This window comes from Heterocephalus glaber, unplaced genomic scaffold (genome assembly GCF_053883595.1).
Source record: "Heterocephalus glaber isolate CG9 unplaced genomic scaffold, H.glaber_assembly_v1.0 deba00000937, whole genome shotgun sequence".
In the NCBI taxonomy this organism is placed as follows: Eukaryota; Metazoa; Chordata; class Mammalia; order Rodentia; family Bathyergidae; genus Heterocephalus; species Heterocephalus glaber.
In genome coordinates this window covers 10,523,812-10,595,900 of record NW_028258173.1, presented here as the reverse complement: position 1 = coordinate 10,595,900, position 72,089 = coordinate 10,523,812, and positions in this window count along the sequence as shown.

Here is a 72,089-nt window from a genome sequence, read left to right as displayed (position 1 = left end):
AGTTCGATCCCCGGTACCAAAAAAAAAAAGAGTAAATGTAACATCTGAAATTATAAAATTTTTAGAAGGAAAAAAATAATGGAAAAAGCTTTATTACATGGATTTTGGCCGTAATTTCTTGGATATGATTTCAAACACATAGAAAACAAAAGAAAAGAAAGGTAAATTGGATTACATCAAACTTGAAAACCCCTGTGTGTTAAAAGGCACAATCAAAAAGGTTAAAAGGCCACCCATGGAATTAGAAAAATAAATTTGCCAATAATATATCTTATAAGAAGATAATATCCAGAATACATAAAGAACCCCTCTAGCTCAACAACAGAACAAATAACCCAACTGAAATATGGACAAAAGATTTGAAGAAATATTTCTGCAAAGAAGATATTCAAATGGCCATGAGCATACATACTCAGTCTCACTAATTATTAGAGAAAGGCAAGCTAGAAGTGTCATTTGCTGCTACCTCACCCCCATGAGGGTGGCTACTGTAAAATAGAGAAGAAAATAACAAGTTGTTGAGAAAATGTGGAGAAATCAGAAACTCTGTGCACTGCGTGCAAAACTACAGTCATTCTCTAAAACTTAAAACACAATTATTATTTTATCCACCAATTGTGCATCTGGGTATATGTTCAAAATAACTGAAAATAGTTCTATTTTGTATATTGGAAATTGACTCAATAAGAAATCTGTGCACCTATGTCTATGACATCATTATTCAAAAAAGCCAGAAGGTGGAAGTAACTTAAGTGTCAATCACCAGATGAATAAATAAACAAAATGTTCGCCATGCATAATGTGGATTATTATTCAGCCTTAAAAACAAGGGGAATCCTGATACATGTTACAACATGGATAAATTTTGAGGAAATTATGCTAAGTAAAATAACCTGTTTCACAAGGGCAAATGCAATCCACTTAAATGAAATACAGAATTTTTCAAATTCATAGAACAGAAAATGGAGTGTTGGTTGCTATGGGGTGGGGGATCAAGGTGTTGTATAATGGGCACAGAGTTTCAGTTTTTCAAAGAGTATGCACAATCAGAAGAAAAAGGGAAAGCAACATCAGTCAGTTACTCATGTCAGTCAGGTGCGGCCTTTTCTCCACCTTCTCCTCTTTCCCACCCAATACCATTAATATTTACAGTTTTGTTAAAAGTAGATGTCTCTCCATGATGGTTTTAAAGGAATAAGGAAAGGAAGTCTCAGAGAAATTCAGTTGGCTGAGATTTCTCTGGCCTTCCCTTTGTTATATGCTGCCAGAATGCAAATTCTGGTTTGAATGGCTCTAAGGATCTTTCTGTTCCTTGTGCTAGTACTGAAGTCAAGATCTTTTTTTTTTTAATCACTTGAAAACGAATCCTCTAATTTGCATCTTTAAGAGACCTGTATTAAACTAGAGTCATACCAGACATAATGATATGGAGACACTATTAAAAGTAGAGCCCGATGTGCTCAAAAAGGAATCTTTTTCATTGTAAGGATCAAATTCTGGCCATCATTTTCTCCATCTTGTTACACATAACAATCTGTCATAAAATTCCAATTATTATACCAGTGAAGCCTTTGCAAAATCCCTCTGAGGAACATCATTTAGCCAAACCTGAAAAATCTCAGCAAGCTTAAGCCTCACGCAATGAAAATTCTCTGCAAAAAGGGTGTCAAAGGGTTCTCTTACAGGGAAGGAAGGCACTGACATTGTCCACAGGAGAAAGTCAAAGAGTTTGTTGCTGTTTTTAGTCAAGTGTCTTCCTTATTAATATGCCTGTATTCCTAAGCATTTATTGTTTGGCTCCAACCCAAAAAGGCTGCATCTTACCTTAAAGAAGGTAATGACTATTACCGCATTCTAGGCTCTGTAGGATCAGCTCTGCCTCGTAGATGGTATTCTACCATTTTCTATTGATTCTGACAATCAATACTTGATACATAGTCACAGAATAACCCCACTATAAAGGTTCCAGTCTATAAAACCAAGATAAATCTTATCAAAATAAATATGAACTTCTGATCATAGTAGAAGCCCTACTAAGGGGTATTAACAAAGTTAGAAGTGTCAGTCACTGCCTGGTCTCAGTGTTTGTTTTATGAATTCCAATACTGATAGCGTGAACTTGGGATAAAATCATCATAAGCCATGTGAGTCCAAAAAATACAACCCAGAGTATAATACATTTGGGAAGAAATGTCGTTATCTATGTCTGAGATGGGTCCCCTCCTCCCACCTTGAAATGTGATGCTTTTATTAGATTATTTTTACTGCCAAAAGACACAGCTACTGTTTGGATACATTTGTGCATTTTTTTCTTAAATTAAAACAAATAAATAGAAGGGAAAATCTAACTCTTTTAAATGAAACAAGTGGGAATATTTTTTATTGATTTCTCTCCCCTGCTAACTCAATAAATTCTACACATTTCCATGGGACTCTGGATCACATAAGATGATATGTACTGTACTTGTATGAGAACATATAGTGTATATGACAGATTGAACTTTTAAAAATAAGCAAGATTCATCTATGGCTATAGAGATGGATGGGAAATAGCACCTTGCTACAGTACAAGGGTTAGCAGCCTTCCTTCCTGGACCAATGAGCTGCTTAATTCTCAGATGTGTTGTGTACAGACTCCGATCTCAGCTGTCATTTCTCTGATTTATCGTTTGCCTTTTTGATCCTTGATAACACAATCATTGTATTTTACTACCCACTGAAAATTTAGACAAGATGACTCATTTTCTTTATTTTATAAATTAGGAAATTGAAGCCCCAAGAAATTAAATCACATCACATATCCAAGATCATGCAACTAGTTACTGGCCAACCTCAAAGTCGGAGCTTCTGTATTTAACTGTTGACCACTGAGTGTACAAGAAATACCAATATTTTAAGTGAGGAGTCCCTGGAGATATTCCAATGGATTCATCTAAATAGAACTGGGAGAAAAGTCATTTCATACTTAGAGGTAACACCCCCGCCCCCCTCCACAACTGGAGGTTTTAGAGAAGGCAGACGAGTGATGAATGGGTGGATACTTTGTACCTACAGTCTCTGGTCTCACCTGTGCTAATTTCTTTGAAACTTACCATTTACGTTAGTTCTTTTCTCTCCACCCTTCATCCAATCCCACATAGTACAAATCCATCTGCCCTTGGCCTTCCACACTGAAATGGAATTTTGAGTGGAATTTCAGTTTTCATTACAAAACAACTTTGTATGATTTTTATGAATAGTGACTAGAGTTTTGGACTGGCCAGGTACCAGCTATTCTAATGGACATATAACATAAATTTTGTCTAATCTTTAAAATATTTCTAAGTGATTAGTCATTGCTCTAATGGCAGAGTTTAACAATAAACCTCATCTCCGTAAAACCTAAGATCTCTTCTCTCCATTGAGCTATACTGCTTACCAAATTCTATGATTTTAAAGCACTGTTTTTACAAAAGATGTTATTAGCCCATCAGAGGAACTCGGGATCTTCCAGTGGTAGAATGAGTTAGGGTTCATTGCTGGCCACTCCTATCCCTCTCATAACTAGGAATTTGCCTGGCTAGGGTCAGTGTGTCTCCCTTAGAATGGAGTCATTTACCTGAGGAAAGTGAACTACCTTCTGAAGAGACAAAAGAATTCATATTGTAGTTTCATTGATATAAGTATTAATGGGTTTTTATGCTTGTTGAGGGTAGGGTCAAACTTTTAATCCTCCCACATCAGCCTCTAGGTGTACAGGTATTACAGCTGTGTGCCAACACACCTGTCATTTAAAGCAAGACGAGTCTGAGATCATGGAATTCAGTAGAAAAATTGCACAAACAAGTCACTAAGCACCTTCGAAGTGCACGTTCCATTACCCAATGTGTCCCCAAATACTTTGCATCCTTACGTTAAAAACAAGATGAGATAAAGTTTAGTGGGAGTGGTTATGTTGAAGTGGGACTTATCTGGAATGAGGGGAGGGCTCCTAGTTTATTTAGTTTCCCACCTCATCTCAGTTCTTCTGTGTTTGAGTAATATATGGATGCTCTTTGCTTTGTGTGCAAGAAACACTAATGATGGACTCCATTAGAGCCAAGTCACGTGTGCTAACAGGTCTGAGCAGAGTCAGACCACAGAGGAAAATGTAAAGCGATGATTATTTGCCTGCCCTCAACCCACCAAGGGATTTTCAGCACACATTAGACTGCTACAGTCTGCAAGAGAGTGGGCTAATTATTTCTAATAATCTGCTTCTTAAACCAAAAATCTTGGAGTAGATTCTCTCTCTCTTAGACACATGAAGACTCAGACTTATTTCAGTGTTCAATATATTCTACTTGGCTTAAGTCTGTTCTGAATGATATGTTTATTTTGTCTTCTCGACTGATAATTCCTCATGTCTCAGTATTGTGCCTCTAGAAAAGAAAACATTTTTCAGAGCTTTACTATAAATCTTGCCAAAAAATAAAGTAGCTTAAAAGGAAAACACAAAGGGACTAAATCTGAGTCTTGTTTATTTCTAACAATTCCTATTGTCAAGCAAGTTTTTTGACAAAGCAGTGAGACTGCAATTTGAAGAAGATCAGAGAAGATAGATTGAAGTGATAGTGCCCAGTAAGTGTGCAGGGATAGTGAATGCTTCTGTATTTATTTCTAGGCACACAGACATAATTATTTTGCTCGTCTTTCACAATAAATCTCCCACATCTGCTACAAGCTGGATTACAAATTACAAATAATTTTGGACAGCTGAGTGCTTACAGCTATACCTCCTGTCCTCCTTCCCTCTCTTTCTGTCACAAAAATCTATGGGAAAGTATTATGTGTATGACCCTCGCATTTCATACCTCCTGACATTGTACAAAGTTTAGCTGTCTAGTAAGCCCAGAAGCACCTTGAATTTATTCCTTGAGACTTGACTGCCTCTCTTCATCTCTTGATACTTGTCTGATGTTCTTCTCTTCCCCAATAATAATCAATTTCATCTTCCCTTGGACATATCCCTATTCTTATCTGTCACCATGGTGCAATTATTTCCTTATAGGGCTATCTGCTTTACTAAGTGTGACATTGAGATGGGAACCATGTTTTATTTACATGATCTCCCACTACCCAATCCAGGCCCAGGCACTTGGAAGGTGCTTAGTGACTTGTCTGTGTGATTTGTCCACTGAATCCCATGATTTCAGACTTGCCATGCTTTAAATCACCAGGTGTGTTGGCACACACCTGTAAGCTGGGTACACTGAGAGGCTGATGCAGAAAGATTGCAAGTTTGAGGGTCAGGGATTTAGCTCAGTGGTTCTTGTGCCTGCCTTACAAGTGCAAGGTCCCAAGTTTGATTCCCAGTACCAAAAAAAAAAAAAAAAAAAAAAAAAATTACAAGTTTGATCCCATCTTGGGCAAGTTAGTGACTAAACAAGATCCTGTGTCAAAAATAAGGAAAGGGATGAGGATATAGCTTCATACAAAGGTTCTGGGTTCAATCTCCAAGGCTACCAAGAAAAAAAATAAAATCTTTGACTGGCAGGTTCAAACACAGAATTAATTGTCATTTGTGCTAGGCATTTACAGAAATGTTTTCCCTAGTACCTTGAATACCACTTTATATAAATAATTTTTGTATAAATATTGCACTTCTTTTACTATGAAGCATAGTGCTTTGCAAAGGATTAGTATTAGATAAATGAAAGAAATATGAGATTACTTGTTCCAAACCATTGGCCTTGGGGAAAATAGTAATTAATTCCTATATGACACACATTATTATAAGCATTTTAATCTAGTAACTCATTTGATCTTTACAACTAAAAGAAAAGAATGTAGTATTATTCTCTTTAATGTATAGACTAAACAACATTAGAAGGTAGGTTACCTATGATTACATAGCTGTCTGTAGAAACATCAGAATTTAGAGATTTGATCTTCAGTTCTTTTCCAAAACTCATCAAATCCAGTGGAAATGATTTTAAGGAGATTACAAGTAGGGTATTTACAGTATTGGTGGATGGATGTTCATAAAGCAGTGAAATTCTGTTGGAATCTTTCTTTAATTTTTAGTTTTCATTTTTATTAGTACATACGGTACATAATGATGACATTCATCATGGGGAGTTGGTGAGTCTGTTTTTATGAACACAAAAGAAAATGTCAATTTTTATTTTACATTAACATTTTGTTAGTGAACATTATGAGTTCACCTAACTGCATGAGAAATAACATCTAGAATCAAAAAATGGGATTATATTAAATTTTAAAAGCTTCTGCACAGCAAAGGAAATAACTAGCAGTGTGAAGAGACAATCTACAGAATGGGAAAAAAAATGTGCCAGCTACTCCTCAGACAGAGGACTAATATCTTAACAAGATAAATATTCAGGTAGATAAACTTTCTGTTATGGTTTGTATTTAGTTGTCCCCTCATGCCAATGAAGTGGGACTTTCTTTTTCAGAGGTAGTTGAATCTGGAATGTGTGATGCTGGGATTAAGGGCATGTGATTACTAAACCACTACATGTGAGCAATTAGTTTGGCACCTCCCTAATCTCGGTAGTCTGAAAAGATAAAAGGTGCAGAAAGATGCTGGTAGCTCTCTTGTTGCCTTTGCTATCTTGTGCATGCCATAATGTCTCTCCTCTGTGATGCTTGTTTGCCACCCCAGCCATGGAGCCAACTGATTATTGACTGAAACTTCTGTGAATTGTAAGTCAAATAAATCCCTTCCCTTTTAACTTTGGGTGCTGGGTATTTTGTCTTAGGAACCAGAGAAAAGTAACTAACACACACTCTAATATAAAAGAACCAATCAAAATGTGTATCGAAGCAAACAGATACTCCCTAGAAGTACAAATGGAGAATAAATACATGAGACAATGTTCAGCAACTCTGGTCATTAGAGAAATGAAAATTTAAACAACACTGAGATTCTATCTTAAGCTAGAGAGAATGGCTATGATCAAAAATCAAATTAACAAATACTGCTAAGGCTGGAGGGAAAAGGAATGCTTCTACATTGTTGGTGGGTGTGGAAATTAGTATATACACTATGGAAATTGATATGAGATTCCTCAAAAACCTAAAACTAGAAATTCCATTCAACCCAGCTATCTGTCTTCTTGTTATGTTCCCAAAAGAGCTAAAGACATCATATTACAGCAATATAAGCATGCTCACATTTTAGCCTCATAATTCATAATAAATAAACCTTGGAGTGGTCTATATGTCCATCAATAGATGAACAGATTAAGAAAATGTATTTATATCCAATGGAGTGCTACTCTGCCTTAAAGAAGTATAAACAAGTCATTTGTAGGAAAATGGATTCACCTTGAAATTACAATATTAAATGAAATAAATCACACACACAAGCTTAAACAATCACATGGTCTCTCTTATATGAGAAGTCCAAAATATAAATAAAAAGCAAAATAAAAGACAGACAATAGGCAGTAGGCAGATAGATCTTCTGCAAATGAGAATGTGACCAAGAGATACAGAAGGGAAGGGTAAGGAGGCGAAGGATGAACAAGAACTGAGATGAGTTATGTACATGTACCAACTCCTCATAAGGTGTGCAAAGCAATCATTATGTGCCATGATCATGTGCTAAAAAAAATAAAATTAAAAACAACCCATTGTAGGTTGAACTTGAACTGCTATGGAAAATAAATCTCTTGAAAGGAGAAAGATCAGAAACATGGGTCCAAAAATTGCATGGATTCCACATATCATGAACTGGATATATGCAAACACCTTGAACTGCACCTATATTTTCTCCTTGTGACTACATGTCTTTCCTTCTATGATTTTAGCCTTTGGTAGAATAATCACAGCAATTAAAGAATAATTTCATTATTAGCAAACCAATGTCTTTTTTTCATTAATTTTATTGGTACATTTAGGTATACAATATGATGACATTCATCATCGGAAATTTGTACCTTTATATGATATATCTTGGTTCTCATTTTTCCCCCATTCCCCTGCCCTTCCTTCAACCCCTCTACCCCTCCCTATTTTTTCCTTATCTCATATTTACTCCTTTCCCTTCTTTCCTTTCCCTTACCCCTCCCACTTCCTCTTCCCCTTTGGACCTTTTCTTTCTGTTTCACGTTATTTATTGTACATTTTGATTCTTATTTACACTTTCAGTTTCTCACACTGGAGAGCCTATTCAGTATTTACACACGTGTGTCTTGTTTATTTCACTTAAGAGTATGGTCTCAATGTACATCCATTTAGCTATAAATATACTCTTTATATAGAAGAACCCAAGAACTGCACCAAAAGTCATCTAGACTTAATAACCAAATTCAGTAGAGTAGCTGGACACAAGGTCAACACACAAAAATCAGTAGTCTTCCTGTACATGAACAACAGACTCGCTGAGAGAGGAACTGGAGAAATAACTCCTTTCACAATAGCATACCAAAAATATGAAATACCTAGGAATCAAACTAATGAAAGAAATCAAAGACCTTTACTCTGAAAACTACAGCACTCTGAAAAAAGAGATTGAAGATTATATCAGAAAACGGAAAGACATCCTTTGCCCCTGAGTAGGAAGAACCAATATAGTAAAAATGGCCATACTTCCAAAACTGTCATATAGATTCAATGCAATCCCAATTGAAATTCAAACAGCATACTTCACAGACATTGAGAAAACAATCCAAAAATTCATTTGGAATAAGAAGAGACCTAGAATAGCAAAAGCAATTCTAGGCAACAAAGGCAAAGTAGGGGGTATCACAATCCCCAACATGAAACTATACTCTAAAGCTACTGTGATAAAACAGCCTGGTACTGGCAAAGAAACAGACCCGAGAATCAATGAAACCTAGGAGAAGATGCAGAAAGAAATCCAGACTTACTCAGCCCCTCATCTTTAACAAAGAAGCCAAACACCCTCACTGGAGGAAAGATAGCCTGTTTAATAAATAGTGCTGGAAAAACTGGGTATCAACTTGCCAAAGATTAAAACTAGAACTGCATTTCTTACCATGCTAAACTAAAATCAAAATGGGCCAAGGATCTAAATATTAAAACAGAATCACGAGATAGGCTGGAAGAGAGTTTAGGTATAGCTCTTGAAGACATTGGTGTAGGAAAAGATTTCATGAACAAAACCTCAGTTGCGCATGAACTAGCACAAAGTATCAACAACTGGGGATCTCATCTTATTAAAAAGCTTCTGCACAGCAAGAGAAGCCACCAACAGAGTGAAGAGGCAACCAATGTCTTTTTCATGAAACTTTTTTTTTTGTACCAGGAATCGAACTCAGGTCCTTGCACTTGCGAGCCAGTCAGCGGAACCACTGAGCTAAATCCCCGGCCCTAACCAATGTCTTTTTAACATGAAAATTTTTGGAATCCCTTCAGAGTAGATCCATGGATTTTTTTTTTTTAAACACAAAATGCACCTTCAAACATAGGAATTAAATGTTGGGAAGAATTTGATGTTCACACTTTTATCAACATCTTTGTCCTTTTACATCATGAAGAGTTTCAATAGAATGAATTTTTCTATTTCATAAAATAGGAAATAGACATCGTTTTAGTCACAAGTTTCTGCTTCAAGATTAACCGGGTCATTTAATAGTGGATACAGTAATCACCATGGTCAAAATTAAGTGAAAAATATCTAGTGAACCCATCAAAAAAATAAAGACCAATTGCTAGAACTTCAGTAGTTCCTACAGCAGTCCAGAAAATCCTTGATCTGTGTCACTCTGATACTTATTAGGAGCATGACACCAATATGCTCACATTTGCTTCTTTACTGGAAATGCAGTTTACTAAATTTAAAATTACTAAACGTCTTCTAGTCATGAAGGTGAAAGGGAAAATAAAGCCTGGAAATAAAAGCAGGAGGATTGTGGAGAAAATAAATTAAAAGAGTGAAAATATGTAAACAACATTTTAATAGATCTTTTGTGTCTGTATTCTCTTATTAAGAAGTGAATTCTTCTTTTGTTGCTTGTGTTTCAAGGGGTGGCAAATAATACAGTAAAGAAACAAGTAAACAAATGTAATAACTCTGTTCATATATCATATGTTAGGGAGTTTGGGGAAATATCAACTTGGTGTGAGAGAAAACCTCTCAGTTCCTCAAATCTCTGTAAATTCAGTAGAAGTGCCTATTTGCACTGGAGCTATGGAGAATCCATACCTTAGCGTTCTTGAATAACTCAGTAGAAGGAATGACTTGTGTATGAGCCCCTAGAAGAAGTGTCATGGCATCAGGATGCTATCTTCAATTGCAATATGGCTATCAAAAGCTAAAGTGATCTATGCTATACTTGATCAGAAGGAAAATATCTAGGAGGAAGACAAGGAATAGTTCAGATTTATTTTGTACTGGTCAAATCACACTGAGAGTTTATTCAACATCCTTCTCTCAAAAAGAGAGAGAGAGGAGGGAGGGAGGGGGGAGAGGGAGAGAGAGAGAGAGAGAGAGAGAGGAAGAAAGAATCGAGTCCCCTGTGTATAATAGTAACATGTGGCCAGAAGAAATAAAGAGAAACAAAAGCAAAAGCTTACAAGAAGTGAGTATGGACATGCTACTTTGTATAAGAGATTTCAGGTCTATTTTTTATCAATGGTTAATTTAAACTACTGCAGAAAAATTATAGGCTGAAAAAATATTAATTAATAAGAAAATTTCCTAATAGATGGAATGGAGGCTTCCAATGCTCAGAAAAGTAGTTCCTAATTATTATTCAAGTGCTTATTTAGCACAAATTGGCATTTATGTTCAGGAAGATTCAAGGTTTGGATAGGAAATTGAGCTAAATTATAATAGCTATTATTTATGTAAGACATTTTTCTGTTAGATCATGTGATAGTCATATATGTTATTGCTAACCCTCAGAAGAGTTTCACAAGGTTTGTTATTAATCCCTAAGTTATGTTATAAATCCCATCCCATAGGTGAGAAAGCCAGGTCAACAGCTCTCCAGGGTTTCCTGATCCATGGTGAACTATTTTCAGGTTTCAGAGCTAGTATCCAAATCTAAACTTTCATGCCTTCTAAATCTCTCCATTTTATTCTGATATTCCTTGACACTGACCAAGTCTGACCTATGAATAGTATTGTTTTCAACAAAGTTGTTTGTGTTTCCTCACATGATATCTAAAAACTGTCAGAAACATGAAGTATATCCTCTCAGAACCTCGCAAGACCATGTTTCCTGAAGCTGGTAACAGATTGTAGAAGGAGCCTGTTTCCCACACACCTCACAGAGGTGCTCCTCAGTTCAGCCTTCTAGTTCCCCATATTGTCTTCATGCTTCTGAGACATCCACTATGGTAGCTTTGCTCATCTGCTTCCAATCAAAGCATTTTTCACCTCAAGAATTTTTACTTCAAGAATTATTTCTCCCTCTGTGTTAGTATAAATGGCTTCTGCTATTATGGTTTCCTTTTCTTCCTTAGCTTTGAGATAATCTTTTGTGAAGTGAGCTCCCTGGGAAGACTTGTGGGTTACTGGGAATAGTCTTTACTCTGACTCACATTCTGGAGAATTGTGGACTGCAGAAGATATTTTTCGCTTCTTCTGAATTCCTAAAGTTGCAGATATAACTAGCAGGCAAATTATATAGTTTTTTCTCCCTCCTTTCTAGTTTTGCCTTATTTACTAGGTACAGCTCTTTACAGAGCATAAAATTCTTCAGAGACCACGGTTTTTATTTACACACTTATCTACTAAAGAATAGACCTATAGTGGAACTTTGAAAATAGCTTTCTTAATCAACTTAATCATCTGATTGGGGCTATGTTTGAGGCAAATAATAATCCATGTTTATTTTATCAATCTATTTTTTGTGGAAGTAGCCTTTCATGTTCTCCTAAGAAAGACTGACATTGACATCACCACTTGGATTAAATGAAGTGACTGATTCTGGGTTTTCTTGTGGCAAAAACTAGATTTATCTGCAAATAGGAGAATCTTCCTTACTTAAGTCTTTTGTTACCCCAAGATTGCAAATACATAACAGAATTTTTAAAAATCAACAGGCATTTAAGACTAGAAAAAAGAAAAGTACAGTTTATTGATAATTTATAGTGTGCTAGATACTAATCAACCATTGCATTTATCTCTAAGAATTAGATTTCTTAGACATCTATACAAAGCCTTTATTTAGTAGACATTGTTTCAAGGTGTTTAACATGATGAAAAAATGCTTAGGAACATTTATGCTTTATTTCCTAGAACATGTTTTTCATGGTAGAGTTAAAAAATCAAAACTGTAATTCTTTTTTTTTTTTTGGTACCAGAGGTTGAACTTGGGTCCTTGCACTTGTGCAGCAGGCGGCGAAACCACTGAGCTAAATCCCTGGCCCAAAACTGTAATTCTTAATGGAATCTTTCTTTCTAAAATTCCTTCAACCCAGCCCAAAGGAAAGGGCCACCATCCATCCCGCCACTCCTGGCCCAGTTGAAGGGGTTTGTGGGTCACGGTCCCACTGCTCCTTGCCCAGAGGAAGGGGCTTCTGGGCCACCATCTGTCCCACCACTCCCAGCCCAGAGGAAAGGGCCTTTGGGCCGCTGTCTATCCTGCTGCTCCCGGCCCAGAGGAAGGGGATTTTGAGCTGCTGTCCCACTTTTCCCAGCTCAGAGGAGGTGAGCCTTACAGGTGTCAACAGCACTGCAAACCCCACACCCCGGCGAAATGAAAAGACACGTAAATAAGTCTCAAAACCAGACTTCCAGATCACCTACAGCAACCCCAAAGGGAAATGAGATGGAACACTCTGATACTCAACCACCTTGACCCACTGAACTGGCAAAAAAAGAGGATCTGGAAATAATGAAATCAGAAATAATTTCTCAGATAACAACAGAGACTGTGCTCATAGTGCAAGACATGATTAATAAATCTAGAGAGGACCGGAGGAATATGATGGAATCCCAACATAGGAAACAAATGGAATCCATAAAACAGATGCAAATAGATTTCCGGAAGATGAAAAACTCCACTGAAAGTCTAAAAAGAAGAATGAGCCAATGTGAGGACAGAATTTCAGATATAGAAGATAAGATTGCAATTAGTGACCAGGAAAAGAAAAATTGCTTCAAAATTGTAAGGGAACACGAGAAATCAATCCAGCAGCTACTCGATGATGCAAAGAAGAATAACGTAAGACTGATTGCAGTCAAAGAAGAACCAGGAGAGTGTGCAGATGACATAAAAAAATCTTCACAGAACTAATGGCAGAGAACTTCCCAAGCAGGGGAAAGCAACTTAACATACAGATACGTGAGGCATATAGGACTCCAAATAGCCTTGATCAAAAAAAATCTACACATAGGCATATAATTGTTAAGATTCCAGAAGCTCAACAGAAGAAAAAAGTTCTATAAGCAGTTAGAGAAAAGAAACAAAATACATACAAAGGAAAGCCCATCAGAATCACAGCAGACTTCTCAACACAAACCATAAGGCAAGAAGAGCTTGGAGTGACATAGTCCAAGCCCTAAAAGAAAACAGCCTCCAACCCAGATTGATGTACCCTGCAAAACTATCTTTCAAAATTGATGGAGAAATAAGATACTTTCATGACAAACAGCATCTTAGGAACTTCATGAATACCAAACCACCACTACAAAAAAATTTATACAACATCCTAGGAACAGGGGCTGGAGATTTAGCTCAGTGGTTTTGCTGCTTACTGCGCAAGCACAAGGACCCAGGTTCAATCCCCTGGACCAAAAACAAACAAAAAAAAACAACATCCTAGGAACAGACACTGAGGATCACAACCTAAGGAAGCAAGGCAGAATGAACCCATCTGGCATGACAAGAAATTAAATGTACAATGGGAGAGCCCAACAAAAAGAAAAAGTCATGACAATGATAAGTCAATATGTTTTAGTAATAAACATCAATGTTAACGGTCTCAATTCACCAATCAAAAGAAGTAGACTAGAAGAATGGGTCAAGAAGCAAAATCCAACAATATGCTGCATGCAAGAAACACACTTAATTAAAAAGGAAACTCATAGACTGAAAGGTAAAGGGTGGAAAACAATACTCCACGTGACCGGAACCTGAAAAAAAGCAGAAGTAGCTATCCTTTTTGCAGATCAAGTAGATTTCAAAGCAACACCGATTAAGAGAGACCAAGAAGGACACTACATCCTTGTAAAGGGAACAATCCAAGAGGAAGAGATGACAATCATAAACATATATGCACCAAACACTAGTGCACCCAACTATATAAAACAAATACTAACGGACATGAAAAGTCATATATGCACTAATACAATTGTAGTGGGGGACCTCAACACCCCACTGTCACAAATAGATAGATCAACTAGACAAAAAATAAGTAATGAAATAGTAGAACTCAAACAAACTCTTGAATAAAAGAACTTAACAGATGTTTACAGAGTGTTCCACCCCACAAAATCAGAATACACATTCTTCTCAGCTGCACATGGGCCATTCTACAAAATAGACCACATACTCATGCACAGAACATGTTTAAGTAAGTACAAAGGAATTGAAGTTATCCCCTGTATATTATCAGACCATAGTGCGATGAAATTGGAGATCCATAGCAAAAGACACAGGAAAAATTTCATAAACACGTGGAAATTGAACAGCACACTTCTGAATAACCAATGGGTCACAGAGGAAACGAAAGAAGAAATCAAACAGTTCCTTCAATTAAATGACAATGACAATACAATATATTGGAATCTATGGGACACAATGAAGCAATCTTAAGAGGAAAATTCATAGCAGTGAATACTCACATTAGTAAAACAGAGCAAGCTCTATTACACAACCTCAAACTTCTAGAAAAAGAAAAGGACTACAAACCCAAAGCTCATACAAGGGAGGAAATTATAAAGATCAGAGGAGAAATCAATGCAATGGAGACTAAGAGAACAATACAAAAAAATCAATGAAGCCAAGAATTGGTTCTTCGAAAGAATCAACAAAATTGACAAACCCTTAGCCAATCTTATCAGAAAAAGGAAAGAAAAGGCCCAAATCCATGCAATTAGGAGTGAAACGGGTGAAATTATAATGAACCCAGCAGAAATCCAGAGGATCATCAATACCTACTTCCAGAACCTATACGCCAATAAGATGGAAAACACAGAAGAAATGGACAGATTCCTTGATACATATGAATTACCAAAGTTGAACGAAGAAGACCTAAAAATTCTAAACAACCCAGTATCAAGCAATGAAATTGAAAATGTAATTAAAAACTTATCAACTAAGAAAAGCCCAGGCCCTCATGGCTTCACTGCTGAATTCTACAAGACATTTAGAGAGGAGCTACTGCCACTACTGTTTAAACTCTTCAATGAAACTGAAAGGGAAGCAGTACTCCCAAATTCATTCCTGGAAGCAAGCATCACCTTGATCTCCAAAGCAGAGAAAGTCCTAACTGAAAAGGAAAACTATAGGCCAATCTCACTAATGAACATAGATGCAAAAATCCTTAATAAGATGCTGGCAAATAGAATGCAGGAGATCATCAAGAAGATCATACACCCTGATCAAGTGGGATTCATCCCAGGGATGCAGGGATGGTTAAACATATGCAAATCAATCAATGTAATACACTATATCAAAAGAGCCAAGGACAAAAACGATATGATTATCACCATAGATGCAGAAAAAGCATTTGACAAAATCCAACATACATTTATGATGAAAACCCTACAAAAAATTGGAATACATGGTATCTACCTCAAACTGATAGAAGCCATCTATGAAAAACCAACAGCCAATATCATAATCAATGGTCAAAAACTGAAATCCTTCACAGTAAAATCAGGAACAAGACAAGGATGTCCACTATCACCACTCTTGTTCTATATAGTTTTGGAAATATTAGCCACAGCAATTAGACAAGAGAAAGAAATAAAAGGACTAAAGATAGGAAATGAAGAAGTCAAATTGTCATTATTTGCAGATGACATGGTACTCTATATAGAAGACCCCAAGAACTCCACCAAAAGTCTTCTAGACTTAATAACCAAATTCAGCCAAGTAGCTGGTTACAAGGTCAACACACAAAAATCAATAGCTGTCCTCTACATGAATAATAGACTCACTTCAACAGAAATAGGGCAAATAATTCCTTTCACAATAGCATCCAAAAAACTAAAATACATAGAAATCAACCTAATGAAAGAAATCAAAGACCTCTTCTCTGAAATCTATAGCACTCTGAAAAGAGAGATTGAAGATGATATGAGAAAATGGACAGACATCCCCTGCTCCTGGGTAAGAAGGATTAATATAGTGAAAATGGCCATACTTTCAAAAACTGCTATACAGATTCAATGTAATCCCAATTGAAATCCAAGCAGCATACTTCATGGACATTGAGAAAACAATCCAAAAATGCATTTGGAACAAGAAGAGACCTAGAATAGCAAAAGCAATTCTAGGCAACAGAGGCATGGCAGGGGGTATCACAATCCCCAACCTGCAGCAATACTACAAAGCTACTGTGATAAAAACAGCATGGTACTGGCAAAGAAACAGACCTGAGGACCAGTGGAACAGATTAGAAGATGCAGAAACAACGCCAGACACACTCAGCTATCTCATCTTCGATAAAGAGCCAAACAGCCTCACTGGAGGAAAGATAGCATCTTTAATAAATGGTGCTGAAAAAATTGGGTTTCAACTTGCCAAAGATTAAAACTAGATCTATATCTCTTGCCATGCACTAAATTAAAATTGAAATGGATTAAAGATCTAAATATTAAAATAGAAACTCTGAACCAGTTGGAACAGAGGTTAGGTAGAACTCTTGAAGACACTGGTGTTGGAAAAGATTTTATGAACAAAGCCTCAGTTGCCCGTAAACTAGCACAAACAATCAATAAGTGGGATCTCTTCTTATTAAAAAGCTTCTGCACAGCAAGAGAAACCACCAGCAGTGTGAAGAGACAATCCACAATGTGGGAAAAAAATCTTCACCTGCTCTTCCTCAGACAAAGGTCTACTCTCTTGAATCTATAAAGAATTTGAAAAGATCAGAACTCCCAAATTTAAAGACCCAGTCCAAAAATGGGCATCTGAAATGAACAGACATTTCTCAGACAAAGAAGTAGAAATAGCAAATAAATACATGAAAAAGTGTTCAACGTCATTGGTCATTCGAGAGATGCAAATGAAAACAATGCTGAGATTCCACTTCACTCCAGAAAGAATGACTGCTATCATGAAATCAACCAATAACAAATGCTGGTGGGGCTGTGGGGAAAGAGGTACCCTGCTCCACTGCTGGTGGGAGTGTAGACAGGTTCAACCACTGTGGAAATCAGTATGGAGATACCTCAAAGAACTAGGACTGGAAGTTCCATTTGACCCTGCTATTCCGCTGCTGGGCATCTTCCCTAAAGAATTCAAAGAATCATACCACAGTGATATATGTGCACCCATGTTCATAGCAGCACAGTCTGCAATAGCTAAAACTTGGAAACAGCCCAAATGCCCATGAACTGGAGACTGGATAAAGAAAATGTGTGTTTTTTTTTTTAATAAAATGGAGTACTACTCAGCCATAAAAAATGAGAAATTAGAGACATTTATAGCTAAATGGATTCACATTGAGGCAATACTCTTAAGTGAAATAAATAGGACACACATATATAAATACCAAATAGTTTCTCTGGTATGAGAAACTGAAAGTGTAAATAAGAACTAAAATGTATAATATATAATGTGAAATAGGAAGAAAAGGTGCAAAGGGGAAGGGGAATTTGGAGGGGTAGGGGAAAGGAAAGAAGGGAATGGAATTAATATGAGAAAATGGAAAAATGGAACAAAATCTTTGTAAATAGGGAAGAACAGAGGGGTTGAAGGGAGGGCTGGGCAAGGGTGAAAAATAAGAACCAAGAGAAATTATGTAAAGGTGCAAATTTCCAATGATGAATGTCATTATATTGTATACCTAAAATGTACCAATGATTAGAATGAATAATCGATAATGCAAAATAGGAAGAAATGGCCCAAAGGGGTAGGGGTAGTGGTACGGGCAGGGGAAAGGAAAGAAGGGAAAGGAAAAATGATGAGAAATGGAAAAAATGGAAATAAAGTCTTTGTAAATAGGGAGGGGTGGAGGGGATGAAGGGAGGGCTAGGAATGGGGAAGAAATAAGAACCAAGATGCATCATGTAAAGGTACAATTCCCAGTGAGAAATGTAAATGTGCTGTGTACCTACAATGTACCAATAAAAGAATTTAAGGAATTAAAAAAAATAAAATTCCTTCAAAGCTGGGCATGGAAGCATTATTAAAAACATTTTTGTGTTAGATCTTGTGTAATCCCAGACCTAGGGTGGTTGGGGCAGAAGGATTCAGTGCAAGTTTGAAGGCAGCCTGGAACCCCAGTGCGAGAGAGAGAGAGAGAGAGAGACAGAGACAGAGAGAGACAGAGAGAGAGAGACAGAGAGAGACAGAGAGAGAGAGAGACAGAGAGGATGGAAGAGGAGGGGGGGAGGGAGGGAAGGAAGGAAGGAAGATATTTTTAGAATACTTGGATACATGGAAGAGCACAAACAGTGAACATGGACCCATTCCTTTAGATAGGTCATGAATATTAAAGCTGAGTATTTATTTGTTCACTTACATGTTTTTCTCAGGATTAGCAGAAGTGAAGGCAATTTTTCTGAGACATTGCTTCCTTCTGGAGGAAAAGAACACAAAAGTCGGAGGGCTATGGCTCTGGCACTGAGTGTACATGATCTAAACTTAATGTAGGCTTAAGGTGAACATGAGAGAATCGCTGTATCACAAATGGACCCAGATTTACCCATGATTTCCAATCCCCTCCATACTTTCAGGCAGAAATATTGCTGATAGTTTGCCAAGCACACAAAGGCCATGGCTTTCACCATTTTGCAAGCAAAAGAACCAGCATTTGAAACTCCTTTGAAAAAATTTTTTTTTCACATTAAGAGGCACCACATGGACAGAACGTGCCATAAATAATGTGTGCTAACATTTTCTAAAAACTGGACATCAATTAATGCTAATTTATGAGGAAACTTCTATGGAAGAGCATAGTTCAGACTCATAACCACCGAAAACACTCATTAATATAAATGTGAAGGGAGGCTTTTTAAAGGGCATTAAGTTAAATGCATATCATTACACTGAAGGGTCATAATTTATTGAATATTCAGAGGAAAGGAAACTTTACCCTGTATGTTTCCAAAGTTAATGTTTTAGCACATGAATCAAGAAAATAAAACAAAGATGAGAATGTGATCTTAAGAGTGGCATTCAGTGAAAACTGAGCTTCATAACAGCATTCTTTTCTCTTTCACAAACTCTAGAACATTTTGAGTGGGTCAGATAGTGTTCATGCATTAGAGGGAAAACGAAATTTCTAATTCTTGAGAGACTTATTTATCTTAGGTAGTACCAGTAAATGAAATGTAAAAAGAAATCTTTATTTGGTTTTTGTAGGTGTGTGTGTATGTGTGCACATGTGTGTGTGTGTGTGTGTGTGCCCATGTCCTTACACTCTTTCCTCTCCAACCTGTGAGAGACTGTAATCAGACAAAGGCTCTTAGCATGATATTGAAAGTCATCATTTCAGTAGATGATAAAATGTATACCTCCTTCTAGAGAGATCATTCTCAAATTAGATCCTGTTCTAAGCCAGGAGTAGTGGTGCACACTTGGGAGGCTGAGGCAGGACAATCCTAAGTCCAAGTTGAGCCTAGGAAACTTAATGACTTAAGAAAAACCTGTCCGAAAATGAAAATATTAAAAAAGGCCCAGAGATATTGCTCAGTGCTAGAGCCCTGAGTTCCATCCTCAGACTGAAAAAAAAATTTAATCATGCTTGAGAATCTTGGAGAGCTTGTTAAAGCAGAAAACCCTGGGTCTCTTCCCCAGTTTCTCTTGCAGCAGATCTCCTGTGGGACCTGTGAACTTGCATTTCTCACAAGTTCCCCAGTGATGTTCTTGGTGTTGCTCTAGGGAATCCACTTTGAGAACCACTGCAGGAAAGAAGACTCTATTCATTGGTCCATCCCATTCTTTGGTGGTAAAAGTTGGTTTTCAATAAATAAATGACATTGCTTGTTGTGAGAACAAAGAATAAAACATATATTAAGTAGTTTCCAAATGATCTATAAATAACGGCCTTCACTTCTCAGAGCAAACTAGAAAACTAACTTGGAATAATAAATTGCTTTCTATTAATTTCAGATTCTTCAAGTCTTTCTGTAGCTACCAGCAACCTCTTCAGATAGTATAACTTTTAGTTAAAAAGTGAAAAAGGAATCCATTAATTCCAAATTCTTCATAGGAAGTGGGAATCTTCTGATTTGCTTACAGTGAAGCCGTGCATCGTATTAAATCATCACAGTCAATGTGAAAAAATCATAGCAAGAGTTATATTTGGATGACTAAATATTTACAGCTTATCTCTGAGAAAAGACTGATGAAAGTAGGATAAGCAAAAACATTCCCCAAGAACACAGGGAGGGAAAATGAGAATGAATTTTAGTGAAGATGTCATTTTTAAATTGAGGAAGTACAATTCTTGTTTATATTTTCTTCATAATTCATTTTTGGAAAAATCTCTCTCCTTGAATCTCTTCATTTGGTAAAATTAAGTCTGAAATACCTCCAAAGTTTACCTAATGCTTGGTGCTAAAAAAGAAAAACTATGTCCACGTTCCTGATTCTAAGGAAAACATTTGTGAATCAGTCATGTAAAGTCCTTTATCACAGAAGGAAGGAGTATGAGTTTACCATGCAAAACTCACTGTATGAAACTGTGTGAAATGTTTCAATTATTTCTATAATCACATTTAACATGTTCCAGATATAGTACATTAAGCACATAGCCAAAAAATGTTCCAAGCCTATGCTGTTTTTCATTTTGCTGCATTGTAAGTGCATGAAACACATGTTAGGAATATATTTCATATTCTGCATTTGTAAAATATCAAATTTATATCAGTAGAAACCACAAAAGCAACACAGGAGCTGCCCCCAGAGCAAAGCCATTTTGCAATCAAACTTTTAACACCACATTATCATTTTAAAGAACAAATCTCCTGGTTGAAATGGAGAAAATTATTTTTACAACTCCTGGTAATTTTCCTTATGTATTTATTTCACAAGCTTCAAAACACACACTCAATAAGAATTAGTCTCCAGTTTCTACTTTGTAATACATGCCATTCTCAAAGTACACAGTAAAAATAAAATTAATTCAGTATGATTGCTTTTATTCCATTTTATAACACAGATCCAGTTTTGTGTGATTCTTTAAGTTTACTCCAATCCATCTGTATGCTATAGTTCTTCAGACTATTCTGTAATATAAATCTATCAAGAAAGAGATTTATTCCTCTAAGGGCCTAAGTACATTTATTTGCAAACATCATATCACTTTAGTATATTTTTTGTCCCAGATGAAATGTTGGTAAGTACCTTATGAGAAATTTCATTATGCTACTGAGCTTGCTGTCACTACTAAATTTTAAGGTTTTCCCCCATGTCTTAACTTCTGTAATTATAGATGATACTATATTATACTACACTATTTTATTATAATTATAGATGCACAGATTTGGGTAGCCCCAGTACAACTTGTCTTAGATTGAATTACTTTCTAATAATAAACACTGTTGTGACTGGATTCTATTGGCATTTGCTCAAATTTACAAATCCTAAGTTATATATTCCTTAGTTTGTCTGACAAATCTTGGTCAGTTTAAGATACATCTGAGACAAGCTTATTCTCAAATAGAACCTAACTATAGAGCTAAAATTCTTACTACCCTGGCCTCTTTATTGCTATTTACGATCATTTGGAATTAGCTACAATGTAAGAAAGCATCTGATGGCTATGTTTTGGAAACTCATAGCCACAGCAAGCAAGCTCAAAAGACTCTCAGTCAAGATTCTTTCCTTGACTTCTCCCTTATTTGAAATTCTGCAGCTTTAAAAAAAAAAATCTTTAGGTCATGTTTCATTTAGCATACACTGAGTTGTTCTTTATTCAATTTAAAAAAATTATACATATATAGTTGTGAATTGTGTATATGTGTAAAAATAGATCAAATGCCTTGCATCTTCTTAAGGTTAATTATATGACTTTATTAATGAAAGTAACTGTTATAGTATAGTCATTTTATGTTATCATCATCATCCTTTTTCTTCATCATAATTTTCCCAAATAGATACCTTTCTAATGCTCCACTCTGAGGCACAGAGAAGCTGTAGGATATGCTAAGGTTGATTGTTGGTATCTGAACTCCCTTAGGGTGATAGGGGAGTAAATACACTGCCTCTGCTCTTAACTAACTCTAGAACGCTGACATATTCTTGCAAGATAGATGTATTTTTGCTTTAATTCTTAAAGCAGTAGAGCCTTACTCTTTTTGGCAAGTTAAGTAGGAGTATAAATGATAAGCCTTACACTTTTGGATAGAACATCAACAGATATATTTTATATTACAATTTTTAGAAGTAATATAGCCTCCATTGGCCTTTCAATTCATAGAAAGTATAGACCCTATAGAACTACATTTCTGCACTCTTATCCCTTCATTCACCAAAACTCTATCCCTTCTCCAGCTAAGCCCAAAGGCTACATCCTCCCTGGAAAAAATGTCTACAATTTACCTTGCTCATGACCCCTGTGAGACTCCTTGGTAGTTTCCCTGAGCTCTTGGGAACATCCACCCTTACTGTTGTCCACAAGACCCCAGTGGCACTGGCTCTTCCTGAGGACACTGCTATTCTGTCCTTTGTTGATACTGTTGACTCTTAGAACGTGTCATTCCAATGTTTCCTAGCCTCTCTATGGCCTTCAGCCTGTTCTTTTCATCATGATGGTGTTTTCTTGGCCTCCCTTTCCCTAGTTGGAGTCCTGTCACCATTTAAATCCTGTTTCAAGGCTACCACTCTAGGAGGACTTCTGTGAGTATCATCTGCCTGGCCTCTTGCCTTGCTCATGCCACTCTTCTATCACTTCATTCTCAGCCTTATGCCCATCACAGGTACAATCCTTGCATGTTCTCTATCCATATTTATGTATTTTCTTCCAGACTGATGATAAAAAAATACAGCCTGCACATCAAATTCAATCAGTTGATTGCTTACACAAGTAGTTGTGTTGGAGCACAATCACACCCACTTGCTTATTCTTTGTCAGTGGAAGTTTTAGGGGTGTAACAGAAGAGTTGAGGAGTCACGACAGGGACCACCCAACTGGTAAAGTTTGAAATATTTGCTCCCTGGCCTTTTGTGGAAAAATATTTTCAATGCTTGTTCTTGATCAAAAAATCCAAGAGAACAAGGTTAAGTGAAGAAGAGTATTTGGATTAATAGGAAGCACGAGAGTACCTGTGATCAAATTCAAGCCCCATTAATTATTTAATTGTGTTACATGCCATAAGTTGCATAACATCCCTATTCCTCAGTATTCTCATTGTCCAGTAGGGATACTGTAATAGATGCCTTATCATGAAGCTTTCATGAATTAATGCCAATAATATACAGAAACTGGTATATGGCACCTAATGAGCACTATATAAGTGACAGCTTTTACTATCATTCATTGATGATTTCTTAGCACCTGAATAAAAAAATAAGTAGCTAATAAGGACTAAATAAATAAAATAAAATAACGAAGGCTCTCCTTTGACACCACCATAGTTTGTTTGGATTTTCTAATAAGACCTACTATGTTCTGTATTGTATTAAAATGCTCACTTAACAGTGTCTTCTCCTAAATCCTCTGAGGGCGTGAATTTTATCCTGCTCATGTGTGAATCCCTGGAGTGATGAGCACCATGCCTGGAACAGGGCTCTCACTCCTACCAGCAGGTGTAGAGCAAGCTACCAACAGCAGATGAACCCAGTGAACTGTGAGAGACTCTGCCTGCCAATCATTAGTTTTCACATTCATTTTTATTGTGTATTTTTAGAGTAACTAGTCTGTGGACGACATCTTGCTGTAGATGGTACAAAACTGGGCCATTGCCCCTTACTTCAAGAATATTATAAATCAATAGGGAAGAAAAAACTAATGTAAAACACATATACTTGAGTACTATCTAACTTACAAAGACCATTAAACAGTGAGACATTCCAGAGGAGGAAAATATCATCCACAACACCACACAAAAAGGCATCGTGAAATTGTATAAACAGCTCTCTCTCCCTTTAACAGGACCATCCAGGAAATAATGCACGTGATTCTGTCTTTGCTGATGGATTATCAGTTATTTATTTTGTTATATTATGAATTAAACTTATGGATATTTCTACCTAGAATAATTAATCTACCTGTGAATTTGATCAAATTGATGGAGCATTGAAAACTTGGTGGGCTTTGTGGACACTTTTTGCATAGTTGGGATGTATTTCTTCAGTGTTTTAGCAGCATATTAGGGAGTTCCTTAAAGATTAGTGAAGTTACTTAAACTCAGCAAGATATTAGCACTTAATAAAGCTCTCTCAGTTATCAACAAGCAATATTCATATTCTGCGGCAAACATGAATCACAGCAAAGAGCCAGGAGCAAACATTATGTTCCACCTCTCCCAGAAAGAAGGCCTTACCCAGTTGAAGTGTCCTGATCACATACAACAGCTCATTGGTGGGCAGGTGTAGACTCCACACTGGCTATTATGACCTGCTTTGCTGTGTGTGTTTCGATGTTATCTCCTCACTTCTTTTTACACTACAGAAATGGTTTGACCCAAATGCGAATGTACCTGGCAAGAAGTGTCATACTTCACAAATTGCTAATCAGACCAGAGAATCCAGGAGCATAACGCCAGTTCAGCTCAGGCCACAGGGTCCTGCAATTGACATTGTCAGTATTCCCCTACTGTAAGCAGTTACCACACATTACCTTGAGCATGAGGCTGTGTTTGTGCCTGAGAGCTGGCCACCACAGCCTGGCTTAGCTGGAATTCGGGCTTCTGGAAGTCATTTTCTACCACGTGCATGCTTCAATAAACCTGGAAAATAACTTAAGCAAAGAGACCCAGGGTGATTTTTCTTCTTTAGTTTTCTTCTCCCCACCCCCGCTCAACTAAGCTGTAAAACTAAGTCCTCCTTTATCACAAAAGTCTCCACTCTATAATCCAGTTGACTTTCAGGGTTTGCTTTTGCACATGTTTGTCTCTTCCTGTGCCACTAAATCGAATCAGCTGCTGTGGATTTGGGACTGATGGTGATTGCTGAGGTGGGAGAGATTTGGGCTGCATTTGTTGGCTGCTTTTGCATAAGACACAGAGATCAAGCAGGACAGTTTTTGATATTAGTGGAGTTTGCTAGGTATATAGGTTATTTGATTCATTTTGTAATTTTTAATTTGATTTCTGATCATTTGTTGTCCCATATAAATCTTGAAATCTGGGCATTAAGGCATTTCTTTTACACCACACAGAATTTAACAACATGGCCAAATTTACTGAGTATTGATGTAACTATTAAAAACAGTGTAGTCTGAGCTAACTGGTCTGGGTGTCAAAGTCTTGTTGTTGTTGTTGTTAATAGTGTTACAGGATCACACGGATATTTCATGTGTACTTGTTTGTGTGTACACGTGTGTGGTGTACATGGCAGGTTTAATAGAACTAATACCAGAGGAAATATGTAACTCAAAATGTTAAGCATGTTCTTCAGAAAAAGGGACAATCCAGTCATAATAAAGCTTGGATTCCATTTTCCAAAATGAGCTTTTCCCTTCAACAAAGTCTTGTGCTGTTGTATATAGCATGAGTTAGTCTGATGGCATGAACCCTAATGAGCTGGATTTTAATCCTACTCAAGCAGCTAACTAGCTATGTGACATGCCAAACCATGGAACATTTCTGAGTCTCACTGTCTCCCAGTAAAATAGAGACCATAACATTTATCTTAAGGTAACATCACAAATTTTATTTTGCCTGGATATACATGTTTTATATTGTATTTTAAAAATACTAATAGTATTATGCAAAAAAATACTGCTAACTTTACTGGAATGAGAATTCTCATGATTATTTTCTTCCTTTATGATTATTTTCTTTATACCTCTTTCTCCTTCCATAATATCTCTGACTACTCATTCTTATCCTTTAGTCTACGGATCGGCAATTTTTCTATAACGAGATATATAAGAAATATTTTCAGCTTTTCCAGATGCACAGTATCTGTTGCTATTCAGTGTAAAAACTGCCACAGAGAACAGTAAACAAATATGTGTAGCTGTATTCCAATAAAACTTTAGGTACAAGACACTAAAATTTGAATTTCTGATGTTTTTCTCATGTTACACAATAGTATTCCCCTTTGGAATTATTTAACTATTTAAAAATATAAAGAAAAAATTACAAAGGAGACCATTTTTCACTCTTGGTCTTATAAAAACAGGTGGTTGCAGTCTTTATTTAGCCTGAGGGTCATAGTTGGCCAACTGTGAGCAGAAAACTGAGCTTGGTGACATGGCCAGAACTTTCAGAAAGGCATTTCTTGGCTTCTCTGAAATGTATGAGTCAGAGTATGAAAGTGTTCATCCGAATTCCCAGGTTCCGCCTCCAGTTTAAATTCTTCATGGATAAATTAATGAGTGTTTTCAAATATGATCAATAATAGTTATTTCTTTCAAACTACTAAACTTCAAGCAATGGAAATACCAATTGCTCCTTTGGACACTTACCAATTTGAGGCTCTCTGTAAAGAACTACTGCAGTGCATTGAGGCTGGAATGAGTCAGAACAGAAAGGTGAGCAGGAGGTTACACCAGTCATCTCCTCTTTTTACACGTAAGTTTAACAAGTTTGCTCAAAAGTAAAATTGCAGAGAACCATATGAACTGAGAAGGGGCACTAACCACACAATTGCTAGAAACTTATCCAAAACAGAAACAGAACCAAAAAAAAAACCTCCACAAAATTTTGGGCTCTTCAATAATTCTATATTTTAGGTGTTGGATCAGATATTTCTCCTTCAGTTTGGAGTTTGATGGTAACACTAGGAATTTGAATACATGGAATGCCCTGCTGAATAGACCCAGTTTTCAGGGAAAGTTTTGGAGCAAGCAATGTTGTTGTATTTGACTACTGTCTCTATTGTATCATCTGTACTTTTGATTGCCTACTACACACCTTTGTACTATTATCCTCGGAGACTTGCTTCTGCAGACATGGTCACCCTAGGAGATTCCTTTTGCTTTAGCCAAGAAGATCCACTGGTGATCAACTCCCCAATCTATCTGAACCAGGTCTTTCCAAGAATTCAGAGCTTCAGTGTCACCTAGAGCCACCTTTAAATTCCTGTAGTGCAGGAATTCATTCTCTTGCAAACAGACACCCGGATGGAAAGGTGGTGCATATATTATCCACATCTGTCTGCTAAAAATCCTGCTCAGTTTCATGCTTTTAGGACAAATTCCAGGCAAAGGGCCACTGGGAGAGGCTCCATTTCTCTGTACCCCATGCCCAGCTCTGTCAGTTAGGCAGCAGAATAATTTCTTTCATGAGGTCTGTCTTAGCCAAAGAAAACATACCCTTGCCCTGTGGCATGAGACCTCTAAAGGGAAGGGACTGTGTTCTGAATTACACTCCAAGGGGAGATGACCTGAGTTTAGATGCCTTAAGACCTGGAAAGGCCTGAGACAGGACTATATCAAAGATGGACTTTATCATTTGGTATGGTTAGAAAATCAATTTTCTGTATATGTAACCATGGCATGGATAAAATCCACCTCTGAGACTCTGACTCTCCTTTCCCCATGGTATAAATTAGAAGGATCGCATTTGTATTTGAGTAACAACGTGAAAGAAACAGGCATCTCAAAGGTGAAGCCAATCACTGAAAAAGGATATAAAAACAAACTTTTAATAAAGAAATGGAAAGATGTCATTTACTCACACTGATTAAATTAGTAAAAATATAGGCTCCTTCAAGGTCCCTGTTTTGTTTCCTTATGCATCTAATGGAAAATTGTTCTTGATCCAGGATTTTATTATTATTGTTATTATTTGAAATGCCACCTTAGAAAAAATATTTCCATTTGATACCCACCTTACTAGGAGAGACTCGGTACAAAAATAAATAGTTGAAAATGTGCTGTGACTGAAATAGTGTTAGCCAAATTAATGCTAAATTTCCATCTGGATTTCAGCACGCTACCACCCAGAAATATTTTCTGGATCTCATTTCTATCCACTTTTTTTTTCTTTTTTAAAAAAGATTCCCTCCACTTAATGATCAACTAGAGCAAGGTTAGGTGATTGCTTAAAGCTAAATTGTTGTTTCTTTAAGCTTTTAGGCTGGTTCACTATCTCTAAGAGGTAGATGTATGTCATGTGATTCTAGCAGAAAGGGAAGCTTCTAACGTTGCTCTTTTCCCCACATTAGCCCCTGGACATTTTAGCAGAATTGTCCTTAGGATATATAGACTTAGTGAGGACAAGACTTTTGACAGCAGGGCTCATACAACTTTGCATCTCTTCTGGGTGCCTCATGCAGCTTTGTTTCTGCAGCTTTTATGGGAAAAAATGTAGAATTAATAGAGCCTCAAACAGAAAGGATGAACTAACTAGGTGGCCATACTGCAGAATATTATTTATATCTTAACATACCTTTATTTCTGACACTTCAAAAATGTCTTGGTTCATTGAAAACTTCAAACATACAATCAAAACTTTTTTGGATTAATTAAACTCTTATTATTAGGGAGCAAAGATAAAATAGAGAAGTCACAAGTCAGGCCTGCTTCCAAGTTTAGTTGCTAAGTCACTCTATGACATTGTACAACTTATATAACTTATACAACTCTCTGGGCCTTTAAAAAAATAAACACAAGTAAAAATGACACTAAAAATAGCTACAAACTGCTTGGGCTTATTTAAAGTTTCTTGAATAGTTCTAAATGGCCTTTAGAAACATTAAAAATGCTCTATAGTAATAACACCTCTTTTGCTAGGAAGATAAGCACAAGTTATTTTTTACCTTATAGAGATTGTCATTTAAAAATTCCAACTGAAATATACTGGGCGTCACTTAGGTGCTAAACAATGTACTAGGTACTTTATAAATATTGTCTTGAACCTTGACCAAAACTTGGTAAGTGTATAATTTTCTTCAAATTTTATAAAAGAAATAACAAAACTTCAAAGAACTGATATGTCCAAGGTTGCACAGTCAGTAAATGTTACAAATGTTATCAGATTCCATTGGCTGACACCAAAACACTAGACATTAATCATCTTCTGCACACTGAACATGTACCTGGAACAACAGCTTCCTTTTTGAGATCACTTTAGGGCTTCTAGATAGTTTTGTGTACAACATGTAAGCCAGAGGAGATTTTTCTACTAGACCTGAAGTCCTATCTGATAAAATATATTAGTATTATCTGGAACCAGTGGTCTCAAAACCTTCTTCTATATTGTTAGCTACCTACTACACTGTACAAATACATACGCAGAGGTGTGTGTGTGTGTGTGTGTGTGTGTTGTTAATAGGTAAAGACTGAAAAAATTAAAGGTTTAATTTTTTCTCTATTTACACTTTTTTAATTTATTGACAACAGCTACCTCTACTTTCTTTCCCCTTCCTAAATATCAGGTTTTATAGGAAAGGCCAGAGATTTGATGGCAGAGCAAAAACCAGCTGTCCTTGTATATTCGAGAATCAGATAGACGAAATTAGAAGATTGGAGTTATTCAGAAGAGATTGCAGTTTTGCTTAGTGTGGTTGAGAAGAACTGAGAATAAGTAGATGGATATCTGTAAAGATATATCAGAGAGCAGGAAGTTTTGCTTATGAATTTAATATATGGGGAGGGAACAAATAGGAAAGAAGAGTGCCTTGGCTAACGTCTAAGTTTTAAGGTTTACAACTGAGACAGATAACTTTAGAGAGTGATATCAATTCCTTCTCATAGCATGTAGTGAAGATTATGTTAATGAAATGAAAATCTATGCAAATTTGATGCAAATACAGAATTCTATAAATTCTTGTTTTGCGGGGGGACGTGTTATAACAAAATCACCAGATGGGTAATTTGTAAACAGTAGAGGTTTATTTCTTACAGTTCTGGAAGCTAGGAAGTCTAAGGTCCTGAACCAGCAGGTTCACTCCTCTATAGGAGCTTGCTCTCAGCTACCTAAAGGGCACCTTGATGGTGCATTCTCCAGAGGAGAGGAAATGAGTCCTCAAATGGCAGTGGAGTAGGAGAGCAAGCTAGCCAAATGTGCACTGAAGCCCTTTTTATAAAAACCTTAATCCCATTCAGGAGAGAGGAGGAGGTCTTGTGGCCTATGTGCTTCTTGATACTCACATTGAGAACATCAGAATTTTGAAGGAAACGTATTCAAGCCATCAGTGCTAGATCATTCCTCCCAGGGAGCATCCATTGTCAAGAAACAACATACACTTCCTACTCATTTCCATATAAGTCATATACTCATGTCTCTAATTGAAAAGAGCCTGTTTGTTAGTTATCAGGATACGTTGGTAGGTAAGAACTTAGAGATACACAATTTCCTTATGGACTTGGGAATATTCTCTTCATCTTCCTCTGACCTCCTCCCCTCAGCTTTTCCCGCCATGGGCTCCATTCCCAGGTGCAGGAGAGCCCACCTGAGCTGCACCTGCTGTGTCTTCTCAGGTCAGAGTGTAGTCAAAGTGCTCATGAGCAGTGAAGTGGCCAAGAGGCAAGAGAAAGAAGGAAAGGAGTTGGTTTGTGTTTTGAGCATATAAAAAGTTTGAAAATTTAATTTTAAAAACAAAAAAGTTTGCAGTTGTAGTGCACCATATAATAGATTTTCATTGGATTTATCATCTTTACTTTCTAGCCTGCCTCTTGTAGTATCAATTTTTACCAACAGTACTTTTCTGGTGGTACTCATAAGGTAAAGGTCTTCATGACTGATGTCCTGAAACTGTAGACACGTGGAATAAGAAATCTTTTTAGGAACATAAGGCTTGCTTGAGAAATATATAGTAAAGTTCTTTATTTCCAGTTACAATCCAGAACAATGGAAGGAGCGATTCCTAGATCCCATAGGAAACAACAAAGTGGTACTATTAAGTTTAATAGGTAGACTAAAAAATGTCAGCTAAAGGAATAAATTAAATTATTATCTCTGAAAAGTTAACCACGGTGTAATTTTTTAGCTTCTAAAAGACTTCTTGAGTATAAAGAATAACAGAATGTTATAAGTCAGGAATTTTGTTAATATGAATTTCCATGATTAAAAATGTAGCCATAGTATTTGGAATAAGTGAAAGATACTAAAGGAAAATTCAAAACAAATTTGAATTTAAGATTTCCAAAATTATTCTCCAAATCATACTCCTTTTCTCCTTTCACTGTTTCATTGCACTATGTCTTTATCACTAGCTTTAATCTTATCTTTATTATTTTGGCCATTTCTTTTAAGTAAAAAAAAAGTAAGTTAAATTCACAATTATATCTGAATTATTTCACATTTGGACAAATTTTTACATCTGATGCACAACACTGAGGCACTACTCTGTAAGTTAACATTTTTACTTTTCCAGGAGAGTTCAAGAACAAATCAATTGAATTATTTGGTTTAGAAAGAAATACTATTTTACTTTACAGAACTTGAGTTAATTAATAAAGGCCCTTTCCAGGTACAACCTGTGCAGGAGGCTTCAGGGTAAAGGCACTGCAATACACTAAATGCTGCCCATGAGAGACAAATTCTAATAAGCGTCATTAGTTGGCCAAAACCACAGGGTGGGGGTGTGAGTCTACAGATAAGCCTCTTCTTGCCTGCACACCCACAAAGAAGCACTCAATGGGCTGGAACACTAGATCCAAAAACCACAAACCAAGGGAGTCTGTCAAAAGCCCCTTTACAGAGTTTAAATTAAAGGAGGGGCTGCACTGCCTTTTCACACATTTCCTTGGGTTACAAGCTGATGCAAAACTGACATTTATGTTCCTCTAAAGAGGTCTTATTATCAAGTGAGCTTGGTATCGGTCAACAGACAGAAAAGCAAAATTCACCTTCTGAATTACCTAACAGCTCCCTTTCAACACTTAATCTTTTGCATTTTCTTTAGCCCCAAAGAAATAGGCAAAAGCAGATCATTCAAGTAGCTGCCTTCAATATCAATGCACCCATTTCTTGGGAAATGGAAGTTAAAGATGTAAAACAATTAAAAAGCCAACAAGTCATTTTCTTTAACAATAATGACTAAGAGCTACTGTGGAACTAGCTTCTACTATGCCAAGATTTCAATTTTTCAACCTGATTTGCAGTTTTTAAAATGTATCAGAACATATTCAAGGAATCTTTCTACAAGTCACATAGGGGAAAATGTAAAGATCCTAAAGAGATTGTTAAGTGCTGTATTTTACATTAAATTACAATACAGAACTTGACAATTATATATGACATTTACTTTTTGGTGCTGGCAAACAGTTTTAACTCATTCTGAAAATCCAACAGAACTAGGTCAGGAAGATAACTTCAATCTATATTATTAATGTAGTTTTGAATATGATACCCCAAGGCCGCTGTCAGAGGAAATTTCCAAGACTCTTCCATGTCATACTGTGCCTTGACCATGGACAGTAGAGAAAGCTTCCAATGCTAAATTAACCCAATATCAATGGCTTCAAAAATGAGCATATGTTTGACAGATGAAACATTGTATTTTTTATACCCAAGCACATATATGCACACACATAAAGACATACACATAAGGATACGTGGACACACGTGAGCATACAAACACATGTAATTTGTCTTGGTAACAAACCTACATCTTCATGGGTACAGTCCATCCTCATGGGTAAGTGGCATTAGTTATTTTTGAAAGTGTACATAGAAACTAAATAGTTAAATATCCTCTGACAAACATTTGTCTTATTTTTCCACCTGACTGAATAATTTGGAGTTCCTTGTTTCACTGTAGTTGTCTATGGAGTTCCCTGTTGATGAACCATACAGCCCTGTAATCCCTTGGAGATAGAAGGAAAATACTCATGTGTACCTTATTTTGGGGTGGGAGACAATTGAAATGTACAAGTGATATCTAGTTGTTTGAAGTTTTGAGATTGTCAGCATATCAGAATTTTAAAATAATTTTATCATTTGAAATCCTTGTGCATATGACATTTAAGTTGGGAAATATTCAAGCATTCATATGACAAGTTTTCTGGTTAATGTTGTACTTGACATTTTGGTACTACTATGGAGAAGATTTTCCTAAAGTATGGTATGTCTTCAATTCTTATAGCAAAAGTTCACTCATCTGAGAAAAGTCAAGGAAAATATACATGATTCCTACATATAAATCATTAAAGTGTCTTAAGATATAGTCCCTAAAGAAACTCAAATACGCAATCAGAAAATCCTGGGGTAAAAAGTAAGTGGTAAGAAATTCTGCACCATAAGCTCCGGCAATAACTTTCCCAGGTTAAGCATAAACACAATTTTCAAAATACATGACAAAGTTTTTACATGTGTAATGTTAGTTTGGGGAGATATTTTCCTCCATTGAGTGACTAAATATATAGAAAAAATTAGTTCTTCAATCATAGAGTTAAAACACAATCTGGTTTGACTCATGCTCTTATATATATTTTCACTGATTCTATGAAATTTGGAAACAAAATAAGAATATTGGATTTAAGGGTAAATTCTGTTTTAAGGGAAGGAAAAAAATGGAAAGTTGTTAACATTTTATACCTCCTTTGTGTATCCTATAGGCGTTTTCTTACAACAAAACATTAAAATTCTTTCTCCATAAGTGCTATTCTTGGCTTAATGTTTTATTGTATGTCATTTTTCTTTGTAACTGCAGCCTACATCTATGCAATATAACAGGTAACTTTTGGAAGAGATTGACAGTCAAAGGTGTTTTTAATTGGAAGAAGAAAGGTGGTTTCAATTTAATGAACAAGCTCAACTTCTACACTCTTTCCCCTCCTCAAAATTGACATTCAAAATTGAGTTTGGTTTTCACCACATACTTGTCTTCTACTCTTTCCATCACACCTGCCATGGAGTAGATAAAGGTGTGAAAAATGTGAGTCCACGCAAGCCATGAAGTTTTAGAAAGTGGTTATGGTAATAGGCGTCAAACAGAGTTGTGATTGTAAGAAAGAAAAATATGACTGCTTCAATTTTAATGTTTGAACTTGGGACATATATTTGGGTTTTGTCATATATTTCTGTTTTCCTGTGATTTTTTTGTTGTTGCTAGTATTTGGTTTTGGGGGAACTTAAAAATATGTATATATATATATATATATATATATATATATATATATATATATACACACACACACACACACACATATATGCATGCTGGGAGAAAAACCAGACTAGATAGTATCTAGGTAATTTAATTTGATCACTTACTTAATATGAAAACTAGTCATTAATACAATACAAAAACTACCAGAAACTATGGCAGTCCTAAAAAAGTATGAAATTTAAGACAATTATTAAAATGATCCACACAGTAATTTAAGTAAATGGATCAAAATGTTTAAAATGCCACCCAATTTTAAATTTTTTTTTTCATTTTATTTTCTTTGGAAAGGAGTTGATAGTGAACAATGACCTAGCTTTACAATTATTTTCTTATAATACACTAAAAACTTTGGATTAAAATTATATATTCTTAGACTGAAATTAAATTCTGATTCTAAGATTATGTATTTTGCCAGATGAGTATATAAAAAGTAAATAGATGTTACAATATGTGGAGATCTGGCTCACCTAGTGGATTGCAAATTTTCTTTTGAGCTACATATATTCACATATTTGCATCTGTAACTGGTTCTGGAATTCTGACTGCTATTGATCCAGGGAGAGGCCACAGCAGTGTTGTTACATGGCATAAAACTCTTTCACATTTAGTTAACCATTTAGAATTGGTCTGTTGAACTGAATGTCCATGGGAAGACGAAATTTTCACATTCTATTCTATATTTCAAACCTGGTATTCAATGTTAAAAGCAAGGGGAAATGATTGGTGAGCACAGCTGGTGTAGGAGTGTGAACAAGTGAGTGAGGTTTTGGCACGTCTTACAACAAGGGGACCGGTGTGCCTAACCAGAATCTCTGAAAAAGAGCATAGCCATGAGCAGAATGAGCTATTGGACTATGTGAAATGTGCTCCCGTGTCATGAGGCATTTGCAGTTGTATAAAGTGACATGCAGTCAGTCCCATGTCATGTTTCTCTGAGGCAAGAAATCATGTGGGGAAAATATACCACCTGCTCTCATTCAGGTAAGGAAAAAGCATCGTGCACATTATATATGCTTGTGTTAGTGGATACACACTTTCAACTAACACATTTCTCAATTTACACATGGCTTAAGATGATTCCTACCAAGAAACTTCAGACAACTTGTCTTGTTGCGAATCATGGCTTTGTCACTTCCATACATGTGTGCCTTGAACACTTGCAGAGTCCATATCTCTGGGCCTTTTTAGCCTCGTCTCTAAAATTAGATAATGGCATATTCCTCATGGATCATGGATGGCGGTGGCCATTAGAGGGCTAGCATATGTACACCTGTAGGAAGGGTACGGGTTATGTGTACATGCTATGGTCAATTTTCAACACTTCTGTTACCTCATTAATTTACAAATGAAAGTAGAATTACCAAAAAAGAAATGATAGAGCCAAAACTACATTTACTCTTTACTCTAAAAATTAGATTTTTGTTCTGTTTTGTGGTAATAGGAATCCACCCCAGGGATGCTCTACTACTGAGCTATATCTCCAGGCCTTTTGTAAAATTTTGAGACAGAGTTTCACCAAATTGTTCAGGCTGACCTCACTTGCAATCCTCCATGTCAGCCTCCCAAGTAGCTGGGATTACAGACTCGTGCCACTGTGTCCAGTGGAAAAAGGTTTTCATCAGGCCTTGTATTAATCTGGCTCCAGCAGGGAAAGAAAACCTTGAACTAATGGGATATATCCATATCTATAAAGTCTATAGAGATTTTTATTTTAAGGAACTGGCTCACTCCATTTTGCAGAGGGTAAATCTGTAATGTGCAGGCCTATATTAAAGTCCTATCATTGCAGTCTCAAATCTGAAGGCAGTCAGGAGGCATAATTAATTCCTTCTTCAGAGGGACTGAAGTCTTCTGCCTTGAAGCCTTCAACTGCTCAGATGAAGCTTCCATACACTGGAAAGAAACATGCTTTACAGAAAGCACTGTAGGCTTAAATGATAATCACATCTTAAAGAAAACCTCTACAGCACACATTTGGACATCACAGCTTAGGAAAGCTGGCATATAATGTCACCAACTAGCTCAGGGTTCTTTTGCTCTCTTCTGATGGAAATCACAAATTGGCTCTGGGTTTTGAGTCCCAGTGTCTCAGCCCTCAGTGTTGCTGCTCTGCACTCTCAGTGCGGCAGCCTTGACTCTTAGAGCTGGAGTTTGGGGAAAATTTTAGCCACCCTTATCAGCTTCTCAGCAGCTGAGGTTGGTAATCCCCTTTTGTAATTTTCTGGTCTGCTTGCTTTTAGCAGCATCTACTGCTTCTTTGGGATTCTCTGGATGTCCCTGCCAGCCTGCCAAATGCCACTACCCTTCTGTCAACACAGGTTGATGCCAGTCACCTCTGGATGATGCTGCCAGGCTCTGATGGTCTCTGCTCCCATTTGCTTCTGATCTTCATTGGTCACTCCTGGTCTCTGATGCCAGTCTCTGGAACTCTTCAGGGTTAGCAGCCTTCTGGTGTTACCAACTCTTTTTAATGTGTCCTGCCCTGTCCACATTACACAATATTGAATCATGAGTGGGGCTATCTGAGCAAGGCTTTATGTGGACCTGTGCTGTAGCACAGAGAGTCAGTACAATCCGTGGAGCCTTCCTTGATCAATCTGAGGAGTGTGACTGAGTACTGTTGGTATGGATGAGCACCGGGCTGCACATATGCAGTTTTCTACATTTTGTGGACCTGTTTTAAAATGTTCATGATTAAAACAGTGGGAGGCAAAGGCAGAGTGGAGTCATCTGGGGTAGGTCTGAGATTCAGGAGTGCAGTGGCCACCTATCTCCTGCAACAACAACAGGACACCCACGGCAGCTACAGCAATCATGGCTCCAGTGCAGCAGAACTTTGGGAGAAGTGGCTGCTTAATTTACAGTTTGTCCATCTCTACGGAAATGACGGGGCTGAAATTGTGACTGTCTCTACTTTTCAGGAGCCTTTAGGAGGCCCAGCCATGTTGATCATGAACTCTTGGTATTTAGAGAATTGGGGGCCATTCCCTCCCTGAACTTTTCCTTGTCCAGCAGTTTCCTGCCAGTTCTTAGAGCTGTGGCAGTGGTGCCTGCAGCCCTGGCCACAGGGAAGTGGTGTTGCAACCATCACCTGAGCTGTGGCTCCTGCAAGCATGATTTATAGGGCAGTCGCTGAAGTAACACCAAGGGCAGTGGGAAGCCCCTGTGGTTGTCATACCAGGCCACCCTGAGGTATGGAGCAGGGACAGGGGAGTGACAGCTGCCGGTTGGGTCATGTCCCAAGGGAAGGGTCAGATAGCACTTCTTTTCCATTTCAATAAAATCAGTCATCAAAGGCACCCAGCAAGTCAATAACTACATACAGCAAATCAGAACTAATCTGAAAAGATTAGTCATGTATTCGTTGGTCTTCTTTTATTTTTATAAGTGAAACAATCAGTCGAGTTGATGTTTTATGATGCTATGAGTTGATGTTTTATTCTAGGTTCCAAAGACACAATAATGAACATAGATTTGTCCCTGGATAATGGAGGTTATATTCTGGTGTTAGTGAAAAAAGAGCAAATAAATAAATAAAACATGCATGCTGTGGAGAATAAGGAAAAGAGCAATGCTATTCTTTGAATGACATGGTAATGCATTATCAGTAGAGGCTTTAAGAGAAGAGACATAAAAGAAATCAGGGAACTTTTCATGCAGATAGCATTGGGAAGAACATTACAAGAAAATGGAAAAATACGAAATGAATGTTCTTAATATATAAGAAGGCAAGACTGGTTAAAGTTGAGCATGAGGTATTGCTAGTGGACTCAGATAAAAGACAGTGAAATAAGATCATGTGCAAACTTGTAGACTGTTGAGTAGTGGCAGTGGTGGTGGCAATGAAGGTTAGAGCATTTTGAACAGAGGAAAGACATTGCTGTAGTTTGCATCTCAAATATCCCTCAAATGGGGGGTTATTGAAGGTTGTTCCAAGCTTGGGGATTTGGGAAGATAGTAGAAAATTTAAAGGAAGACCTTTAGGACTTTTGAGCATTGCTCTGAAAAGAATTGTGGGATCTTGCCCTCTTTTTACTTCCTGATTTGGCATGAAGTGAACTGTTTTGTTCTGCCACATGCTCCTGGCATGATGTCCTCCCCATCCCACCACTAAAGGCCTAAAGCTACTTGGTGGGTTCACCTGATCATAGATTGGAACCTCTGAAACTGTGACCCAAAATAAATCCTTTCTCTTTGTAAGTTGATGCTCTCAGGTACTTGTTAGGGTGATTAAAGGATTTCAGACATAGACATAAGCTTACTAAACTTATAAAAGTGAATGACTCTAGGGCTGGGGATTTAGTTCAGTGGTTCTGCTGCCTGCCTCGCAAGCGCAAGATCCGGAGTTCAATACCTGGTACCAAAAAAAGAAAAAAAGTGAATGACTAAGTATTGTGTGAAAAGCAGACTCAGGAACAGCAAGGAGACTACTAGTCATCTATTATGTTAAATCATGTGAAAGGTGACAGTGATTTGTACCAACGGGTGAGCAGTGATGGAGGATATTGCTGAGCTATCAGAAATAGGATTTATTGGAGGTAGAATAGAGAAGATTAATTGATGGAGAGTATACGGTGTAGGAATTACACTTGAAGTCAACTACGGTATCATAACTCTTAGATTGAACAAAAGATTAGATTTGCCATTTACAGGTATGATGAAAAATGTGAGAAGAGCCATAAGGATGAGGAATATGGCATTTTGTTTGGACTTGTTAAATATGAGATGCTTGATGAACACAGATGTGAGTGTGTCAAGTGAGTGTTTATGTAGAATAATCTAGAATCCAATGGGAAAGACCAGGCTTGAGACATAAATGTGTAATAAATTAGCATCCAGATGGGAAGTCATGATTGTGAATGATATCAGCTAGGGTAAAAGTGTATATTCAAGGTGTGACTGAGTGCCGATACATCCTGTTATTTAGAAGTCTGTGGGAAGAGGACAGAAGAGCAAGTAGACAAAGAATGAGAAAATGATTTTAGAAGGAAGTGAGACAACAGTAGCCCCAGTAGTCAGGCGAAGAAATGGTGTCAAGGTAGAGGGGATGGCCAAGCCCATCCTAGACTGTGGGTGGTAAGTACAACAGACTCAGAATTAGCTGATGGAGTCAGAAACATGGTCAATGTTGACCTTGCCAAGAGAAGTGGTACTAATGAGATCATATAAAAACTGTTTGGAGGAACTTTGTTATAATTGACAACAGAGACATTAGGCAATAAAGAAGGCAAAGGATTTTCTATTTGTTTGTTTTGGATTTCAGATAGACCTTTCGAATGGTTGTATGATAATGAAATAATTCAGCAGAACTGGAGGAAAACATCAGTCTAGAAGGAGTGTGAGCAAATGCTGGAGGTCTGAGTTGACTGGGAGAGAGGACGGTGGTCCTGAAGGAGTTGCCCCTATATAGGGGCCTCATGTCCCCTTCTTATTGTCAGGAGGAAGCAGAGAATCTGCACACACCAAGAGGTCTTATTTGAAGCAGCGGCAGATGCCACCGCCAAGTGAGAGCAGATGCTCTTGTTAAAAATATGACTCACATTCTAGCCAATATTAATATGTTATAAAAAAGGTAGCTGTGTGTCTGTGTGTTGTTAATGCTTGTGTCATTTTAAGGATACAATTTTTTAAAAATTGTTACTGATCGCATATTAATATTTCAAGTGTGCTTTATAATGCCCTTATAGTTAAGTATACAGATGTCTATATTTTACATAAATAAAATGTATTGGGAAATAATCTCAAAATATATTTTGACATTATTAATAGGGATTCCTTTTTTTTTTTTTCTTTTGGTACCGGGAATCGAACTGGGGTCCTTGCACTTGTGAGCCAGGCAACAGAACCACTGGGCTAAATCCCCAGCCCAAAGATTGTTTGGTTTTTTTTGGGGGGGGGTACCAGGGATTGAACTTGGGACCTTGCACTTGCGAGGCAGGCAATGGAACCACTGAGCTAAATACCCGACCCTTTAATAGGGATTCTTTATCACAGGAATTTGACAACTGTAGAGTATAAAGTGTGACAGGAGGATGTTTTAGTGAGAGAATTTAGGTTGTTAAAAGAAATAAAAGAATTAAAGATAGTGATCTAACTTCTGATAATTAAGGAAACCAATTTTAAAATCTTTAAGACCTAATCAGGAAATTTCATATAATCTTTTTCAGGTTTGGGAGATATCAGGGTTGAAGAAATGTCATGATAAAATCCCATGAGTATTTTGAAAAGCTTTCTCCTCCAAGGTCAGGTTAAGAACAGAGGAGGGACTACAGAGGAGAGAAGAAAGCAAGAGAGTAAAAAAAGGTGTCAGCCAAGCAGCCTGAGGCTCCTCAGCTGTGTTCTGGTTCCTGTCCATGGCATGGTGAGGTCCCAGGAGTGGCTTGGAGCCCCACCTTCATCCGGTGATCTGCTTAGCACCCCAATTCCACCCCCCCCACTGCCTTATGGCTCTTCTGCTAGCTGGTCCCTCACTACAGAGGCACAGGGGATTGTACTTCACATAGTTGAATGTGATAGATTAATAACTACCACAAATTGTCATTTTCTAGGCTGTGCTTGATGCTACGGTATTGCTGATTGCAACAACTAGCCTAACATGTTGTGATTGAGCTAATGAGTTTTCCTTCCTGGTACAAGGAAAATAAAATAGCCTCAGAGTCGTTAGAGCCTCAAAACCTAAACATAAGCCATACCTGGAAGACACCTCTGAAAAGCAATCATTCCAAAAGGATTTTAAACACAAGCAACAAAGATACCTGCATTAAGCAATTTTGAAATATCAACCCAGGAATTAAACCAAGACAGTACCAAAAACAAAAATGAGAAGACATTTAAGCAAGGCACAAACGCAGGCTTCCATGTCACCAAAAGGAAATTCTGGGGGAAATGAGGTGGAAAAGTCAGATAATCAACCATCTGGACACCCTGAACTTATAGCACAGGAAGTAACAAAGCAGATACATGAGGCTCTAGAAAAATTCAAAGCAGAAATAACCTCCCAGATAAATACAGAGATGGTGAGTAGAGTGAAAGACATGATTAGAGGCTCTAGAGCAGAAACAGACAAGAAAATAGATGAGATAAGAAACATGCTGGAAGCCATGAATGCCCAGCATAAGAAAGAAATGGAAACCATGAAACAGATTCAAACAGATATTCAGAAGATTAAAAACTCCATTGAAAGCATGCAGTGCAGGCTAAGAGAATCTGAAGACAGAATATCAGATATAGAAGACAGGATCACAGTTAAGGACCATGAAAACAGATTTCTTATAGATAGTAAGGGACCATGAGAAATCAATCCAACAGCTTCTAGGTGATGCAAAGAAGAATAACGTAAGACTGATAGGAGTCCATGAAAAAACAGGAGAAAGTACAATTGACATTAAAAAACTGTTCACAGAAGTAATAGTAGAAAACTTCCCAGACAGAGGTGGAGAATTGGACACACAGGTAAGTGAGGCATATAGAACTCCACCCAGCCATGATCAAAAAAAATCTACACCTAGGCATATAATAGTCAAGATCCCAGAAACCCAACAGAAGAACAAAATTCTACAGGAAGTTAGAGAAAAAAAACAAATCACCTACAAAGGAAAGCCCATAAGAATCATGGCAGATTTCTCAACAAAAAACCCTCAAATAAAGGAGAATCTGCAGTTAAGTATTTCAAGCCCTAAAAGAAAATAACTTCCAACCTAGACTGTTGTATCCTGCAAAATTATCTTTCAAAATCAATGGGGAAATTAGATGCCTTCATGACAAAGAACACCTAAGAAATTTCATGAACACCAAACTAGCACTCCAAACAATTTTATGCAATATCCTAGAAAAAGATAATGAATGTCACAACTCCATGAGGGCCAACAGAGAGAAAACACCACGCAAGGTAAGACACTAAAGGAAAAGGGGGAAAAATAAGAAAAGAGCCAACAACAATAAAACAACATGGCAAGAATGAGTCAATATCTCTCAATTATAACTATCAATGTTAATGGTCTCAATTCACCAATCAAAAGAAACAGACTGACAGAATGGATTATGAAGCAAAACCCAGCAATATGATGTATTCAAGAAACATACCTAACTCAAAAGGAAATTCATAGACTGAAAGTAAAAGGATGGGAAACAGTTCTCCACATGACAGAAACCCAGAAAAAAGCAGGGGTAGCAATCTTATTTGCAGACAAAGTCGATTTCAAACCAAAACTAATTAAGAGAGACAAAGATGGTCACTACATCCTTGTGAAGGCAACAATCCAAGAGGAAGAGATGACAATCCTAAATATTTATGCACCAAATACAAATGCCCCCAACTATACAAAACAAATATTAATGGACATGAAAAACCAAATAAGCACTAACACAATCGTAGCGGGGGACCTCAAAACCCCTCTACCAACAATAGACAGATCACCTAGGAAAAAAGTTAACAATGAAATTCTAGAACTGAACCAAGCTATTGAACAAATGGACTTAAGAGATGTTTATAGAGTGTTCCACCCCACAAAATCAGAATACACATTCTTTTCAGCTGCACATGGGTCATTTTCCAAAATAGATCACATGCTAGCTCATAGGGCAAATCTAAGTAAATGTAAAAGAATTGAAGTTATCCCCTGTATATTATCAGACCATAGTGCAATAAAATTGGAGACCAATAAAATTAGAGACCAATAACATAAGAGACTGCAGAACACCAACAAACACATGGAAATTGAATAACACCCTCCTGAACAACCAATGGGTCACAAAGGAAATTAAAGAAGAAATTGACAGTTTCTACAAGTAAATGATAATGTCAGAACAACACACAGGAATCTGTGGGACACAATGAAAGCATTTCTAGGTGGGAAATTCATAGCAGTGAATGCCCATATTAGGACAACAGAGAGAACTCAATTAAATAACATAATGCAGAACCTCAAGCTCCTAGAAAAAGAAGAGCATAACAAACCAAAAGCTCGTGCAAGAAAGGAAATTATAAAGATCTGAGCAGAAATCAATGCAATGGAAACTAAGAGAATGATGCAAAAATTCAATGAATAGAAGAGCTGGTTTTTTGAAAGAATAAATAAAATCAATAAACTTTTAGCCAACCTTATCAAAAAAGGAAAGAAAAGGCTCAAATCCATGCAATTAAGAATGAAAAAGGTGAAGCCACAACAGATCCATCAGAAATTCAGAGGATCATCAATACCTACTTTGAGAACCTGTACTCTAATAAAATGGAAAACACAGAAAAAATGGACAGATTCCTAGATACATACAAACTGCCAAAGTTAAATGAAGAAGATATAGAAATTCTAAACACCCCAATAACAATGAGAGAAATTGAAAATGTAATAAAAAATTTACCAAAAAAGAAAAGCCCAGGTCCTGATGGCTTCACTGCTGAATTCTACAAGATGTTTAAAGAAATATCACCATTACTCTTTAAATTTATCAAGGAAATTGAAAGGGAAGCAAGGCTTCCAAATTCTTTCCTGGAAGCAAGTGTTACATTGACTCCAAAACCAGGGAAAGACCCAACCCAAAAAGAGAACTACAGACCAATCTCCCTAATGAACATAGATGCAAAAATCCTCAACAAGATACTGGCAAACAGAATACAGAGGGTCATCAAGAAGATCATATACCCTGACCAAGTCAGATTTATCCCAGGGATGCAAGGATGGTTCAACATCCGTAAATCAATAAATGTAATGCACTATATTAACAAAGTCAAGGACAGAAACCATATGATCATCTCAATAGATGCAGAAAAGGCATTTGACAAAATCCAGCACCCATTTATGATAAAAATGCTACAGAAAATTGAAATAGAAGGTCTTTATCTCAACCTGATTAAGGCTATCTATGAAAAATCAACAGCCAACATCATACTAAATGGTCAAAAACTGAAAACTTTCATGCTAAAATCAGGAACAAGGCAAGGATGCCCACTATCCCCACTCCTGTTCAACATAGTTCTGGAAACATTAACCACATCAATTAGAAAAGAGAAAACAATAAAAGGAATAAAAATAGGAAAGGAAGAAGTTAAACTGTCATAATTTGCTGATGATATGATACTTTACATAGAGGACCCAAAAAACTCAGCCAAAAGACTTCTAGACCTAATTGACAGATTCAGTAGAGTAGCTGGATACAAGGTCAACACTCAAAAGACAATAGCCTTCTTATACACAAATAGCAGACCCATTGAGAGAGAAATTCGGGAAATAATTCCTTTTCCAATAGCATCTAAAAAATGAAATATCTAGGAATCAACCTAACAAAGAAAGCAAAAGACCTCTACACTGAAAACGGCAGCACTCTGAAGAAGGAGACTGAAGAGGATATAAGAAAATGAAAAGATATCCCTTGTTCCTGGTTAGGAAGAATCAATATAGTGAAAATGGCCATACTTCCAAAACTGCTATATAGATTTAATGCAATACCACTTGAAATTACAACAATATACTTCACAGAACTAGAGAAAACAATCCAAAAATTCATTTGGAAGCAGAAGAAACCTAGAATAGCAAAAGCAATTCTGGGCAACAGAGACATGGCTGAGGGTATCACAATCCCCAACTTGAAAGTATACTACAAAGCTACTGTGATAAAAACAGCATGGTACTGGCAAAGAAACAGACCCAAAGATCAGCGGAACAGATTAGAAGATGCAGAAACCACTCCAGACATACTCAGCCACCTCATCTTTGACAAAGGAGCCAATTGCCCTCATTGGAGAAAAGATAGCCTGTTCAATAAATGGTGTTGGAAAAACTGGATTTCAACCTGCCAAAGATTAAAACTAGACCCATACCTATCACCATGGACTAAACTAAGATCGAAGTGGATTAAAGAGCTAAATATCAAGACAGAAACAGTAAACTTGCTGGAAGATAAGTTAGGTAGAACTATCAATGACATTGACATAGGAAAAGACTTTATGAACAAAACTTCAGTAGCACAGGAGCTAGCACAAAGAATCAACACCTGGGACTTCATCTTATTAAAAAGCTTCTGCACTGCAAAAGAAACTACCAACAGAGCTAAGAGACAACCTATAATATGGGAAGAAATTTTTAGTAGCTGTACCTCAGACAAAGGTCTACTATCTAGAATATATAAAGAATTGAAAAAAATCAGACCCCCCCAAATTCAAAGACCCAATTCAAAAATGGGCATCTGAAATGAACAGAAATTTCTCAGACAAAGAAGTAAAAACAGCAAATAAATATATGCAAAAATGTTCAACATCACTGGTCATTTGAGTGATGCAGATGAAAACAACACTGAGATTCCACCTCACCTCACACAGAATGGCTGCTATCATGAAATCAACCAATAACAAATGCTGGCAGGGGTGTGGAGAGAAAGGAATCCTTCTCCATTGCTGGTGGGAGTGCAGACTGGTGCAACCACTTTGGAAATCAGTATGGAGATACCTCAAAGAACTAGGACTAGAGGTCCCATTTGACCCAGCTATTCCCCTACTGGGTATCTTCCCCAAAGAATTAAAAGAATCATACCCCAGCAATATATGTGTACCTATGTTTATAGCGGCACAATTTGTAATAGCTAAGGATTGGAAACAGCCCAAGTGCCCATCAACTGGAAACTGGATAAAGAAGATGTGGTTTGTCTTATAAAATGGAGTACTACTCAGCCATAAAGAATGAGAAACTAGAGTCATTTATAGCTAAATGGATGCATATTGAGGCCATACTCTTAAGTGAAATAAATAGGACACACGTGTAAATACCGAATAGTATCTCTAGTGTGAGAAACTGAAAGTGTAAATAATGATGAAAATTATTAAAACGAATAATTGATAATTTGAAATAGGAAAAGATCCAAAGGTGGAGGGGTGGTGGGAGGGGAAGAGGAAAGGGAAGAAGGGAAAGGAAAAATTATGAGAAAGAAAAAAAAATGGAAATGAAATCTATGTAAATAGGGAAGGGTGGTGGGGGTGAAGGGCGCATAGGTAATGGGGAAAAAAATAAGAACTAAGATACTTCATGTTCAGGTACAAACACCCAATGATAAATGTAAATGTGTTGTATACCTAAAATGTACCAATTAATATATAAATTTTAAAAAGAGAGTAAAAAAAATGGTGATGAGGATATGAATATGGGAAATAACACTAACATTTGAGAAGGGAAGGACAGATTAAAAACCGTAGACGATTGTAGTGGTATTTATTAAATTAAGCAATAAGAGACTAATTTGCAGAAATCTGTAGAAGAAGTAGGGCAGAGGGAAATGATTCATTTATTTTTTGATATATTCCATTCAAAATCCCTGTGGCCACTTCTAGTTGTTCTACCAGCAGGCACAACACATCTGGAACCCAGAAGAGAATTCCAGCATAGAAATGTTGGAGTCATGAGTCTCACCTGAGAAATTGCATTCAGACCCTGTGCTGAAGTTGGCAAAGGATCTTCTTATCCACTTTATTCAACATATCCATTAGTAGTAATTTGTGCTTTATTTTTTAAATAACTTACAAAAATGGTGTCTATATATAATGACTTTGATAAAATATGTTAACAATCAATATTATACTGAACCAATTGATATATATTTCAGAGCTTGGCGAAATCTCACTCACCACACACCAGTTATTATGTAGCATTCGGACTAGGAATATTTCTCACATATGGACATTTGTAATCAATTTGATGATAGAAAATACTAACTTTGAATCCCAATTAAGTAAAATCATATCCCCCCCAAAACAAATTCTACTCTTATTATTAGGCCCACATTACCAAATAAACCAATGCACAGAGCTTTTATGATTCTATTTTGTATTTGACCGTATAAAGTCTGTGGAAATTTGCTTTTTCTCTTATTATGTAGCCAATTACACATTGTTCTCAACTTACATCTTGACCAGCAAAGCCAAAAAATTATTCTGACCTACTTAATTAATCTCCATAACCAATGCTTCTCCATTTTATAAGTATCGTACTATTTATCTGTTCATTATTTAACAAATAAAAATTCCATTTTTTTCTATTTTTAACTTTAATATATCTCTTATTTGAACAAAATATTATTGACACATATGCCTTCTAGTTTTCAAAATGGGTTCCTATTTTTCTGTTTTTATGTAATGCATCTTTAGTTGAAAATTAATCTAAAAATTAACATTTAGGTACTTATAACATATGATTAATATTCATCAGTGTGCCAGATATTATTGAAAATAATTTGTATTTTACAAACATGTCTTGTTCTACAATTAGATCAGTCAATTATAATGTTGAACTGTATCATCTACTTTTCAACTCTTCTATGTTTCACTTTTCAAAGAACAGCATATATTTTTGTAAGTAATGTATTTTCTCAAATTCCAGTACATATGTAAATTATCATATTATGCACTTTATGTTCACCATGATTCTTAGTTTGCTTGTCTTTCCTTTTCTTACTCTCTTTAATATTGTTGGAGTCAGGCCATTCTACTCCTTACTTTTTAAAATATGCTCATTCTATTTTTATTCTTCATTGCCTATTCTTAAGTTTTACAAATAATTAATGGAGGGCCAGAGATTTAGCTCAGTGGCACTGCAGCTGCCTCACAAGCGCAAGGTCCTGAGTTTGATCCCTGGTACAAAAAAAAACCCCTAATAATAATAATAATTAATGGACTTTAGTATTTATCTATTGTTAGTATATTTTTAGATTTATAAAGTAACTGAGGAGGTAGTAGAGAGGTCCATGTACCTACCTCACCCTTTCTCACACCCAGTCTTCAGCACAGTCTCTTATTTTCTAAAATTTTGCACTAGTGTGATTCTTTTTTCACAATTAGTAAACCAGCACTGGAATAATACTATTTATAATACTCCATAGCTTACATTCAGGCTCAAATTTCTGTTATAAAATTCTACACATTTTGACAAATGCATCATGACATTTACCCACCTTTACATTTTCATACAAAATAATTTTACTTGTTTTTCCCATTTATCCCTCCCCCCGAATCCTTGACGACCAGTGATCATTTCATTATCTCTATATTTTTTACTTTTTCTGATATGCATTACAGTATGAATTATGTATTTTGTAGCCTTTTCAGAGTGCTTTCATTCACTTAGCAATGTGTGCTTTCTGTACCCTCCTGTCTTTTGGTGCATGATAGTTCTTTTCTTTCTTTTTTTTTTGGCAGAGGGCAGGGGATTGAACTCAGGGATTAGCACTTGCAAGGAAAATGCTGTCCCACAGCCCTCATTACATTCCCCACCCTAGTTAATTTTTTTATTGATGAATAATATTCTGTTGTAAGGATGGAACCTAGTTTTTATATCCTTTTCATTCCATCTAGGCCTATTGTTTTGTGTCACCTGAATCCAGAGCGGGTCTTCCCTCCTCAGTTTGTGGCCAATGTGTCAAATGTCCAGAGACACTTTCTGAACTGCGCTCTACTAATCCACTAGGCTTTTCTTAATCCACTCAAGTTCACACACGCAATTAACAATCACAGCAGTTAAGAACAATTGTAAAAATTCATTTGTTTGTTTGTTTGTTTGTTTGTTATGGCAACGCGGATTGAATTCAATCCCCTAAACCACATCCCAGGTCTTATTTTCATTATTTTTTTTAACTTTGTGACAGGTCCTTGCTAAGTCACTAAGTTCCCCAGGCTGGGCTGGAAATGAGAATCCTCCTGCATCACCCTCCCAGAGTGCTGTAATTATAGGCATGCACCACCACAACCAGCTACATATTTAGATATTTGTACAGACATAATTCACCACTAATTTAGATAAACAATGAGAAGTATGATTGCTGAACCATATAATAAGAGTGGGTTTAGCTTTGATTGAAATATACAAACTGGCTCCCAAAGGGACTGCACTATTTTGCGCTCCTACCAGCAATGAGCGTTTCTGTCACTCCCCACCATCACTAGCATTTCGTAGGGCCAGTTTTCAGGATTTTGTCTATTCTAATACATGTGTTGCTATTTTACTATTGTCCTAATTTGCTGTTTTGTAGTGGCATATGTTGAGGGATTTTTTAATTAAAATATTTGAGGAGGAAAGCACCTTGACTTTACTTATGCATATAAATTCAATTTCTTTTGGGAGAATAATTTCCCTACTTACTGTAGCATCAGACAATGGCATTTCCTGTCTCAACTGTTGGACATACACACACAGTTGATATATGTCTTAGCCGCTTTTCTGTCCCCAGGGGAAAAAAAATCCCACCCACAATTTAAAGGATAAGAGGTTAATTTTGGCTCACAGTTTTCAGTTCCTGGCTGGCTGGCTGTGCAGTAGGAACGACATGGTGGAAGGACATAGAGGAGAAAAGTTGTTCAACCCATGGCAGGCAGGAATCAAAGACAGAAGGGCAGAGTCGAGGACAAGAGTCCGCTCTGTCTCCATCCATGTCCCACCTCCTAACAGCACGTTCACCTAATGAACTCACTGATGCATTATGAGTATAGCACTCCCCACAACCCAGTCAACTTCCAAACACATGAAGCTTTCAGAGGACATTTTTATTTTTTATTTTTGTCTTTTAATTTATTTTTTGGTACCAGGGATCGAACTCAGGACCTTGCGCTTGTGAGGCAGGGGCCGGAACCACTGAGCTAAATCCCCAGCCCAGGGGACATTTTTATCTAAACCATAATACCATATAAATCTGCAAACATACCCCTATATTTTTATTTAAGAAAGATAGAAATTTAAGAACATAGAAAAATCTATACATGGATGGCATTAGTGGCCTTCCTATAATTGGCACAAACTGGAAACAAACCAAAAGGCCTTCAACTCCTGAGTGAATAAATAAACTGTGGTCACCCATACAATGGAATATTCCTCAGAAATTGAAAAAAACATTGTGGCATGGAGGGACGTAGTGAATGTCACATACAGACAGTATGCGGTCTTAGAAGAAGTTGAAAGGAAATTCTGGTGAAAGCAAAATTGAAGAAATGGAGAAATGATCAGTGATTGGAGAGGCTGGAAGTGTGTGGATAGAGGTTGGGCACCAAGAACAGGTCTAGAGAGTTTTTTGAGAACCTGTCAATTTTGTGTTTATTGTTTATGGTACAATGATGTGATTTTTTTTTTTGATGTTTGTCAAATTTTTAAAACCATCTACCAAAAAGAGTAAATTTTACTGTATATAAATTTAAAAGTAAAACAATGCATGCATAAGTATATCACTTCAGAAGGTCAGTATCACATTAAATGTGGTGTTTGAACTTTACATCATTCCTACCTTTCCAGAGAGCATCAAACATTGCTCACTGGGTGAGTCAAGAATTATGGATTAGGGACAGGGATTTAGCTCAGTGGTGCCACCACCTGGTCAGCAAGCTGAAAGTCCTGAGTTCGATCCCCAGCACCAAAAAAAAAAAAAAAAAAAAAAAAGAATTAAGGATGATCTGGTTTGTAATGGTCATTCTTGTGTCCTAAAAAAACTAATTTTATGTGCCTCAAATCCCTCCCCAAGATGGGTGGCTCCAGTAATTCCTCACTCGCCTTGTCCCATTTCCAGTAACATTAACAACCCAGGTTTTCCTACCTCTGCCCCACCCTAAGGCAAAGACAAGCTCCTGTAAAGACCAGCTTGCTTCTTGGTGAGAATAGGGTGTTTCCACCACCTCTGTATATTGACACTTGCTATGCTTCTGGCCATGAATCACTTGATGACATCCCATTGTTGCTATAAATTTATGAACAAATAAGCTATCCTTCCATTAGGGAACATAAAAAGGTCCATTTTCAGACTCAGTCTGCATGCTGTTTCTGGGTTGCTTGCTGCTTTCAGAGTTTTTACAAGAGAACATCCACTGTTTCTGGCTGGCTCGACTCCAGAGAGCTATGTTAACATTGCCCATTTTCCAAGATATTTGGTGGGAACAGTGCATAATGGAGCCACATTTTCCATCAGGGACCTACACCACGTTTTAGTCTCCATTTCCCAGACAAATTCAACCTACTGTTCTGTGAGTTTCTTCAAAGAAGGTGCACAGTAGCTCGCTTTATTGAATACGGACTCTTCCACTCAGAAAACCAACTGTGTGATAGCAGGGCCTAGAGTTTGCAAATACTAGAGCACATTTCATGGGTACCTTGGGGTTTAACTCTGATTATTTAACTTCCTTAGGGAGAGAGAGACAATGGACTAGGACACTGGAATTGAAAGTGGCACGATCCCAGACAGTGTATCTGCATACAAGGTGGTGAGAAAAGCATGAGTTATACAAATATCAGGCCTCACAGAGGGAAATAGATGGTTAGGTTAGGCATTTGTTTATTTCTTTATTTGAAAAGGAAAATGGTGCTCTAGTGTCCGCAGCCTTGATATTTAGCTCTGTGAATTTTCTTTATGACTTCAATGTCATGAATTTGGTGTAAGATTTCTGCCCCAAGTATGTTCAAGTGACAGTGCACAAGTGGCTGATCAATATTTCATTTTTTCTCAGAAGAAGAGCTAGATATATAGATTGCTTTCCATAGATAAATTTATGTATACATTTTATATAATTTTGGAAAAAATACAAATAAAATTTTGAATTTGTATATTTTAGCTCATTCGGTGTTCACTGACATGTTATCGAGCTCAACCACGGCTTTTTGTTTTGTTTTTCTTTAACCTCTCCTTCCCCAAATTAAATTTTTGGAGTGCAACAAATTTGAGATGGCTATCTTGTTATTTTTATGGTTCTTTGTTTCACCATTTGTGTAAAAAAATGCAATTTGAGTAATGATAAAAAAAATCCTATGCCTTTTCATTTATGATAGGCGCATAGTCTGCTGCATATTTTCTCCTTTTCACATCTCTCTGGGTTGTGTACTGTTATTTTTCCCATTTTGTGGATTATGAAAATCAGCAGCAGATTGGACATGTAATTAATATTTTTCAGCTTATAAGAGAATGATCCTGATTTCAAATATTTGTTTACCTGATTTGGGGGAACATTCTTTAAAAATAATCTCATACTGACACCATTTTACTAAGAATAGTTATATTGATGTATAACTATATTTATAGAGTATTTATTTGGTAAATAAAGGAACTTACTATTGGAGAAAGATGCTGATGTGTAACATTACCCCAGATATGGTTTTAGCTTTGTTTTTGTTTTCAATCATGGATCAGTAATGTAAGACATCTTGCCTAAGAATCAATATAGCAAATCAGAGTTCAAAATAAGTAAAATTTATCCATGGGTTTCAAAAAAATGAATGGTTTGCTATTTCATGGAAATTTTTACCTACTATTCAGATGATGACAAAATTATTTGGACTTCAAAATTAGAATATCAACTTTGGTCAAACTTGAGTCAGTGATAATTTAGGGAAATGTTACCTCAGTCATTGTTCTTGGATATTTAAGAAATTTCTCAGTTAAAACTGAGAAGCCATGGACATATGTTTCAAAGGAACTGCCTGAGTGGACAGCACCCAAAGTTGGCATCTGGTCTCTGTCTCTCAGAGGGAACTCAGGTACACTGACTCAAGGGGAGGAAAATGTTCACTAGCAATCTTGAGACTGACAGAGAAACTAGGAGCAAATGCCAAATTAGAATTAGGGTTATTCCAGGATTGAGAGGCACTGAACAACCAAAAGAGCAGAGACATAAAGATCAACAATAGCTATTGGGTTCTGGGAGCCCAAAGTTCCTGAGCTTCTGAGACAAGTAAAGGCAAAGGTGTGTGTGTGTGTGTGTGGTTTTTAATTTGTTTTCATTAGTGTATGTTTCAGTACATCATGGTTATATTCATTGCGGGAGCTGGTGCCTCTAGACAACACATCTGAATCCTTTTTTGTAAATCCCTTTCCCCTCTCCCTCTTGTCTCTGCCCTCTCCCTCCTCCTTTTCACCCCCTTTCTTGTACCCAAGTTCTGCCTCCCCGTTCTCTATTATCTATCTTTTTTATACTTTGGATTCCTCAATGATTACAACCTTCTCTCAACACTAAAATTTGAAGATCAAGGAAAAAATGGCTGCTTAAATTTTTTTCAGTATTTTTATAATGTTTTTCTCTTTCACTGAGTTGAGATGGTCAAGAAGCCTGTACTCTTTACATGTTGAGCCCTTACTACAAGGTAATTTAAAATCTGTATTTGTCTATTTTATTTCCTGCAAAGTATTCTTCTCTATGTAAATGATTTTGTATTTTTGTTGATATTATGTATTTGCAGCAATAAAATTGTCTTTGAAATCTTCAAGATGATTGTAGATTATGAGAGGCAAAAGTGGGCAATATGTAATATAAAAGTACAGTTTTCACTGCATATAGATCTATGCTTAAACCCATATCTCTCATCTTGTAGTAATGAGAATATGAGCAAAATTCCTTAAATACTCAGGTTTTAGTGTCCGCACTTATAAAAGAAAGATTAAACTCTTCACAGATACTAGTCAGGTTTAAATAAGATGTATCAGATACCCAGTGAGTTCCCTGGTACATATTTGCTTCTCAGTCTATTGGGGGTCATTACTAATAGTCCGCACTTCACCGTGGTGTGTGTGTGTGTGGTGGGAATACTGTTTTCCTTCATGAGCACATTATGAGAAGTATATAAAATCTCATGACACGCAATCCCTTTGTGAACTTGCACTGAAGAAACAGAGGCATTTTACTGCCTTGAAGGTAGTGGTGGTGTATGAGGTTGGGTTGCAAATGGAGCTTCTCCCAACCAAAGAATTGAAGTAGAAATACGTCATCTGTTTCTCATACATACACCGCCATAATTGTCAAGACAAAACAAAATGAAAAAAACCAAAGAAATGAGAGGAGAGAGAAAGAGATGAAAAAGGGAATTATGTCTATATATCAACTTCACACAAAGAATATAAATTTAATGTCCTGTGAACATACACTAATAAAAATACCAAAACCTCCATGAAAATAAAATCAACAACAGCAAATATGAAGAATCCTGGGTAATTTAAATGCATTACAAGTCTCACAAAATTGACAAGTTTACTCAGATTGCCTCTGAAACAAGTAGAAACGCAGTATCCCTAAAATACAATTTGGAGATAAGTATATGAGAGAAATAGTGAATAAAAAAATTACATGGACACAATTGACATTTTAATAAATTTTCAACAGTCCATTTAACCAACAATGGTAAAATGATGCACAGAAATAGGTGGACAGAACATTCAGCTGTGACCATGACAGGAAAGAGTTTAAAGATTAGGAGACACAGTTGTTACAGCAAAGAATGGGAATTCCCAAGGGACAGAGTGGTGGCCTGCTGTCACCCCAGCTGGTAACTTTGCCAGCCCCCAGCCTTCTTTTCCTAGGGCACTGCAATAAAATGTTCAATTCAAAGTATGATAAAATCACAACCATGTTTCTCCTTTGTGCTTTCCATGTGGCCAGGATTCGAAAAGCTGACCTTGCAGTGGTACCACTGAGGGTTTCTGTTTTGCTTTGTATGTGACAATATTATTTTTTATTTTAATTTAATGTACTCTTTAACTGGGATACATATACTTTAAATATAAATGGGGTCCTCTGTGAGAATCTTTTTGTTCAAGTGAAGAATATTCTACAGTATTCTATTACCATAGGAAGCACTATGTAGGTAGACTTCTGAGGCCACGGAAAAATTTTTTGCATCTCATTTTAGATTAAAACTTAATAATGACATGACTATATTGAAATTTAAATTTTAAAAATTTGGCCTATGTGGAGTCTACTAGCTAATTAAAATTTTTTTCCAGACCACTATTTGTTCAATATTGGTTTTGAAAATCCTTCTAAAACAAATCACATCCTCTGATGTCTTGTTAATGCTTGGGATGTTTTTTTAAATTATATGGAGAAATGTTTAAGTACTTTTCAATTTTGCTTTCGTTGAATTCTATTATATTTGAATATTATTATAGTTTTTATCCCTTGCATTGCTTTTCTTTGAATAATTTTAATATTTGTATACATGTGTGTTTAATGAAAGATAATAAAGCTTTTAAAATTATAAAAAGAAATTAATAATGACAGGCAATTCCTGTTAGGTATCTATCCAATTTAATTCAGCACCTTGGGAGGGCTGTTTTTCAGTATTTGTAGACAAAAAAAATGGTCAGAGCACAAGCAATACAAAGCAGCTGTTTCATTGTTCACCAAGTAGCTGCCAGCCTCAATATACCCCCACACTGTGTTTTCTTAGAAGATTCATTTTGGCCTAAATTCTGTTCCAAGTCCCCAGTCTTTTGGCAGGAAAGCCTAATATGCCAACCATCAGCAAGGAAACACAATTATTACTAAAATTGAAGCAGGTACTATTAAATCTTTTCATTTCAATTTGGATTGGAAATGTAAGGTGGACAGTTTAGTATTAATTCAGTCAGTTTCAACTAGATCTAGTTGTGCATTACAACTAATAGCATTAAGACATCACTTATACAACTCCTCCAAAAATAAGTCAAGTATCATAGCATGTCCAAGTAGACATACACTACAAGGGGTTGATTATATTTATATGTTTTCTTGCAAACTCTAGCTGTATTTCTCAAAAAATTTTAGGTGTCAACATATGGTTTCAATTTCACTGGACTATATAGCGTAGCTTTTTCTTAGAGAAAATGATGCCAAACAGGACCTGTAAATGTATCTTGAGCTAGAACTTAACATCCCATCCTTTCCTATAAGTCTTCTTGGCTGATGCCTGCATAACCACCTCAGATGGAAAATCATACCATTACCCAAGTGAAGTTTGCTTAACTGCAAAGGGAAACAGGTTCTCCTTTCTTATGCACACTGGCCTACACTCTAACTAAATTTTGAGTATAGAAATATTGACATTTGACATCTTTAGATGATTGCCTTTATGATCAGCATTGTAGCAATTTAGACTAAAGAAATCAGGCCACTGAACTTAAAAATAGAATATTTTAAGTATAAGAATTGTAAAAAAAATCATTCTAAAACTTCTCCCTACTATTCTGTAGCTCCCAGATAGAAAAAAAAAATGTAAAAGATTACCTTTGCCAGAAATTCTGGATTATGCTGTATTTCCTGGTATAATAAATATTTTTACAAAGTTGCTTATATTTAAGGTACATTTCAAATTCACTATTTGTGCATTTATTTAGTACACATTCAAAAATTCTGTTTGTCATTACTCTGTCCATGTGTGTATATATACAGAACACAATATGCACAGATAGGCAGAGTTTAGAAGAATAAAACTCTAATGTAAATTTAAAGTATCCGTTTGATATCTGTATGTTTTTGAATACATTATAACCCAAATCCAAATAATGTGTGGGTCCCTTTTAATCCCTTGTACATTCTTGTGGACATTTTCTCAAGTTATAAATTCACAGAGAACCTGGAGTTTGTTTGTGTCGTTGGTTTTGTGTTACATACATTCCTGTACACTATAGCCATCCTGATTGCTGATGGCGATGCAATATGGCTCATGTAAGGAAATATGAACAATATTTTTTTTGTGACATCTATGTAAAGAAGACAATAGTGGTGAGAGAAATAAAGATTTTGTCTTTGACAATTTCACCTGAGTTCTAAATGATTGTCTGGGAGTCATAAACCATCCAGCAGTCCATTAAACTGCACTCCTATATGATTCAAGATTTATATGCTGGGCCTCCTTCACATGATTATTATTTTGGCTCATACCAACAGTGTTTATAAAATATGCAGATAGAAACAGACTAAATACTGAACAATGCCATGCTTCAGTTAGAGTAACATTCATTCAGTACATTTCCTTCATGAACACAGGAAATATGCTCCTAAATGATGAAACTCTACTTGCTTTTATTTACTTAGTACTTTTTCTGATTATAAAAGTAAAAGGTACAATATGAAGAAAAAATTTTTAAAAACACAAGTCAATAAAATAAAATTAAAACATATCTGAATCACTACACTAAGTTGTATGACTGCTAATATTTATGTTCTGGTTCCTATCCTTTTTAAATAAATTTAGCCCACAACCTATATACTTTTGTTAACATATGAAGATGGATAAGGAATATCTTTCCATAGTTTCGCAAACTACACCATGCAGCCAAATTCTCAGCCCATTGACAATTTTGTAAAACTTTAATAACACACAGTCACATCCACGTGTTTGTATATTGCCTATGGTTGTTTAAATTAACAATGGTAGAGTTGAGTAGTTGCCACAAAGACCATGTGACCCAAAAAACCTAAAATATTTCTTTTCTGATGTTTTACTGAAACAGTGTGTTGGGCCAAGGATTTAGCTCAGTGGATCCGGTGCCTGCCTAGCAAGCACAAGATCTCGAGTTTGATCCCTGGTACCAAAATAAAGTGTGTTGACCTCCAAGACTGGTCCCATAGAACTCTCTGTGATAATGGAAATTCCTATATCTGTCCTTTCAAATATGGTAGCTATTTTCCATCCATGACTATTGAGCCTTTAACGTGTGACTAGTGCCACTGAAGGACTTCTAATCTTATTCCATTTTGATTAATTTAAATTTGAATTTATACAGTCATATATAGCCAATGGCCACCCCATTGGAATTATTAAAATTTAGGTGTACCATAGTACAAAGCAAATCCTCTTAACAAGGTTGAGGGTGAAAATGGCTTAAGATGTAGTAGTTTAAGATTTAAGAGCTGACTGTTTTGTAGTCAGCATTATTTTATAATCTCTGTTAATTTAGCTATAAATTGGCAAGGAATCAAACTTCTTTGTTTAACAATGAAAATTACTTAAGGGGCTCACATGAAAGATTAAAAAAAAAATAACTTTTTCCAAGTAAATTCAGAAAGTCATAATTTATGACACTCAAATTTTTACTTTTTATTGTCATCTGCCACTCATAATAGTTATTAGAATAACTGAACCACAACAATAAAAAAATTATCTTTGAGTTTCCCACAAGACAGAAAACTAAAGAAATGTGAAAGTGCTTAGTAATTGTCTTGATTTTACAAGGAAAATACAATTGTTTTCTTAGATTCTGTTACTAATATGACTGGTTATGAGAAATAAAGAACATGCAGATGAATAATAACTTTCTTTTGTCATCAACCGGGCTTGTACAATGACATTCATGACTCCCGAGGTACTTTGACTTAATGGCTCCCTTCCTCCATTAAATATGGAGGAAAGATGAATGGAAAAATGGAAGGAAATGAGGGAGAAAAGGAGACAGCAAGGAAGGAAGGAAGACAGAAAGAAAGAAAGAAAGAAAGAAAGAAAGAAAGAAAGAAAGAAAGAAAGAAAGAAAGAAAGAAAGAAAGAAAGAAAAAGAAAGAGAAAAGAAGCAAGCAGGTGAGAAGGAAGAACGGGAGAGAGGGAGGGAAGGAAAAGGAAGGAAGACAGGGAGGCACAATTTCATTTTATGATTACAATTATACTTTATGATTTCAATTTACAAAATTACATAGATTTCATTTTTTCTGATTTCCTAAGACCTCCAAATATTTTGCAGATCCCTGAAGTTACAGGTCCTGGTACCGTGTCTCCTGTGACAGGAAGTTGGTGGTAGTCACTAGTGAACATGGATTGCCTTTTGGGGATTAGCTGTTATGAGCAGCCCTACAGAGGATCCTCGAGCTGCAAAATCTTTCCTGCTCTGAGTAACTGATTCCCCATGGATAGAATCAAAGGGACTCTTTGAAATGCAAACGTCTCAAAAGGTTACATAACTGATGAAAATGATTTAATTATGATCAATTTTAATTACTACCTAATTGTATCTGGTCACTTCCAGAGAAGGAGAGTGGGAAAGGGGTGGCTCAATCAAGAATGGGCAAACATTAGGGATAGAAAGCTTTAAGATGAACCTGCTGTGTTCATGTTCTTCCTTCTACAAGCGGGAGAACGCATACACAACTTTTTCTCTTGTTCAGCACTTGATGTGCAATTCATATGTGCTAGGAAATCTGTGCAGATGGTGGTCTACAGTCCAGGCACTGAAGCCAGGCTATTCCATCTCAAATCCTGGTTGTCTCACCTCACAGCTGTGTGTCTTGGCCACAGTGACACAGTTAGTAGCACCTATGTTTTTACCTGTGAAACAGATATTAAAGGGCCTAGTCTCCTTTGTTTTTTGTTCAGGTGCTAATGCGTTAAATACCGCTTCATAAGCACTTCCTCTATGGAGCTCCTACTGTCAGTAACCCTCTCTCTGGAGGTAGAAAGCTGAGTGCAGCAAAAGCCTTGCTCCTGGGGAGCGCACATCTACTACATGGGTCTGCTCCATCTCTCACATTCACTGCAGTTGCTGGGAGTAGTTACTTGGGCTAATGGTGAAGAATTCTCAGGTTTTACCCAAGTCTGGGGAAAAAGATAACAGAACACCAGAAGCTGATAAATTATACAGAAAAGACTTCTATATAGCTTAAATTCTGGAGGCAGAGAAGCTCCAGATTGGGTGACTGCACGTGGCAAAGGACTTTTGCTATGCAACAACGTGGTGTGTAACAATGCATGGAGCGAGAAAAGTGTGTATGGGAGTGGCCAGCTGATGTGCATGGGCCAGACCAAAGCAGTGGGGGGACCTTATTTTCAAACAGCTTGTTCCTATGGTGACTCATCTGTTCCCACGAGAGCTGCCTCACTCCTGCAAGAGTTACCCTAGTGTTTCAAGGAAGACATTAATCTATTCATAATGGTGGTGTCCCATGATTTAATCACCTTGCAAAGCCCCACAAGCTCACAATGCTCCACTGAGGAATTAACTCTCAAATTCAGTTTTTGGGACAAACCATGTCTAACCCATACTATGAGCACAGAAGCAGGCATTTTGATCTGCACAGGATGGAATGTAGGAGATACTCTTAGGGTGCTTTAGCACTTGAGTAGAGCAGAAGGTAGGAGTCCTCTGTCACCCTCCTTCTGCTATTATCTCCTGAAGCAGGGTGCAAAACCTCAGACAGTTACTCACACACATTCTCTTCACTTCTCCCCTGAGAGTCTTCAAGTGACTGCTGTCTTGCCCTGTGCTATAGGAAAGAAATGTCATACCGAGACATTAGGAGAAACTGAACAAATATGCCTTGCTATGTTTCCCCCAGTTTCTCACCATTCGGTTATACTTTGATGTACTCCACTTGTACTTCTGCACAACTGTCTTTAAAAATTCACTACTTACGGCCGGGGATTTGTCTCAGTGGTTTCGCCGCCTGCTGCCCAAGTAGAAGGATCTGAGTTCGATCCCCGACACCAAAAAAAAAAAAAAATTTACTACTTCCCCTGGGTCTTTTAGTTTTCATCTTTGAAGTCCATTGTGTCACGTAAACTTACATGAAATTAATTTGTGTGCTTATCTGTTGTTAGTCTGCTTTTTGTTATAGAAGAGTCAGCCATGACCCTGGCAGTGGATAAGGAAAATATATTGCTTTCTCTGCCCAGTACATCATGTTTCCTCCTTGGCCTAATACCATGAAAGAAAAATAAAATCAACATTTTGGTGAATGGTTCTGACAGGTTAATGATGACCCTTAAAATATAAGTACAGGGGGCCGGGGATTTAGCTCAATGGTTTCGCCGCCTGCTGTGCAAGAGCAAGGACCTGAGTTCGATCCCTGGTACCAAAAAAACCCACAAAAAACAAACATAAGTACAGGGCCTGAGGTAAATTGATACTCTTTTTCTAAAGTTTTATCTGTATATTTTCAATGAGAATTCAAATAACAGCTTAATGCATTTTTTACATATTTGTGTCCCAACCAGAGCACTAGTCTCTTGGACTGCACAGAAAGAAATAATGAAATTATAAAAGAATAAGAATTAGGAAGTGGTGATTACCTGTTGGAGGAAGGACTAGCTTTTGTTAACCTCATCTGTTTCTTACTTGGTTCTCTAAAGCCAACCCTGAGGTTCTATTCATACTGCTTATTCCGTGGAAAAATAGTTGACTTTATAATGATGCGGAAGCCTGTTTCTATTTGGTACAATCTGCCACAAGCAAACAGAGGCAAATAAATGCTCTCTAAATGAAGAATGACAAAAATAGCCTAATCCATCAGACCAGCCAATAACAAATGTGGTCTCCAGGTAGCCATTTACAAAATTACTGACAATGCAAATCTTGATCAGAAAAACAAATCTATAAGACACAGTTCTTTAAACTTAGCTCATCCTACATAAATCTGTGAAGTTACCTGGCCTTAAATATATGCACACATGTGCACATCTTTATCAATTTCCACACACACCTCCATATTTCATTTCCGTATACATAAACATCTGCTGGAGCCATAGTGTGCAGAGCCCACTTGAATTATAGCAAAGATTTAGGTATTTGTTTTTCTTTTTTTCCATTGAAACACTAAAAATGGAAAATTTGAACCACAAAACTAATATATATTTAAATGGATTTTGTCCATATATAACTACATAGTCAAATACATAACTTGAAATTTTAAATGTATAATTTAACTACAACAACCATGTTCCTTATTCTAAGTTTACATTTTCTAACTAGTCATCAGCATTAATTTTTACAGGTTAGCAACAATAACAGTAACATTTGTTTTACTCATGAGATAGATATTAGAATTCTACTACATTATAAATTGACTTTTATTAAATTTATTTTAATCAATGAAGAGTAATTTTGGCAAAAGTTTCTGCACATGTAGTAAACTAGACGTGGTCTTAAGAACATTAATTAGCAAGAATAGTTATAAATATAGACCTTTTGGACTTGTGAAGGGAATCTAAGAATGAGGGGAGACAGGAAGGCAGAGGAGAGAAGGGGAAAAATGTGAATCTCTCGTTTGATGTAGGAGAACCAAAGTACAGTATAAAAACAATTCAGTAGATTGCCATTCACATCAGTCTCATTTAAAATTGCTTTCATTGCCTTGCTTCTTGATTTCCAGATTACAGAAATAGCTAAAAAAGCAGGTATGTTGGGGTAGGGTTGAAATTTATGTAATTTTAATCCAAAGTCCTGCATTGTTAATATTTAAATATAGTTCTTTTAAGTAATTTACTCATCTTAGTTTTATGTAATTAATATTACATTGCATACAATTTTCCATGCTGCATTTTAAAATTCTATAGTAATTGCAGTTTCTGATGTCATTAAAATAAATTAACAAGTGGAAATAAATTTTTAAAATAGAACTCTGTGTTCCACAGCAGAAGTTGGCTGACATTTCTAGTAAAAGACCAGATAGTAGGGAGTTTCTTCTTTGTGAGTCACAATGCTTGAGGGCTCCAAAGTAGCATTTTAATTTGGGCAAGGAGGGCATAAACTTTTATAGGACTCAGAAGGTGGCTTCTTCTCCAGCCTTTATTTTCTGGAGCAGTTGATAAGGTTGGTTCTTAGAAAGACCCTTCACCCTTTATCTCTGAAAGAGGGTATCAGAAGCATGGGAGAGATGACCTCTCTTTACATGAAAAAGAGTTTCTGTGATTTGTACCCATTGTTTGAGCAATTTGGAATTATCAAGAAGGGTAAGGAAGAAATGCTAAGGGACCACCTGAAGAACAAACATGAAAGCCATGATGGAAAATTCATAGTCACATCGTTTAATAGCAATCTACTATGGATGATTTAGATTAGAGGTATACCTTTACAATAAAGGCACATATTAGCATCTATAGTGCATTTTTGGTTATCATTGTGACAAAAGCATAAATATTGTGCTGGTTTTAATAATATAGAAAACAGTATTGATATGACAGGTTAATGTCATAAATTCAAAACCAACTGATGAATCTGTGATATGAAATTTTCTATCTTCTCTTTTTCCAAAGTAATTAAATAACAGTAACAGAAAAGCCTTCCTAAAACAAACAATGACTACATGACAGGAAACATTTTCCTGTGGTAGAATTGGAACAAGAACATGAGCTCAGCTATAACTTTGATTTTAGAGATGAGGAAATTAAAACTTGGAGATTTTAGGTAATAAGATCATACCCTCAGTGGAACTTATCCCTACTATATTCTTCTCTATTAAGTCACAAAGACTTGATTGTTCATCATAGTGACTTATGAGTACTTAAGTATTTTGATTGATGGGGTTCAGGACATGGTCCCCCAGAATATGGCATTGGAGAAGGCAGCCAAAGCAAGAAGGTCATTCTCAACCTCCCCTTCACCCTTTTTCTCTGAAAGAGGCTATGAGACTCCTTGGAGAGGTGGCCTCCCTATAGCTGAAGGAAAAGAACGTCCTTCTCACAGAAGACACAGGAACCCAGGGAGGCATGAGGCAGCAGATCTTGTTGTGTTTCTCCAGCCACTGCCATCACCATCTGGACACACTTCCACACTTCCGGACACCCTGTCACACTTTCCCGTGACTGTCCTCTCTTCATCAACCCTAGTCATAGTCAAAGTATGCAAGTTTACCTGTTTCTCTGAGGGCAATCTTCATGTCCTTATAAAGATCCTTTTGTCACATAAAAATTTACATTATGTAAGTTTGTTTTGTCTTGGGGGCCTCAGCCAGCCTTTACGATGGGTAAGAAAAAGATATTTCTTTTTTCACTCTTCACAAGATCACATAGGCAGAATCCAATTTCTGGAAAATTTTCAACTTTTAGCAAAATAATTGGCAAACTTGTAGGAAAAAATAACAGTTTCCCAATGTATTTAAAAATTTCTTTAGCAATTTTACTGGTTTTTTAATGTGTCCCACAATATTCCCAAAGAGTAATGTTCAACCTTGTTGAAAAGACCTATCCTTGAGAAAAGATTCATAGGGAGAACTTGAAATCACTGTTTCTTTTTTCCTGCAGGATTAAAAGCAAAACTCTAACATTTCCTTTTAGGTTTGTTAAGAGGAGGGGAGAAAAAATGCACCCACAGGAGTACACTGAGACAACACCATTTGCATATCTTAACAGCCTCCCATGGTGCCCTGCAAGCGGAGCACAGTTGAAGGATATAGAGTTCCTTTTACAAAGCATGACCAGCGGAAATCACCACTGATGTTAATTTGAAACAGAATAAGATAGACACACTGAAGGCCCTTGAGGACGTAGACAAAGAGGGCCTTCTCTTGTTCTGGAGGTGCTGACAGTGTGGGTGAGACTCCATCCTGTGCAGCTGATGTAAGGAATGGCACATCCTTACATCTCAACACCTGGACAGAGCTGGGGAGATCTGAAAAGAAAGTCACACAGACCACAGACCGTTTCTCATAATGACACTGCAAAAACTCCCCAACGGCATCTGCAGCTGGCTCATTTAGGAACTGCACTCTAATTTTTTTTTTTTTTTTTTTTAGAAAGGCTCATTTACCAGTCCAAAGTTAAAGCTGCTTAATAAATCCTTTCTCAGTTCCCACTTGGAGTAGATATAGTTTTGCCTATTGCTATTTCTGGGAGCTCTGAAGCTTTTGGTTGCCAGACATAATAATAGGGTAAATCAACCCATTTTAATCAGGAATGCAGTCTGAGAAGAGAGAAGAATTAGTTCGTAATGAAACCAATTAACCAGCCCTCCCACAACTTCATTTTCTCTTTATTCCCTATTAAAAAACATCATCTCAATCCCTATGTTACATGCAATATATTGGGAAATTCGCACATAAGCATTTAAGACATGGGTCTATCTACCCTTTCAGGAAAATGATTCCACCATTAACTTGTTTATCTTCTGAAATAATTAGATTCTTTGTATCTATTAAAGTACCCATTGATTTCTCAAAACTATGTAGATTAAAATACTGGCTCAGGAAAACAGCAAAATGCTTCGCCTAAGTGGTAAGAGGCTTACTGAGGAAATGGTACAGGGAAGAATGCTTACAATTTTGAGGCAGAATCTGTTTCTTCCTAACATGTAGAGCAGTGACATACAGCCTCTTAAGACATAGGACTGGCACAGGATTAAACACAATGAACATGATGTAAAGGCATCCTGTAAATGTACAGTGCAGACTCATTCATTACAAAATAGCTTATTGTAAGTTCAGATGTGCCCTTTGGAAGCCATCTTAAATTTTTTTGAGAACAATGTGAGATAATAATAAAAAATAGAAAATAGTTCTTTGTGTCATGAATTTTTAGACTACATAATGTATGCACATTAAAAGACTAAATATAAAAGAGAGAGGGAAGAAAGGAGGAAAGGAAGCACTATGCTGGGGGGGGATGGAGAGAGAGAGAGAGAGAGAAAGAGAGGGAGAGACTTCTGACTTTTACCCTGGAAGCACTTGTTTTAGGGTTAAGTGGAGACAGTCATACACAAAAGAGCACCTTTAGCTGGTGTGCAATGTAATTTTTCTTCAAAGAAACAAAACCTCTAAATTGGATTGAAGAATCCTAGAGAACTGATAAACTGATCCAGCTTCACAGGCAGAAAGGAACTTGTACCCAGAAGAATTAGAGAAAAGTCTCAACAAAAAATTCTGTGTACACAAATTGAGGCGATACACTTAAGTGAAATAAATAGGACACACGGGTAAACACTGACTAGTTTCTCTGGTGTGAGAAGCTGAAAGTGTAAATAAGAATCAAAATGTATAATAGATAATGTGAGATAGGAAGAAAAGGTCCAAAAGGGAAGGGGAAGTTGGAGAGGTTGGGGAAAGGAAAGAAGGGAAAGGAATAAATATGAGAAAAAGAAAAAACAGAAAATAATCTTTCTAAATGGGGAAGGGTGGAGGAGTTGAAGGGAGGGTAGGGGAATGGGGAAAAATAAGAACTGAGATACATCATGTAAAATTTGAAGTTCCCAATGATGAATGTCATCACATTGTATACTTAAAATGTACCAATAAATTTAATGAATAAAAGAAAAATTTTGTGTAAAATTTGGACATGGAAAATGATAAAGCATAGACATCTGAGTCTCTATTGTAGGTGATGGAAGGTTGATAAAAGGTAGTTATATGAAGAAGGAACAAGATTTGTCACTAAGAATGGATTGCTTTGCAATGACATTTTTGTGAGTATATGTATATTTCTTCCTAAACACTCAGGCACATTTAGTTTGATATGATGGAAGCAATCTTGAGTGGTAACCCCCATGTTTGCCCCAGAGTAACCCTAGTTTGTTTTTCCTGCATTGTGGCAACCAAACTATATATACATTTTTTAAAAAAGTTCGAGTGGTGAGAGCTTACAACAGGATCCTGGCTCCAAGACTGTGCCTGTCTTTTTGAGATTAAAACAGATACATTGCAGGGCCAGGGGTTTAGCTCAGTGGTTCCACTGCCTGCTGCGCAAGTGCAAGGTCTGCAGTTTGATCCCAGGTACCAAACACAAAAACAACAATAACACCCCCCCATCAGGTACATAATAACTAAGATGAAGTCACTTTCACCCCGGATCTGTTTTTATGCCCCTCTTTCTAATCCAAATTGAGGGAATCCAACTGGTCTTGCTGCCACCTGCGGGCAACTGCGGTGCTGTCAATTCTATCAAATGTTATAAACTAGAGCACCCCCATCTTAGACTCTAGTCCACCCTAGATTGCCCTCCCCCACCCCTTACACAAGAATTACGAGAAATGTCCACTCTATTTAACTTCTGGGAACATAGCTGCAGACCAAAGATAGCTTATCAATAGCCCAGGACTTTCTGTTCCCACACCCTCTTCCCTCCTGCTCTTCTTTCCCTTCAGCAGTCCTTTGGACTCTCCTCTCACACAGCTTAAACTAGCCAATAGCAATAGATTGTAAGCCTTTTTGTTCAGCCAATTAATCTAAAGAATAGCTGCTTCCTATGCCTTAGGGCTTAAAACCCCCTGCTTCCCCTAGCCTGCCAACTCATGCTTGCACCCTTCTGCAGAAGTAAATTTTACACTTTCCCTTGTCAGTCCTCTTGTCTAAGCACATTCTTTTCAGCATTGACAATTTGAGTCTGGGGGCTTATTTCCAACACAGCCAGGATAGCACTTTGACATAAGACCCCTGATAAATTGTACTCTGTGCAACCCTAGATTGGTCTGTTTCTCTTTCTTCAGTCTCACAGCAACTTGGGGCTGGTCCTTATGCACTAGGATTGTGTTGTTGCAGAGGAGCACTGTACTTCAGAAAGTGATACAATTCTAAGGGAGACATCACCACTACCTCCTAAGAGAGCATTATCTCCATTTAACATATATGGATAGAGGCCCTAAACAAAATGACCCTCAGTGCAGTACGTCTAGTAAACAGCAGCTCTCCTGGATTTGACCTCAGGTCTCAAAATTTTCAAAGCCATTTTATTCTGCCTCCAATTATTGTCCTCAAACATGGAGGGATTCCAAAGTGTAGCCAACAATGGAAAATTAAGTAACTAAATAGATGAAGTTTGCTAATGTTACTACCACAGATGTAGTACTGTTCCATGATTTTGTGACAGGTTCTTGCACTTGTTTTTGTTTTTCAAATGACTAAGAAGTACATGTAAGAGTTGCCGAATGGATATCTTCCTTAAAAAGTGTGCTTTGTGTTGGAGAAAAAGATGAAGTGGGTGCTTCAATAAATTGTACATATATGTAAGTCACCTGATGCCTAGTTCTAGCTACGGGGAAAATACCAGTATATTTCCTATATTTTACAATAGGAGACACAGCTCTTCTTTCAAAAGAAATTTCAAGGTCATATTAGGTAAAAGCTAACCTGTACAAGAAAACTGAAGATTGTACTTAATCACAAACAATCAAGTGGTACTTTTATTATGCTATTATCATTATTCTTAATGGAATGATTTCTATAGCTAAGAATAACAAGGAAAAACTTTGGGTTAAAAAACATGGGGGAGAAATAAAGTCACAAAGATTTAGTATTATTAGTACATACTTCAACACATGAACATTTTGGTTAATGATGAAATAATCGGAATAATTCAGTTCAAAGAGCCAAAGAAACAAATTATAAAGAGGGTTATATGAGGGACTGTGGCCGTGGCTGGGAAAAAAATTTTTGATCAAATTAGTATTAGCTAAATGCAGAAGTATTTAATGGCCAAACTAAAAAAACACTAAAAGTGAACATAGCTATTCCTATTATTGTATGGCTTTCAGAGAATCTTTCTGAGCCCAAGATTCACTGATCTTGGATTTTATACAAATCAGAGTTTCTTTAAGGACAAATAGTTTTTTCCCCAACCTAGTTCAAACAGTGAGCAGACATGCAAAACCTACCCTGGTTTGCAGTAATGCTCTACTTATAAGAGATAAAAGGGTGAATTACATGTGTATGGTTTTAATCTTGCTCCATTTTATTTCTTCCTAAAGGGCATTCTTAATGCTGTTTTTTTGCATAAACAAATTTTAAAAGTTGGTAGAGGTTGTAAATGTTCAAAGTATCAAGAGAGAACACCATATCACTACCAGGTTCAGATGTAAAGCTCTGAATTTCCCACATAACTTGGTTGATGGGGAAAGCAAAAGAGGTCCTTAAAAACTCTCAGGAAGACTTAGGTAGCCCCCTTCCACGCATATTCTGAAGCTTTTTCACTGAGTACAGCCAATGCCTCTTGAAATAGTGAAGTAATAACATAAATGATGGAAACCAAACCATGTGGAAAATTCTTAGGACCTTTGTATAACTTAATAGTTTAAATTTATTAATTATGACAAAATAGTTTGGGGGCAGAAAGAAAGAAAATAATCAAAAGGAAAAAGGTGTCAGTAGGCTGTGTGTTGGACAAAGCTTTCCTGCTACATCTGTCCAGCTGAAACCTACACTTAAAATTACTGTTGTGCATAAAATGAAGACAATAACATTTAATTACTTGGCTAAAAGAAAATGCCACAGTATGGGAAAATAAAACTTCACAAAAGAAGGATTAGATGAAAACCGTGGGGTATCACCCACTGCTCCTGTGAGCCCCGACAGGTTTCAAATTGCTTAAGTAGTTAGTAAGGTGACTGTAACATTGGCCAGCAAATGACATAAATCCAGAATTAATTATAAGGACTTAAATAAGCAAAAGGAGAAGGGTGCAGTGGATCCAAGTTTATTGTGAGATGTCGGCACAATGAAATTTTAATCAGTTTGTTTACCTAAGGAAGAATTAATAGAATATCATATTGCGGAAAATACAGTGGTATAGTTAAAGTCACCTGACTTCAGGCTATAATTTAAGTGGATCACTTGTGTCTTAATATTCTTATACAATTTATACAGTCTTTGGTTTTTATCAGACCTGTGTCCAACTGGTCATGTTGACTGAAGTTAAACAATACTTAATGAGATCTCCCAGAAGGACAGAAGGACCCCTTTCATTCTCCATAGAACTGCACATATTCTTCACCTCCACACCTCCTGAAGTGTCATTCTTGCATCTAATTTTAAGGAAGTCACTATTTATAGATCCTGTCTAATTTATGAAGTGATGGGGGCTTCACAGTTAGGTTGATGCCCCTGTGAAGGTCTTCAGATGAGTGGTGAAGCCTTCCATTCACCAATTGACTTTTAACCTTCTCTGGCTGACAAAGCATGATTTATTTTCATGCAAAGGCAATGAACTTAACGTTTGAATATAGCAACGTTGTTGTGTATAGCCTGAGTACATTGCACATGAAAGCCAACTGTTTCCTAGAAATGCAGTATGAATCAAAGTTAATGTTTACACTGAAAAGAAACTCTGGGGCCTTGATATCTAAAGTGGGAATTTGGATGTTTTCTGTACTCTATGTTGGTAATTTCCAAATCAGTTTTTACCTGTGGAATGATTGTTTTAGGTACACATTATACCTACAATAGTGCTAAGCATTGTTTTGCCACCAAAATATATTTCTTCCTGGAGTTTATCTTGAACTTTAGTATAAGTAACAATAAAATAGAAATGAGACAGAATAAAAGAGTTTTGCTTTCTGAGAACAGAATGACATAAGCAGTTATATAGACTATTATTTGATCAAGGATATACTAAACTCTCCAAATCTATCCACCATTGTACTAGATATTCTTTGGTCAAGAATCCAAGATTGCTTGGTATCTTTGTTACTTTTCTCATTGCTGGAACAAAGTATCTGATAACCACAAGTTAAAGGAGGAAAGGTTTATTTCAGCTCACAGTTTGAGGAGGATTCAGTCCATAGTTGGCTGGTTCCAAGGCAAGATGGCACGGCAGAGAAGAAACAGTTAATGACACAAAAGGCAAAAGGTAGCAAGCAGCAAACCTTCCTTTCCCTTTTATCCCATCTAGGTTAGAATCCTATTGGGTGGTGTCACCCACACCCAGGGTGGGCCTTCCCATTATCCACACCCAGATCTATGCTAAACCAATCAGTGGGCTAAGCCAGTTGTCATGCACTCTTAACCCAGTATCACATTCCCATGATCCAGCCACTCCCAAAAGCCCCACCTGAGAAAGTGCATGAGGCTTTCAGGAACATTTCAGGTATAAACCATAACACATAGAATCAGCTTATTCTATTATATTAGTCAATAGATGTTAGGCATCATTGGAAGTACATTACATAGGTTATATTTTATTTAGTCTTCATGGAAACTATGAAATAGGCATTATTTTATGCAAGTTACACAGACAAAATGAGGCTCTAACAGTCAAACAGCGTGCTGGTAGTGCAACCACGAGGAAGTTGTGCACTATATTAATCAGGTTTGTAAAATGCTCTTATATTTTAAGATGCTTTAACATCTTGGGGACTTGCAGATCCAGGGAGCCACTACCCTTCAGGGGATTTGCTAGCTCCTAGACAGAGAAGACAATTTGCTCAAAAGGACATCTTTGGTATGCAAACCAACCATTTCAGATCTCATACTTGAACCACCTCTTTTATGAAATGTTCACCGGGGAAGCCAATGTTTCCCTTAATGTGAACTACCCCATGGTCACAAGGCAACTAAAAACCGCTTGTCTTCCCAGAGTCTGCTGAAATAACTCAAATTAAGCAGTCCTAATCCTAACCTTGCCTCACCTTTTGCTTCCCATGACCACCATAGGAGAGATTCTGGCCCACCCATGCTTTTCTGCTGTTTCTTCTGCTTCTTGACAAAACCAACTCCTTTCTCCAGTGGCCCTGCATGGTGTGATGTGTCTCTTATCTTGACAGCTGTGAGAAACAGACTATCCCTCAATACCCTTTGTCTCCTGACCTATTGGCTACAACATACCTACATAAAAATAAAATCCTGGATACTTTAAAAAATACACACCCAGGGTTGAGCCCAAGCCTTCTGCATGACGGCATCCTTGTTCGTAAGCCCAATGATGATGACTTTCTCCTGCTCCTCCACCACCATTTCCTCTTCATCCTCTTTCTCTTTCAGCTTCTCCTCCTTCTTTTCATTTAGTTTTAATTTTTAAAACATTCCTGGATTTCACAAAGAAATTTGAAATGAGATCTTGAGCAGCTTCTTCCCCAGGCTTTCCCAGTGTTTACACCTAGTGCAATTAGCACATCATTGAAAAACTAGGAAATCAAGATCGGTACAATGTAGGTAGTTTATTCAGACTGGTGCTTAGGAGTGTGTTTGTGTATGCGATGTGTTTTTCTGTGTAGCTCTGTGCCATTTAATCGTATCCATATCATCTATAAACTCCAGCACAGTGGATATACTCAACTATAGCATGACCTAAGCCTCTCCTGTCTTACCTTTGTAGCAATACCTCCCTAGTTCTGAGCCTGAGGCTTAGGAACCATCAGGTCTGACACTTTTGGAAGTCAACTGCACTGAAAACCAATGTTGCAAGGATACTTGAGCTCACCACAGCAAGAGGCTTAACACAGAACCCTAGGTGTCAGTGTGCACCACGAATTTAGTTAAGAGATGCAGCTGCACCCCAGAGAGCAGTCAGCCTCAATCTACTCTTCAAAGGCCAGTTCTTTCTATGAAACAATAAATTTCCACAACAACATCACAAAGAATAACCATAGGTGCTATGCTGTGTATCCTTATCTTTGAAGTAGTTAGTAAAAGGCACAAACCAAAAAAAGATTCTTACAAAAAGAAACAAACAGAAAATAACACAAACT